Genomic DNA, 72,089 nt, shown 5'->3' with positions numbered 1-72,089 from the left:
GGCTGCAGTGAGCTGAGATTGCACCACTGCACTCCAGCCTGGGTGACAGAGAGAGACTGTCTCAAAAAAAAAAAAAAAAATCACATATTGATAAAAGTTTGGAACACTTGGATGAAAGTAAATATTCTCATGATTTTCAGAGGCTAAAAATACAGATGTCCAAAAACGAAATAAGAATTAGAAAGGCTTTGAACTTCTTAACAGCAGCACTGGAAGGTAGAGCAATGGAGAAATACCTTCAACATTTTAATAGAAAATGACTTTCTTCCTCAAATTCAAGAATTGGCCAAAATATTATTTGAAGGGGAAAGTAGAAAAAAAGACATTTCAGCCACTCAAGTCCTCAGAACAATTTCCAGAAACCTACTAAAGATGTGTTCTTGCAAAATAGAGCAAGCCAGGATAAAAGAAAATGTAAGCCAGCTGCAGTGGGTGCACACCTATAACCCCAGCTACTTAGGAGGCTGAGGTAGAAGGATTGCACAAGCCCAGGAGTTCCAGACCAGCCTGGTCAACACAACGAGACTCTGTCTCATACAAAAAAAGAAAGAAAAGGCTGGGCACGGTGGCTAATGTCAGCACTTTGGGAGGCTAAAGCAGGCAGATCACGAGGTCAGGAGTTCGAGACAAGCCTGGCCAACGTGATGAAACCCCCTCTCTACTAAAAACACAAAAATTAGCTGGGCATGGTGGCGCATGCCTGTAATCCCAGCTACTCAGGAGGCTGAGGCAGGACAATCGCTTTAACCTGGGAGGCAGAGGTTTCAGTGATCTGAGATCAGGCCACTGCACTCCAGCCTGGATGAGAGAGTGAGACTCCATCTCAAAAAAAAAAAAAGAAAGAGAGAAAGAAGAAAGAGAGAGAGAGAGAGAGAGAAAAAAAAAAAGAAAGAAAGAAAGAAGAAAGAGAGAGAGAGAAAGAAAGAAAGAAAGAAAGAAAGAAAGAAAGAAAGAAAGAAAGAAAGAAAGAAAGAAAGAAAGAAAGGAAGGAAGGAAGGAAGGAAGGAAGGAAGGAAGGATATATATATGTGTGTGTGTGTGTGTATATATATATATAGTATACAAGAAAGTGACTGTATCTCAAGGATATCCACTATGTAGGCCTAGAGGACCTAGAAATGCACCTGGGGTGTTGCTCAAAATGACTCACCGTTAAAAGTAATAGGTAAGTGAAGCGATGGATATATTAATTAGCTTGATTTACTCATTCTGCATTGTATACATATATCAGAACATTGCATCGTATCTCATACATATATACAATTATAATTTATCAAGTAAAACCAATATTTATTTTTAAAAGTAGACCCCAAAAGTCCAGTAAACAGAGGAGTCCATTGTACTTCCAAATGCGGCATGTAAGACTCATCCAAAATCTAGGCTTGTCCTGGAAAAGGTAGAGCCTCATCAGAAAATCTACATTCTCAGTATTCTCAAAAGTGCCAAACGTGGAAACAAAATTGAGATATATGGTTGTTTGTGTAAGCATATTTGACAACCAAAGGCTCCTAGACTGCATCAATAGTATTAAAAGAAAATTGCTTGTTAAAACAAGGGAATTGTGAAAGGAACATAATTATAAAATTAATTGACATACAACTGTATTTGGACCTTTTAACAAACAGAAAAAGGTCTAGAGAACTCTACCAAGAGCTTTTTTTCTGATAAGCCAAACTATAAAGGTCATACTCAGACTGCAGTCTTTTCCTCTGTATTCTCCCGTTGTGGCGGTGGGATTGTGGTTCCAGAAGTGACTACCAATGGTTAACAGCAGTTTCAGTGAAGCAGTGGTTAAAAGAGAACAATTCCATCTCTTCCTCACACTAAGCAAAATGCACCTGAGTAATGAACTATAAAAATCATTCCTGAAAATAGACTCTTTACCACATTTCTACAGCCTCTGCTGGAATATAAAAACCACTCATATTTCACCAACAGAAATATTTTTCTCAGGTTACGTTCCATAATACATATAGCATAATGAGTCTGTCAAATGTCAGTGTTCAAAAAACTACTTTTATTCATAAAATTTCTAGAAACTCTTCAAATGATAGTGTATACAATCAACATACTGTTTCTTGATAGCCAATTATGCTGAAATTCCTTTTCAGCAAGTAAGGCAGGTTGCTTAAGCATGTGGATATCTTCTGACCTCAAGGGACACTGGAAAACTGACTCCACCCACAGCTGACTTTATCATGAACAATAAAGCAAGATGTTTTTAAAAAATTGTATCACTTTCAGTAAGTTGTATTTCTCAAGGAATTTGCCCATGTCATCTAAATTGTCAAACCTGTTAGCATAAAGTGGTACATGATACTGTCATTCTTCATTTAATCTTTGTAGCATTCTGGTTGTTGAGCCAGAATATTAAAGAAAAATGAGTGAACCCATCTGTTAAGGTTAATATTTCTCTTACTTGATAAATATAATTAGCTGTCTTGGAGAATCAAGTTTCCCATAACATAAATATTCATCTATTTAAATAAAAATGGTGAACCAAAATTGAATACAAATTCAATAAATGAAAGGCTAGGAAAATATTAACCAGGAAAATGGTTAGAGAAGAAGCAACTGGAATAATAACATGAAGTAGGATTAATTATATATATTTTATTAACAGGTATTGAGAAAAGATATCATCTTACAAAAAGATGTAGCAGTCTTGGAGAGTTATGAATCTAACAGTGTAGCTTCAAGCTATATAAAGAAAAGTGCATTTGAATTATAAGAAAAAAATAAATAAGTCCAGATGTCAAAATCTACTATATTATATAAACAAAAAATCAGTGAGTGTATACAGAATTTAAATAACACTGTTGACCAGCCTGAACTAATAAATCCATAAAACAATGAGCTCCCCAAAACAGAAAGTGATATTGTTTTCAAATACTCGTGTGTCTTTCCCCCAAAATGCCACGTAGTGTGTAACAAAAAATTTGAATAAATTCCAAATGGCAGAGTATATGCTATACCATTACAGATTGGTAGTGAAAAATTAGTTAAAGTGAATCCACTAAGAAATTTTAAAATGTATTTTCACTAACTCTTCAGTTTAAAAAATTCAAATAAAATTCAAATGTAAAGTTAAAATATAGTTAGTTAGAAACCACATATCAAAATTTGCAGGCCAGGTGTGGTGGCTCATGCCTATAATTCCAACACTTTGAGAGGCTAAGGCAGGAGCCTAGGAGTTCAAGACCAGCCTGAGCAACATGGTGAGATTCTGTTTCTACAAAAAGTTTAAAAATTAGCCAGGCTTGGTGGCGTGCACCTGCAGTTCTATCTACTCAGAACTGGCAGGAGGATCGCTTGAGCCCAGGAGTTTGAGGCTACAAAGAGAGATTGCACCACTGCACTCAAGCCTGGGTGACAGAGTGAGACCTGTCTAAAAAAACAAAACAAAACAAAAATTCTGCAGACAGAAGACAAAGGAGTAAGAAGAGAATGATAATCACCATTTAATGTATTTGTAAATAAAAAGAAGAAAAATATGTAAATTAAGAGTCTCACAAAAGACCCTATAAAAAGGAAAAATATAAAGAGACAACAGTAGAATACCTCTCCCACCCCAGCAGCACTCCAAAAAAAAACAAAAACTGTGAATATAATTAAACAAAAAAACTCTTTGAATAAAACAATAAATAACCTGGAGACTAATATGTGGCAAGTTGGAACAAGACAGAAAAGGAAACACATGCACATTCAGTAGGAACTATCCGGAGAACAAACTATAATAGAAAAATGGCAGTCTCTGCAATAAAGAGTGTTGGGAAAATGGATATCCACATGCAAAAGAATGAAATTGAACCCTCATCTCACACCATCCACAAAAATCAACCCAAAATAGATTTACCACTTAAACATGAGACCAGATACTCTAAAATGACTGAAAGAAAAGATAGGGAGAAAACTACATGACATTGGTCTGGCCAATGATTTCTTGAAACTGACCCCAAAAGCTCAGGCAACAAAAGCAAAAATAGACAGATTGTATTACATCAAACACAAAAGCTTCTGCGTAGCAAAGGAAACAACAGAGTGAAGAGACAACCTACGGACTGGGAGAAAATATCAGCGAGCCAAGCATCTGGTAAGGAATTAGTATCTAAAATATAAAAGGAATTCAAACAACTCAATAGCAAGAAAACAAATAACCTGATTTCAAAAATGAGCAAAGGACCTGAATAGACATTTTTCAAAAGAAGACATGGCCAACAAATGGCCAACAGATACATGAAAAAATGCCCAACATCACTAATCATCAGATTAAAACCACATGCAAATTAAAACCACAATGAGACATCACCTACACTTGTCAGAACGGCTATTATCAAAAAGACAAAGATAACCAGGGCTGTGAGGATATGGAGAAAAGGGAGCCCTTGTATGCTATTGGTAGGAATGTAGTAGATCCATTATGGAAAACAGTATGGAAGTTCCCCAAAATATTAAAAATAAAAATATCATATGATCCAGCAATTCCACTTCTGGATATATATCTGAAGGATTTCAAATCGGTATGTCAGATACCTGTGCTCTCATGATCAGTGCAGCACTATTCACAATAGCCAAGATTTGGAAGCAAGTTAAGTGTTTATCAATGGAGGAATGGATAAAGAAAATGTGATATACATTAGCAATGGGATACTATTCAGCCTTTAAAAAGAAAATTCTATCATTTGCAAAAAAAAAAAAAAAAGATGAATCTGGACATTATATTAAATGAAATAAGTTAGGCACACAGACAAATACTGCATGTTCCCACTTACATGTGGAATCTAAAACAATCAAACTCATAGCAGCAGAGAGTAGAAAAATAGTTAACAGAGGTAAGGGGAGGGGTAAATGGGAAGATGCTGGTGAAAGGATACAAAGTTTCAGTTAGGATAAATAAATTTTGTTAGATCTATTGTACAGCATAGTGACTATAGTTAACAATAATGTATTATATATTAATATATATCCTATCACTTTGTATGCTATAATTATGTACAATGATAATTCATTGCTTTAAAATAGTTTTTTCATTAAATTAAATTTAAAAATCACTTTTTTAAGTTGCACTGGCCATATTTCAAGTGCTTTCAATAGCCCTGTGTGGTTAACGACTACTGTGTTGGATAGCACACATGTAGAATATTCCCATCATCATAGAAAGTTCTTCTGAACGCTGAGAAAAATCAAGCTCCATTTTAATAATCTGCAAGTTTAGCTGTGTTAACAATGAGTTGATGCTACTTCAGATGCTTTATCAATGCCTCACTTACACTAAACAGTTATTTGGAAAATCGTAATATGGTCAGGAGCTTCAATTATCTTTGCCTATTGTGAAATATTTTGTAAGATCAGACACAAAACCTGGAAATATTAGACACGACGTCCTGACTAGACCACCAGAGAATGCACTAATTTGGACTTGTGCTCCTTTGAACAGTCTCACAAAACCTATTCTTATAAAAACTACATTAGAAAACCTGGATTGTACTTCAGCCTTTGCACTAAAATATATATGGCCATGGGAATTCACTTAGTATCTCTCAAATTTAGTTTTCCTGTCTGTAAAATGAAAATGATAAAATGTACCCAATTTTCCTCAGAGATATTTTTAGTATCAAATAATTCAAGATCTGTTAATATATCAGGCTTGACATTTGGTTAGCCTCTGTCCAGATTTAAGCAGACTCTCTGTTACAGGTGAGACTAAAGGAGGAAAGTTTACTCCAGCGAATCACACCTGAATCTTTCCATGGATATGATGGAGACTTCTAGAAACACAAATATATATTTTTTTATTTTTAACTGACATACTGTTTTTTCTTCAACATACCTATGCGCAATTCTGTACATACATGTGCGAATTTTCTATTCCATCCAATTCAGTGATCATTTATTCTCAATATTTTGTGTAAAGCAGAGAATACCAGCAACCAAAAGAATTGATGAATAAGTTATTTAAGATCTCTACCCTCCTAAATCTTGGATATAAAGGTAAAGAAATAATCACTTTGATAAATTAATAAAATAAAAATTAAGGATAATTTAAAAGACAAGAAATGTCTCTAACAGAAAAAATACATAGTGTTGCTGAAAGGAAGAAACCCCTTCTTGGAGATGTGAGGATGGTGAGACCGTGGGGGTAGGAGTATGTGTCCTTCATCTAAGGATCTCTATACCGGGCACCTAGGAGGCGCTCAATTTGCTAACTCTATGGAAGTGAGCTTTCAGAAAGAGGGTAGCATATGCTTTGAGGCCCAGAGCCATCTGTACAGACCCCGACTTTGCCGCCCATTAACTGTGAACTCCTGGGCAAAGTCTCTAATTGTTCTGAATTGAATCTGTATGTCGTAGGTAATGACTCCTCCGTTGCAATTTTACAAACTGTAAAATGAGAATAACATGTACTCTGTAGGGTTGGTTTAAGCATAAAATCAGCTGATGTATAAAAAGTTTTTAGCCTGGTGCCTAGAAGATGCCAGGTAGCAGTATCTTGAATATACATATAATGGTGGCTGTATCTTGAAATTTGGAAAGGATTTTTAACTGTCAGAAATGAGGGTGGGACAGAGATGATACATTTCAGAAAGAAGGAACAGACAAAATATTCTGAGAATATATCTGAGTCACATCAAAATGTCCAGTTTGAAATAGAAATTGTGATAAGAGATAATACTGGAAAAGTAAACAGATGGCAGATTGTGGCCTCAACTTTAAATGTCAGATTAAAGAGTTTCTATTTTAGGAAAGGTTTATGATCAGGGAAATGAAGAAATTACACACAGACTTTACAGTCCCCCAGCAGTGGCATTTGAACATTCAATTTGAGTAATAATTTAAAATTTGGAAATCGTCCTTTACCTAGTAGAATTACAGATGCTTAAATCTTTTGTTTAATTATTCTATTTAAAGAGGAAACCCTTAGTCTAATTTTAAATCTTCTTCTTCATCCTAAAAGTGGAGAGACCATATTAGGGAAAAAAGAGGGTATTAGACTCTATTATAATAAAGTCAAGGCGCAGAGAAGTGAAACAGCACACTAAGCTCACAAGGTCAGTTAGTGGCATGGCCAGGACTAAACTCCACACTGAATTTTTCAGTGGATAATTTCAGGCTTGAACACCTCCAACTGAATGAGAAAAAGTTTAAAAATACATGAAATAGCTGTGGTTCACTCACCTGCAGCTTCCTATTTAAGATATCCTTATAGTAATCATAGATATATAAATTCAAATCAAAATGCATTCTAAGACTGCAAAGATTTCATCAGGCCCATAAGACAGCCTTGGAGAATTGAAGTTGGCAAGTTCTGGTGAGAAAGGATTTATTGATAGAGTAGGAGGAAAATGCCAGGGCCCGGGCAGCTGAACCTCTGGTGCTTTCCAAAGTCAAGAGTCGCCGGGGACCACACCCAGCATCAAGGCCTTGAAAGGGCAGTCACCAAAGTAAGACATCTCGGTAGGATAAATTAAATGCTCCCTCATCACCACGTCGTAGTTTCATAATTCAAACATTACATTTGAAATCATTTGTCTCTAAAATTCTTTTTTCTTGTCTTTCTCTTGTACAATATTTTATAAAAACATATTTTATATTTTATAATCCTAAGATACAGATAAAACTTTAAATGTAAAAAGATTCTCTGAAAAAGTAAAAGTCCAGCCAACCACTTCAAACCTATGCCTAGATTTGACTTTAGTCTACTAATTTGGCTAGCAATTTTACTCTACTAATTGCTAATTACTAATTGCTTTTTGCACAACTATTGTTGTTAAATATTTAAAAAGTCATTTAAATAGTGAATAATATTTAACACATATTAATAAGGTAAACTATATGCTGCACAAAATACTCAAATTTGCTGATGTCTTAGAAAGATCCCTCAGAGACATGTAAATTCTACTAAATAGTTTGTATAGACTGATTTTGAGAAAATACATAGAGTCGAGGTATATGTGAGATATCCAATCCCATCAGTCTTTGCACCAATAAATATTATCAATTTCTACTTCATTTTCAATTGAGTTTTCTAAAAAATCTTTTTTTCATATGCATTTTAATCATTAAGGATAAGCAATTCTTTGCCTTTTAAAAATTCTTCCGTGACTTTCATGTTGATGTTAATGTCTTTTCCATTCTTTGCCCAGATTTCCCATACAACATTTACTTTCGTAGCATTTGTCTAAATTATGAGTTATTTATTAAGGATATAGCTCTATTTGCACATACAAAAACACAACACATATAACATGTATATAAGTATGTGTATGTATATATAAATAGATAAATGTGCATTTGAATATAATATGTGTTGATATGTATATTTATAATTTATATACATTATGTTCTTAACTGTTAGCAGTCAAAAATCACTTCTTTGTCTTTTAAATATTATTCTATTGTTTGTTTTTTCTGTTTAAAAAGACTTCGCCCATCCCAATGTTCATCCTATATCACCTGGAATGAATTGCTTTATTCAAAATTTTTCCTTTGTTTTTAAATTTTCTATTTAAATCTATAGAGTCCAGGATTTTCTTAAGTGAAGAGCTAAAGTTTTCTTCCAAAAAAAATTAAAAAAGCTATATTTTGGGAGGTCAAGGTGGGAGAAGTGCTTGAGGCCAGGAGTTCAAGACAAGTCTGGGCAACTTACTGAGACTCCATTTCTTTTTAAAAAAAAATTAAATTTTCAAACTCTGTTTTTAGTGTAAATTAGCACTTTGCCTTTGGTTTGTAATTTTAAAAAATAATATACTAAGTTTTTCTATATATATATAAAAAACTTCGTTTTAAGAGTTTTGATTCAATTCCATTGAAGATTCTGTCAGTTCTCCTACCAGTATGACTAAGCTCTACTTGTTTTTAAAATAGTACACTTACATAGGTTTCACCAGTTCAAAATTAGCTGTAAATCCAGAAAATACTAGATAACAATGGTGATAGCAAACATTATTGTCTTGAGTCTCTCGTTTTAATATTAAATATGGCTTTTTTCTTTGTTGAGGTAAGATCATTTTATTATTAGATGATTAAAGCTATTGAAAGGTTTTTTGGTGGTTATTGCTTTGTTCCAAATCAGAACTTGGAAGAACACAAGGCAGTTATTAAGATTATCAACATTTTCTAACTCAGGAATGGAAAATAAAACATTGTATGTTCTCATTCACAAGTGAGAGCTAAGCTATGAGGATGTAAAGGCATAAGAATGATACAATAGACTTTGGACACTGAGTGGGAAAGGGTGGAAGGGCCTGAGGAATAAAAGATGACAAATTGGGTTCCGTGTATACTGCTTGGGTGATGGGTGCACCAAAATCTCACTAAAGAGCTTACTCATGCAACCAAATGCCACCTATTCCCCCAAAAATTTATGGAAATAAGAAAGATATTAAGATTATCAATATTTTCTAATAGAATCAATTTATATGAAATAAATTTGATAGATTGCTTAATTACACAAATTCTAGACTTTCTGGATGACGTTTTAATGTACCATTGCTTTGGTTTGTTAGTGACGGTTTTAGGACGTTTACATCTATATTGGTGAAATCAGTCTTCAGACTTCACTTTTCAAGAAATCTGGATAGGTTTTGGAATTAGAATTATACCTACTAAACAGGAGGTCCTCTCAAGATTTTCTATATCCAGAAAATTTACTTCTTGATGCTTTTTACAGAATTCACCAGTGACATAGGCTTGGATCCTCTTTTGGAAACAATTTCTTTCAAAGTTTTTATTTGTGCTTTAAATACCTTTTTGACTCAATACAAATTTTCTCTTAAAGTTGCTCCATTTTAGTAAGACTTTCAAGTCATTGTAGAGAAGTAATACATAGATTTTTAATAATTTTAAAGCTTTTATCATACGCCATTTCCTGCTTTGCAAACATATTTTTTACATAAATGATCAATTTTGTCAAATGAAAAGATCAATTGGTTGTGAGCTCTGAGAAGCTTTTACCTTACAGCTTCCCAGCTGTTATTTGCTAGGCCTTGTGGGGTTCTACCCTGAACATTGGTGTTCAGTCAAACACTTAAGGTAACTTCCTATGAGAATTTATAGAGTTCTTCCTCTATATAATGGCCCTCCTCTCTGAAGATGTGTATCAAATAGTCTAAGTGACTTCACCTCCCCAAACTCTCCTCAACACAGTAAGACTACTGTGCTCTGTTAAGGATTCCCTTCTCTGAGTTATAGTCTAGAAAGTGCCAATAGGGAGAAAAATCAACGTGATTATAAGACTCACCTCAGCTATTTCTCTTCTATCAGGGATCATACTCTGCCTACCTATTGCCAATGTGTCCAAGCAGTGTTTTTTAAATATATATTTTTTTTGTTTCTGGTTGTTTATGGCAGGAACTTAACCTGATCTCAGTTATTCTTCATGCCCAATGTGGAAGTTTCTCGTTTATTTGAGTTTTTGTTAATTCTAAGAATTCTTTTTTGACTCTGGCTATTTAGAAGACTTTTTAAAAATTTATGTATAAATATATTGGTGTGTTTAAACTGCACATATTAATTTCAAATTTTATTATGCTGTGGTTAAAGGCATTTCTGTTGTTTTGAATTTGTTGACTTTTTCCCCAGAGATTTATATACTGACTTCTTACAAAGCATGGATAGAAACAAAGAGGTTTTCTCTGGAGAGCATAAGTTTTAATAAATATATATTAATTATATTTTAAAATTATATTAGTTGTACTTTTGGGGAAAAAATGGCTGCCATCCTGACACTCTTATTTCCCCAGCAGTTGTTTCTAAATGCCCCCTAATTTTTTTAAATGTTTTAATATTTCTTGTGGTAAATAGTAGGCATATATACTTAAGACATACATGAGATATTTTGGTACAGGCACACAATACATAATAATTACATTATGGAAAATTTGGCATCCATCCCCTCAAGCATTTATCCTTTTTCTTACAAATGATTCAATTATACTCCTTAATTATTTAAAAATGTAAAAGTAAATTATTATTTTCTATAGTCCTTCTGTTGTGCTATCAAATACTAGGAATTATTCATTCTTTCTAATTTATTTTTTTACCCATTAGTCATCCCTAACTCCCTCTCATCTACCCAGTGAGCTTCTCAGACTCTGGTAGTTACTCTTCTGTGCTCTATCTCCATGAGTTCGATTGTTTTAACTTTCTTTTTTTTTTTTTTTTTTTTTTTTTTTTTTTTTTGAGACGGAGTCTGGCTCTGTCGCCCAGGCTGGAGTGCAGTGGCCAGATCTCAGCTCACTGCAAGCTCCGCTTCCCGGGTTCCCGCCATTCTCCTGCCTCAGCCTCCCGAGTAGCTGGGACCACAGGCGCCGCCACCTCGCCCGGCTAATTTTTTGTGTTTTTAGTAGAGACGGGGTTTCGCCGTGTTAGCCAGGATGGTCTCGATCTCCTGACCTTGTGATCCGCCCGTCTCGGCCTCCCAAAGTGCTGGGATTACAGGCTTGAGCCACCGCGCCCGGCCTGTTTTAACTTTCAGTTCCCACAAATAAGTGAGAACATGCAATGTTTTGTCTTTCTGTGCCTGACTTATTTTATGCAACATAATGATCTCCAGTTCCATCCATGTCATTGCAAATGACAGAATCTCATTCTTTGTTATGGTTTAATAGTTCTTTATTGTTTATAGGTACCACATTTTCTTTTTCCACTCATCTGTTGATGGACACTTAGGTGGCTATTATGAACAGTCCTGCAATAAACACGGGAGTACAAATTGCTCTTTGATATACTGATTTTCTTTCTTTTGTGTATATGCCCAGCAGTGGGATTGCTGAATCTTATGGTAGCTCTATTTTTAGTTTTGTGAGAAACTTTTAAGCTGTTTGCCATAGTGGTCGTAGCAGTTTACATTCCCATCAAAAGTGTAAGGGGGTTCTCTTTGCTCCATGCCCTCATCAGCATTTGTTATTGCTGGAATTTTGGAGAAAAGTCATTTTAACTGGGATGAGATGACATCTCACTGTAGTTCTGCTTGCATTTCTCTGATGATCAATGATGTTGAGCACTTTTTCATATGCCTGTTTGCCGTTTGCATGTCTTCTTTTGAGAAATGTCTATTAAAATATTTTGCCTAGTTTTAATCAGATTATTAGGTTTTATTCCTATAGAGTTGTTTTGAGCTATTTTGGTTATTAATCCCTTGTCAGATGGGTAGTTCGCAAATATTTTCTCCCATTCTGTGGGTTGTCTTGCCACTTTGTTGATTGCATTCTTTGTTGTACGGACGCTGTTTAACTTGATGTGATCCCATTTGCCCGTTTTTGCTTTGGGTGCAGTGCTTATGGGGTATTTCTCAATAAATTATTGCTTAGACCAATGTCCTGGAGTGTTTCCCCAATGTTTTCTTGTAGTAGTTTCATCGTTTGACGTTTTAGATTTAAGTATTTAATCCATTTGTATTTGATTTTTGTATAAGGCTAGAGACAGGGGTCAAGTTTATTCTCCTGCATATGGATATCCAGTTTTTCCAGCACCATTTATTTTAAAGACTGGTTTTTTCCCCCAGTGTATATTCTTGGTACCTTTGTAGAAAGTGACTATAGATGTGTGGATTTATTTCTGGGTTCTCTATTCTGTTGCATTGGTCTATATGTCTGTTTTTATGCCAGTATCATGCTGTCTTGGTTACTGTAGCTCTATAGTATAATTTAAAGTCAGGTAATGTTATTTCTCCAGTTTTATTCTTTTTGCTCAGAATAGCTTTGGCTATTCTGGGTGTTTTGTGGTGTAAGAATTGTTTTTGCTATTTCTGTGAATAATGTCATTGGTATTTTGATAGGGATTATACTGAATCTGTAGATTGCTTTGGGGAGTACAGACATTTTAACAATATTTAACAATATTGATTTTTCCAATCTATGAACATAAAATATCTTTCCATTTTTTGTGTCCTCTTCAATTTCTTTCATCAGCATTCTCTAGTTTTGATTGCAGAGATCGTTCGCTTCTTTGGTTAATTACTCAGTATTTAATTTTATTTGTTGCTGTTGTAAATGGGATTACTTTTTAAATTTTTTTTCAGATTGTTCATTGTTGACATATAGAAATGCTACTGATTTTTTATGTTGATTTTGTATCCTACAACTTTACTGAATTTATCAGTTCTAATAGTTTTTTGGTGGAGTCTTCAGGTTTTTCCAAATATTAGATTATTATCATCTGCAAACAAGGTTAATTTGACTTCTTCCTTTCCAATTTGAATGTCCTTTATTTCTTTTTCTTTTCTGATTCCTCTAGCTGAGACTCCCAGTACTATGTTGAAAAACAGTGGTGAAAGTGGGCATCTTTATCATGTTCCAGATCTTAAAGGAAGGGCTTTCAGCTTTTGTCCATTTACTGTGGATTTGTCATATATGGTTTTTATTATGTTGCTGTATGTTCCCTCTATATTCAGTTTTTGAGGGTTTTTATCCTGAAAGGATGGTTGGATTTTATCAAATACTTTTTGGGCATCAATTGATATGATCATATGGTTTTTATCCTCCATTCTGATGATATGATGTATACATATTGATTTATTCATGTATGTTGAACCATCCTTGCATCCCTGGGATAAATCCCACTTGGTCATGATGGATAATCTTTTTAATGTATTCTTGAATTTGGTTTGCAAGTATTTTGTTAAGGTTTTTTGCATCAATATTCATCAGAGACATTGGCCTGTAGTTTCTTTTTTTCTTTTCTTTTTTTTTCTTTTTTATTTTTTGATGTGTCTTTGTCTGGTTTTGGTACCTTGGTAATACTGGCCTCATAGAATGAGTTTGGAAGTATTCCCTCCTCCTGTATTTTTCAGAACAGTTTGAGTAGGGTTAGTATTAGTTCTTCTTTAAATATTTAGTAGAATTCAGCCATGAAGCTATTGGATCCCAAGCTTTTCTTTACTGGGAGACTATTTATTATGGCTTTGATCTCACAACTTGTTATTGGTCTGGTCAGGTTTTGCATTTTTTCTTAGTTTAATCTTGGTAGGTTGTATTTGTTTAGGAATGTATATATTTATTCTGGATTTTCTGATTTATTGGCATATAGTTGCTCATATTAGTCACTAATGATCCTTTGAATTTCTGCAGTATCAGTCATAACATCTCCTTCTTCATCTCTGATTTTATTTATTTGGGTCTTCTTTTTTTCTTAGTTAGTCTGGCTAAAAGTTTGTCAGTTTTGTTTAGCTTTTCAAAAACCAACTTTTTATTTTTATTTTTGTATTTTTTGTTCATTTTAAATTCATTTATTTCTTATCTGACCTTTATTATTCATTTTCTTCTACTAATTTTTTCATTTGGTTTGGTCTTAGTTTTATAATTCTTTAAGATGCATCATTACATTATTTACTTGAAGTTTCTCCTCTTTTCTGATGTCACTACTTATAGCTATAAATTTTTCTCTGAGTACTGCTTTTGCTGTAGCCCATAGGTTTTTCTATGTTGTGTTTCCATTATTTGTTTCAAGAAATTTTTTCAATTTCCTTCCTAATTTCTTCATTGACCCACTGGTCATTTAGGAGCATATTGTTTAATTTCTTTGTGTTTGTGTTGTTTCCAAAATTCTTCTCATTACTGATTTGTAGTTTTATTCCATTGTGGTTAGAGAAGATACTTGATATTATTTTAAATTTTTTGAATCATTTAAGACTTGTTTTATGGTCTAACATATGGTCCATTTTTTAGAAGGATCCATGTGCTGAGGAGAAAAATGTGTATTCTATAGCCACTGGATGAAATGTCCTGTAAATATCTATTAGGTCAATTTGTTCTATAGTGCAGATAAAGTCTGAAGTTTCCTTGTCGATTTTCTGTGTAGGCGATCTGCCCAATGTTGACAGTGGGGTGTAGAAGTCACAAGTTGTTATTGTATTGAGATCTAGCTCTCTCTGTTGCTTTAATAATATTTGCTTTATATATCTGTGTGCTCCAGTGTTGGGTGTGTATGTATTTATAATTTTTATATCCTATTGTTGAATTGACCCCTGTATCATTATATAATGACCTTCCTTGTCTCTTCCTACAGTTTTTTTTTCTTGAAATCTATTCTGTCTGATATAAGTATAGCTAGTCCTGCTCTTTTTTTGTTTCCATTAGCATGGAATATCTTTTTTCATCCCTTTGTTTTCAATCTATGTGTATCTTTATAGATGAAGTGTGTTTCTTTTAGGCAATAGATTGTTGGGTCCTGTTTATTCATCCACTCAGCCACTCTATGTCTTTTGATTGGAGAGTTTAGACCATTTACATTCAGTGTCATTATTGATAAATGGGGACATACTATTGCCATTTTGTTATTGGATTTTCTGGTTGTTTTGTGGTATTCTCTTCCTTCTTCTTTCCTGTCTTCCTTTTAGTGAAGGTGATTTTCTCTACTGATATGCTTTAATTTCTTGCTTCTTATTTTTTCGTGTATCTGTTGTGTGTTGTTGGAGATTACCATGAAGCTTGCAAGTGTTATCTTATAATCCATTATTTTAAACTGATGATAACTTAACACTGATTGCATAAACAAACATGCAAAAGGAAAACTAATAATAAAAACACTACACTTTATCTCTCTGCTTTTCAATGTTTTATTGTTTCTCTTTATGTCTTATTGTACTGTCCGTGTCTTCAAAAGTTGTTGTAGTTATTTTTGATTAGCCCATCATTTAGTCTTTATACTTAAGAGAAGTCTATGTGCCACAATTACTGCATTATATTAATCTGTGCTTGTCTGTGTGCTTACTGTATAATATTACCAGTGAGTTGTATACCTCCACATGGCTTCTTCTTGCTCGTTCACATATTTTTCTTTCAGATTGAAGAATTCCCTTTAGCATTTCTCGTAGGACAAGTCTGATGTTGACGAAATCCTCAACTTTTGTTCGTCTAGGAAGGTCTTTATTTCTCCTATGTGTACAAAGGACACTTTCAGTGGATATACTATTCTAGGGTACAAGTTTTTTTTCTTTCAGCAATTGGATTGTCATGACACACTTTCCCGGGCTGTAAGGTTTCCACTGAAAAGTTAGCTGCCAGATGTATTGGAGCTCTATTATATGGTATTTGTTTATTTTCTCTTGCTGCTTTTAGGATCCTTTCTTTATCATTGACCTTTGGGAGTTTGATTATTAAATGCCATGAGGTAGTCTTCTTTGGGTTAGATTTGCTTAGTGTTCTATAACCTTCCTGTATTTAAATATTAATGTATTTCTTTAGGTTTGGGAAGTTCTCTGTTATTGTCCCTTTGAATAAACTTTTTACCTTTATCTCATTCTCTATCTCCTCTTTAATGCCAAGAACTCTTAGATTCTTGCTTTTGAAGCTATTTTCTAGATCTTGTAGGCTATTTCACCATTTTGTATTCTTTTTCCTTCTCTCTCCTCTGTATTTTCAAATAGGCTGTCTTCAAGTTCACTAATTCTTTCTTCTACTTGATCAGTTCTGCTGTTAAAGGTCTCTGATGCATTCTTAAACATGTTAATTGCATTTTTCAGCTCTATAATTTCTGCTTGATTCTTTTTAATTATTTTAATCTCTTTGTTAAATTTATCTGATAAAATTCTGAATTTCTTCTCTGTGTTATCTTGAAATTATTTGAGTTACCTCAAAATAGCTATTTTGAATTCTCCATCTGAAAGGTCACATATCTGTTTCTCCAGGATTGGACCCTGTTGCCTCACATAGTTCATTTGGTGAGGTCACGTTTTGTAGATGGTGTTGATGCTTGTAGATGTTCTTCAGTGTCCGGACATTAAAGAGTTAGGCACTTGTAATCTTCACAGTCTAGGCTTGTTTGTGCCTGTCCTTCTTGGGAAGGTTTTCCAGGTATTCAAAGGGACATGTGTCCCATGCCCAATAATGCTGTGCGTTTTGCAGACTTGCAGAGGTACTGCCTTGGTCTTTGATAGGATCCAAAAGAATTCTCTGGATTACCCAGAAGAGATTCTTATTCTTTTCCCTTACTTTCTCCCAGATACACAGGGTCTCACTCTCTCTGTGCTGATCCACCTGGAACTGGTGTGCATGGTGGGAGTAAGGCAAGCACCCCTGTGGCCACCACCGCTGGACTGAATTGGGTCAGACTTGATGCTAGCAGAGCACTGGGTTTTGCCCAAGACTTTTTCCTTCAGCATAGCGAGTTCCCCAGGCCCTGGGTATGTCTGCAAATGCTGTCTGGGAGCCAGGAATTGGAGTCAAAAACCTTACTTGATGTTTTGTTTTACTGCAGCTAAGCTGGCACTCAAATCACAATACAAAATCCTTCCCATTCTTCCCTCCCCTTACCAAAGGCAGAGGAGCCTCTTTTTGTGGCCACCACCACCACCATGGGGAGTTCTGCCAGGCCACTGCTGATGTTTGCTTAAAGCCCAAGGACTCTTCTATCAATTTGTGGTGAATACTGCCAGGCTTGGGACTCACCCTTTAGGGCAATGGCCTCCGCTATAGCCCAGGGCAGGCCCAGATGTGCTGTCCAAGAGCTTAGGCATGGACTTAGGCCTGCTCATTTCTATATCTCACTGTAGCCAAGCTGGTAGCTAGGGTGCAATAAAAAGTTTCTTTACTCTTCCCTCTGTTTTTCTCAAACAGGAAACTTTCATTGTAGTCACCACAGCTGGGAATATGCTGAGTCTCTCCTAAAGCTAGCATGTCTCAGAGCCCAAAGCCCATGGCATATTCCCTGAGTATCATTGCTGATTATTCAAAGACCAAGGTCTCTTTAGTTAGCAGGTGATGAACCCTGCCAGGACTGGGTCTTTTCCTTCAAGGCAATGGCTCCCTTTCTCCCGGGTGAGTCTAGAAATGTCATCCAGGAACTAGGGCCAGGAATGGGGGTCTCACAACTCCGCCTGGTACCCTGTCCTACTGAGACTTAGCTGATATCCAAGATGCAAGGCAAAGTCTGCTTTACTCTTCACTCTCCACTTCTTAAGCAGAAGGAAGGAGTCACTTTCATTGCTACAAGCTGCTCTGCCTGGGGTTGGGGGAGGCATAGTGCAAGTTCTCCCTTAGCCATGCCAGCTGGTGTTTCCCTAGGTCACATGTCATCCTAGTTCACTGGTTCGAAGCCCACACTAGCACTAGGAGTTGCTTAGGGATTACAGTCCTTGTGCCCTAGACTGCTTTTCAAGGTTACCTAGGACTACAGAGCACTTCAGCCTGCGGTGGCAAGGCTTGGCAAGAAACTCATGTTCTGAGTGCTGGGATGGGTGATTCTTCTCTGGCTAGGGCTGGTCCAAATGGTCCCTCTGTGTGCAGGCACTGGCTGAGCCTAGCATGGGTTTATTCTCTGCTTTGACAGGGCAGCACTGAGTTCAATGCCAAGTCCCCCAGTCACTGTACTCTCCCTTGCCAAAGTGCACAGATTCTACATGCTTCATAGCCACTGCCAGGGAATGGAGGAAAGATGGCAAAGGTGATTCTAGACTGTCTCTCCTGGCTTCCTCGATGCCTCTTTCCATGATATTAAGTTAAAACTAGGTACTGTGATTGCTCATCGGCTTTTTGGTTCTCGTGAAGGTGCTTTTCTGTGTGGCAATAGTTGTTAAAAATTTGATGTTACAGCACAGGGGGACAAAGAGTGTAGGCTTCTATTCTGCCCTCTTGCTCCACCTTCCACCTCCAAAATTTAAAATGGAATATATTCAAAGAGACCATACAAAAAACAAATACTCTTTAGCCCTAGCTAGGATGTTGTTCCTAAATTATTACGTAGTCTCTCAGCCTTGGAAAATGCACTAAAATATGAATAAGCTGCATATAAAATTAGTAAAAGCCCCAGAGAAATCAGATTTCTTTATATTTGTCATTACTAGTCAAATGACAGTGGTAGTCTTGTGCACTGAGTTAAAAAAAAAAAAAAAAAGAGAGAGACCACATCTGACTTTTTTGGAGTACCATAATGCAGAAGTTATATCTGCCGTGGATATGCAAAAAAGAGTAAATGCAGGAACCCCACCTATGTATCATCCTTCAATCAATCTATTTCTTACCTACTCTCTGCGAATTTTCTTAATTGACTTTCTAAACAGGAGTGAGGAAAATCTTCTAAGTAGAAAAAGACCTCAGGTCCTTGTGTTAACTAGTCGGTAACATGAGAGGCTTTCCATAATGGAGCTATAACACACAGAAAAACTAAGCATTTTATGTAAAAACACAGCTTTTCTCTTTCTTTCAAAAGATCTGTGTAGTAGTATCTTTCAGTAACTCCTATATAAAGTTCCACGTAAATCGTTTTTGTCTCTTTGGGGAAGAGAAAATGAGTTAGAAGTGATTGTTACTTTATAAGAAAACTTTGCTTACTATGAATAACTGAAATGCTTGCTTCTTTATAATAAGCATTGTTTAACATACATTGAAAATTGTGTAACTAACTCTACTATTATATTTATGTTAATTTTGGCTACTTGGAATCTCAGACAGATATGAAGATCAAACATTGCAACTATTTCAGATTTTATGGTGCATCTGTGTTTTTATTTTGACTGGTCTTGACTCGCTTTTATTGTTTACATTTTCCTTATCTTGAAATTTTTATTTTAACTTTATTAAAATATATCATCCTCAAGCATCACACTTTCAATTCAACGCAAATCTTATTTATTCACTGTCACAAAAGTGTCTTGAATCTATTTTTTTATTTCTACTGCTATTCCTAGAACTAAAATCACATTGTTTCTTACCAAAATAAGTTTAACAGCATCAAAAGTGTCCTCTCTGCTTCCACTCTGGCCAGTAGCACTGTCTTTCCCTATCTCACCCTTCCCACAAACATACACACACATATACATCTATCTATTTTCTAATCAATAACCAGAAATATTTTTCAAATGTAAAACAGATTACATCGCTCTGCTTTTGAAACATTCCAATTGCTTCTCATTGTACTTAGGATAGAATTAAAACTCCCTAAGTGATCTAGAATTTGCCTACTTATCCAGCCTCCCTTGATTCCTTTTTTCCCTCTCTCACTGACCGTCTGCGATACTGCCTTCTCTGTTTCTTGAATATCGCCAAGTTTGTTCCAGCCTTGGACTTTGTACTTGCCACTGCCTTTCTGGTTTCTGCGTAACTGTACCCTTTTCTTCATTTAGGTTTCATCTCAAATGTCCTTTCTTCAAAGAACTCTATTGAGAGTAGAATTTGACCCACCGAAAATTACACAACTCATTTTTTCCGAAGGACTCATCTATGTCTATAATTATCATGTTTGCTCATTGAATTACTTCTGTATTGTCTATCATCTTTTTCACCCCCTAAAAGTAAAGACATACCTTGTCTATCATATTCACCATGATATTCCAACACTCAGGACAGTGCCTGGCACATGATGTCCATGATAAGCATATGCTGAACAAATGAATTAACTAATACATCACATTCCCCATACAGCGTACTATCTTGGTTGATTGTATGAGTTCATTCTTAAAAATCATAAACTTTTTTATTGTGTTTATCTCAAAACGTGGAGGAAATTAAAGACACCTAGTTACAGCTTACAAAGAAAATACCAACTCAAAAGAAACAAACAAAGTTATAAAATACTGCACATATACTGGTCATGCTGAAAAAAACAAGATATTTTAATAAGATTATAAACATTATCTCTTCATCTAAACATTGTAAGTCTTATTTTTGGATCAACATTTGCCGAATACTGAGACCATATTAGCTTAGTCCTTTGTTGAATCTTCTTCATTGAATTACACTTTAAGACAATATTGGCTTTCAATAAGCCCTTCACAAGAAACAATCAAGAAAAATTCTCCCACAGTTATTATAAAATTGTTGTCATAATTTCCATCACATTGCTCAATTTGTTTTGAAATTAGGTGTGGTTTATCTTCTGATACGACTATGCAGTACAGCATGATGATGATTTCCTTTTGGGCTTGGATTCAGGAAACTAAAGGTAAAAATTGTTGTTCAATTTCAGCAATGGTATTAACTTTAAATTGAAAATATTTTTTACTTTTCACTTTCATATATGTTGTTTTACATTTTATTAATGTAATTATCTGTGCATATATTTACTAATCTAAATATAAGTAATTTCATCTGATTTCAAATTACTTTTTTTTTCTTTTTGAGACAGAGTTTCGCTTTTGTCACCCAGGCTAGAGTGCAATGGTGCAATCTCGGCTCACTGCGACCTCCACCTCCTGAGTTTAAGCGATTCTCCTGCCTCAGTCTCCCAAGTAGGTGGGATTACAGGTGCCTGCCACCATGCCCAGCTAATTTTTTTGTATTTTTAGTAGTGATGGGGTTTCACCATCTTGGCCAGGCTGGTCTTGAACACCAGACCTCATGATCCACCCACCTCAGCCTCCCAAAGTGCCGGAATTACAGACGTAAGTCACTGCGCCTGGCCCTCAAATTACTTTTAAAGAGTCAAGGTATAAACGTATACATCTAATCATGATTATGAATACATAAATAGATCTTAATAAAGAGCATATTTGTCATGGAGATAAAGGTATTTTTCTCCTTAAAAGTTTCATCAGGGCATTTTTCACTTCCTTGTTCCTCAGACTATATATCAGAGGATTCAACATGGGAATCACAGTGGTATAAAATACTGAGGATACTTTCTCCTGGGTGAGTGAGCTGCTAAAAGCAGGTTTGAGATACATGGACATCAGAGACCCATAAAATATAAGAACAGCTGTCAGGTGGGAGCTACAGGTACTAAAGGCTTTGCACCTGCCCTTTTTAGAGTGGATGCGCAGGATGCTGGTGAGGATAAAAGCATATGAAATGATGATTGCTAGGCTTGTGGCCACCATGTTAAATCCACCAATGACAAAAATCAAAAGCTCATCAATATAAGTGCTAGAGCAGGAGAGTTTAATAAGAGGGACAATGTCACAGAAATAATGTTTAATGATGTTTGATCCACAGAAGGACAACCTGAGTATACAACCTCCATGGATCACAGCATCAGTGAAACCTACTGAGAAGACAGCAGCCACCAGCAGAGAACAGACACTAGGGGACATGATGACCTTGTAGAGCAGTGGACTGCAGATGGCCACGTAGCGATCATAGGCCATGGCTGCCAGCATGTAGCATTCAGAAATAACACAAACACAGAAAAAAAACAGCTGAGTCATGCATCCAGAGTAAGAGATGGATCTGTCTCTGCATAAAAACCCTGATAGCATTTTAGGGGTAATGACAGAAGAATAGCAGACATCTAAAAAGGACAAACTACTCAGGAAATAGTACATGGGGATATGAAGTTGATGATTCAGCCTAATTATTGAGATCATGCCGAGGTTTCCCACCACAGTAATTGTATAAATTCCTAAGAAGAGGCCGAAGAGGGGCAGCTGAAGCTCTGGCTGTTCAGTTAATCCTGAAAGCAGAAACTCAGTCACTATGGAATGGTTTTTTATATCCATTCTTCTCTGAGAAATCTGTGGAGATGAGAGAGAAAAAGTCTAATTAGACAGGTAGAACCCAGCTTGCCTCTAATATACCTCACAGCACAGATATTTCTATCTATGAAAACACTGACTTTGTGTTATGAAGACCAAAAAGTGAGCACTCAGATGAAATAGAGTCAGTAAACATCTACCTACCCATAGATTTTAGGAACCACAAGCACACTTTTCCATACCCTCCAGTGGAACAAATTCTCTTAGCAAAGGACAGAACCTTTAACTCCAGAGTTAGAGACAAGACTAATGCTTAAAACCAGGGCATTTCTGTTGTGGAGAAACGTCAGCCGCTGGCGCAGGGGTAAAATAATTTATCAAGACAGTTGTAGGTAAAGGAAGACAGACTTATTAGAGAAAGTAGGAAAATACGTTGCCAGGGAGACGATGAGCTAGTCAGCAGAAGCTGACTGCAAGGAAACAAAGGCTTGCTGAAAATTTTATAGGGTGGTGTTTATGCTGTTTGTTGAGGAGGGCTTTGTGCAGTACTGATAACACCAAGGTTGCAGGGAGCTGATTTGCAGGTGTCTGGTGATAGTTGGGTGCAAGAAGACTGAGTTATTTGTGCAGGAGAGCTGTGTGTCCTGGGCCATGAAGAAAAGCAGACTTGTAGCTCCTCTGCTTTCTCTCTTTTGCTTTTGCCTGCTCCCACCAGCCTGACTCCCTTTCCCTAATTAGGACTCCACAGCTTCTTAAAGCAAATTAGTTAAGTAGATGCATAAACAAGAGGCTGAGGACTATGAGAACACTTTTGCTAATGACACATTTGCCAACGGCTGACTCTTCCTCCAGGATTTCCTATAAAGAGGGTATCTACTATTAAGGTGAATTATAATTTTCTACATCAAGGTTTCCAAGGGTGTTCAGCAAAAGAATCATTCAGGGAGATGTTAAAAGGTGTTACTTTAAATAAGTATCCAAGGATCATATGATTTCAAACATCCTGAATTAAACAGTTAAACTGGTTTTGTAACTGGAGGATGTCTCAGTCCTCCTGAAGGACTATATCAATACAATATTTATCAAACTTACTTGATGATAGGCCAACTGCACGCTTTTTAAAAAGATTTTATAGCACGAGCATGGCTCAGAATGTATTTTAGAAAACTATATTTTCATTTGTGTGTTTGTTCTATTTTTAATCTAATCATACATTGATTTCCAGGTGGGAAGTTTGTTCTTATAGTTGAGTAAAAAGCTGGATGATGGTAGAATGGCAGACTTCCCAAACCTATTTCTACCTTCTGGATCTCTGGCCTTCCTCTGGGCTAAGGCTACGTCTCTCGCCGAGGCCATGGAGTCCAATATAACACACTAGTGCTGCCACTACTGGCAATGCAAACAACCCAGATGTTTGTGTTGCCATTTGGAGGCTCCCACATAGCACACATCGTGGAATCATCTATTCTGGGGTCAATCATGGCCTTTTCTCTGAAAAAGCTGACCCTTTATTTAGTGCTGGGCTTCTCAGAGAACCCTCTCCAGACTCTCATATTTGCCCCAAGATTACATCGAATCTGGCTCAGATGTCTAGGGTTGCATTTTGTCATTCTGCCCAGCTACCTGGCTATGTAATAGGCTGTTCATGTCTTCTTGTTTCCAATATATTACTGCTATAATAGGACAAGCCCACTTCCTTAGGCAGCTTGAGTTCCCAGGATGTAAGTGACTCCTTATTTCCCAAATCCTTCTCACAGTTTAAAACAAATGAGCTGCCTGGTCACAGAACAGCTATTCTCTGAGCAAGCTTCCCCATTCTACCGAACCTGTGCCTTTTGTATCTGCTCTTTCTCATCCTAAATGATGGAGATGTAGGGTCATGTGCAAAAGTGAGTGTCCAATTGCCCTTTGCCTGTTACAGAAATACCCTGGAGTCTTCCTTTCCCATTACTCCTTCCCAATTAGCATCCATGAGTGTAGTCTAGTCACAGAGGCTTATCAAAGTAATGTTCAAAAAACCTATATGCTCAGTTTTTTGTCTTTAATATCATGGGTTTTTTTAAGCATGTTTTAAAATCTGTCCTGAGTGTTACAAACACACTGACCACTCTTAACTCACATGTAATTCTCCTGCATGCCCCGTAATTCCTGCTGGGCTCCCTCTCCAAGTAAAATGTCTTATTCTGTTCATGTTCCTTGTTTTATTCTAGTGTTCTGCACTCTTCTTCCATCTTCTCAAGCCTGTTAGGTTTCTTTTTCCTATGTTCTCACTTTCTAAAACATTTCTGTGCTTTAGGTTCTTGCTACGCAGTGTGGTCTATGAACCAGTAGTGGCAGCATCACTCAGAGATTTTTTTAGAAATGCACAGTCTCAGGCCCTACCTCACACCTGCTGAGTAAGGATCTACATTTTAGTGGGATTCTCACATGATTTGTGAGCGCATTAACATTTGAGAGGCACTATTTTCGGTTATTTTCTCCTAGAGCTGAAGTCATCATTCTTCTTTCTTGTTTCATTCTCTAAACTTTTCTCTCTGATTCATTTTGTGCCAGAAAGCATTAGCTGATTATGTAAAGCCCATCTTTGAAGACATCTTCTCAAGGAAAGTCTTCTGAGATGAAGAATAGAAACTGTACAATTTTACATTTCAGTATTTTGCCACCTACTTGAAAACTCAGAGATTCCATGGCAGTGTAATGTGCATGTCAAATAGCTTATTGCAACAAATTGCATTCTGTTTTTGTGTTTGTAGAAAGAAACATTATACACATTCCATCTTAGTCCACACAAAATAAGCAATGATAACTAGCATCTGCTTTATTTAACCAACCGATAAACAGTAAACTCTACTAGCCTAGGGATACAAATTTATGAGGTTGTATTTCTGACCAAAATAATCTACTACATTGATTCAGACCTCATTCAGGACCCAGGTAGTTTTTAGCAATTTAAAAGCATAAGAAAAGTGTTTTTAAACATTTCAATGCATCTCACAGTATTATTAAAACTATGACTATTGAAAGTATTTTGCAAAGGTAAATGCTAGACCAGCATTGCCCAATAGACATACATGCAGACACATGGGCAATTTAAAATATCCTAGAAGTTCATTTTGTAAAAAGTCAAAATAAAAAGAAAAAATACATTTTACTAGTATGTTTTATTTAACTCAGCTCAATCATACCTTGATATCCAAGGGAGATTGGTTCCAGGACCCCCTCAGATACCAAAATCCCTGCATGCTCAAGTCCCTGATTTGAAATGGTGTAATATTTTTATATAACCTAAGAACATCCTTTTGTATATTTTAAATCATCTCTAGATTACTTAGAATACCTAATACAATGTAAATGCCATGTTAATATTTCTTTTAGTATATTTTTTGGGGGAAAATTGCAAGAAAAATGTCTGCACAAATTCAGTACAGATATAACCACCCATTAAAAAAAAATCTTCCATCTGCAGTTGGTTGAATCCACAGATGTGGAACCCACAGGCACACAGGCCAGCTGTACATGCAAAATGTTATCATTTCAACGTGTAATTCATATTTTAAAAATAATGAGATATTTTATGTTCTTTTATTGTACAAATCTTTGAAATTCATAGTGTATTTTATACCTGGCCAGATTTCAAATGCTCAGTAGCCACCTATGGCTAGTGGCTATATTACTGGACAACAAAAGTCTAGAATGTGATTTTTTCCCTAAATCTTTCAAATCTGAATTGTCCCCTTTTAAAGAAAGAAACCATTAGTACAGAGGTAACAGAAAGACCACTGAATCCCGAGTTATAAGATGTAGTATCATTTTCATTTCTAAGACAGTGCAACTTTTGACTCATAAAATCTCTCTGAACTTCATATTTTAGTCTGTAAAAAATAATAAATATTTCAAAGGATTGTTATGCAAATTAAATGAGACAATAACTGTGAATGTACTTTATATATTATAAGGTCCATATAAATATAATTGTAAATATATTTTTAAAGCAGATGATTTCACAGATTAATTCCTATATTAGACACAAGATGCTTAGATAAGGTGAGTGGACAATGCATAAATGAGTCTGAGATGGATGCCCATGGCCTCTTCCTTGTACTTCTGTGACTCAGTGGCCTCAAACATGCAGAAGTTCTAGAACCCATGGAGACAATTGGGAATTGATTTTAGAACACATTTTAATATCTTTATAATATGAACACATAATTCTGAAGCTCACCTTTTTCCTTCTGTAAACTGTAGGTTAGTATCTCTTCTTTCTCCTAACCTCATCACTTCAGAGATGGATTGATTATACCTTCTTCTTTAAGTGTCTGAGCAACAACAGCTAACAAGAAGCTATGACTTTTATTCTCAGTTCAGGTATTTTGTGTCAAGAAATATAAAGACCAGTAGTCCCAAGGGTTTCTTGTCTCCTGAGGTACGGCAGCCTATGTATTTGTAAGAACTATCCATGAGCTGGCCTATCATTTTGGGAATCTAACATGGATGAGTCACGCTAATGCCCCTTGCTCTTCAGTGGGGAAAGATACATGGTCTAACACATGGCTTGCGTTTTAAAATGTTGAACAAATGAGGCATCATAGACAGTGCTTGGTATAATAAGCAGTAGGTAGACTTCGAGGTCAGAGATGGAACGGATCACTACTATTTACAGCAATAAGGACAATCTTCATGGAAAAGTAGATTGTAAAATATGCCTTCAAAGGTGGGGAGGATCCATTTAAGCTGAGAGGATATGAAAGAATATCCAAGATATAAATAAAGGCATAAGCAAAGGAACTGAGAAGTAGAAAACGTAAGGAATATGCGAAGAACATTGGGGAAAGCTGAAGTGTTTCTTGGATGAAAGCAGTGGATTCAGTGTTTCTAGTGTCTGCTAATGATGGAAGCAGAGTCAGGGGAATGACTCTGAGTCCAGCCCTCCAGTCAGTTCTAATGGTTTTCCAGGACATCTGGAAGAATGTGCCTGGTGATCCCTGGATGCGCTTTTTGTGGCTCTGTTAAAATAAGACATGCACTTAAACCCTCCAAATTTTCAGGAGCAAATAGCTATATTCAGATCTGGCTTTGGGAAAAACTGTAACACCACTTCAGATTATCTCATAATCAACAGTGTCTACCATGTCAAAGACACTAAATTTCTGGAGATAGAGCCAGGATAAATAAAACATGGTCCTTCCCCTATTCATATTGGATGGCTATTAAAACATGTTTTAATGTCAATTTATTTTCTTGGGAAAAGTGCCTTTGATACCATTCCTATTCCCTTAACTATTCTCCCAGTGTACTGACCTCTGCTTTAACACTGCTCCACCATACATGTATTTGTGCCTGTCTTCCCTGCTCTTTGGAAATTGTCCCCCTCGTTGAGACAAGGGACAATTTCTCATTCATTAGGGCCTATCACAATGACCGGCGTAGAGTAGAATTTATTTTTTTCAGCATCATTCTCATTCCTATCCAGCATCTAGTTCAATCTCCTGTCTAGAAGAACATGATCTGAAAAGCTGATTAAAATAGGCTAACTTACAGGAGAGGATTATCACTTACTAGATAAGTAACAAAATAAGATCAATTCTTAACTAGGGGAAATGAATGAGGAAGCTTATGGGATTAGAAGAGCAGATACTTAACATACAATATTCTTGCTTACTCCTAAAATCAAATATTATAGATAATAATCAACTCTACTTACACTTGTCCTAGCAAGCTTATTACATACAGGCCTACTGGAGTCAAATACTTAAAACACAAAACTTCAGCTGTAGTCAAGATGCCCATTACCAGCCTGTGAATTACACATATTACGAATAATGTTTAGTGAAGTAAATCCCTGTTAAGATCATGTGTGTGTGAGAGAGTGTGTGTGTATTACTGCCACACTATGCAAATAGTTTATTTTGGAACAAAAAAGTTAGTGATTTGACACACAAATATTACATGGAGTGTATCTGATTACAAAAAAAATTCTAAAAAGCAAATGAAGAAATATAATCCAAAGGCAAAGAGAAATGTTCAGATTATCTGCTAGTCTTCTTTGTTAATGTGGGTACATCAAAATTAACTCAGCTATAGCAATCTCTTTAGAGTTATGTTAGAGATTCCTCCCAATGTGTACAGGAAGTTTTTGATCAGAAACGAGAGAAGTATAAAGTCAGGTGGGCTAGTATAAAGCTAGGAATCTAGAGAGGTTGTTTTGTTGTTCTTGTTGTTATTGCTGTCTGGGCTTTTGTTTATTTTTGGTTTTTAACCCTTTAGCTAGGGCCTTCTGAGTACTCAGTAAGGGTGTCTAGGTTTGGGAAGAACCACAGGACCATTAGCCTCCTCCTACCACTCTCACTATCACCATGGTAAGTCCTAGAAATCAACCTCCTGCCCACTGGGAAGAAACTCTGCTCCACCTTACCCAGCAGTGCACAGCTGCCTCCACCAGGCAACCTTGGCCTTTGCCGCTCTCCTCCAGTCACTGCTGCCTTAGTCCAAATGGAGCCAAGGGTAGGTGGAGCAAAGACGCCTTGCTTTTGGTCTCCTGCACTGTACATTGCTGGAGGTTTTATCCAAGAAATGCTAATGGCGTAGCAATATTTTCCAGAGATGTATACGAAAATTAAATTTGTTTCGACTTCCCTCAAGTACCATGAAAACGCAAAGAAACATGGCCCAGTCAGATCTCAGTGAAAGCCTCCATACTGTTCTCACCTTCCTAAGGGTGAATATGGCTTCTTTTACTAGGTCAAACTCAGCAAATCAAGTTCCTGCTTTCTCTCCTTTTGAATTTTTCAAGAAATCCTGGTTTTGATGAAAATGGGATCTTAAAGATGGCCTTCACTCTATCACCTGACATGTCTATGTATGTCTGACCTGCTCACCTGTCTACAGGCCCACTTATGCAAACACACACACACACAGAGAGGAAGAAATGGCAAAAGAAACTGATATTTGTTGAGTACTGATCCAGGCATTTTATAAACATGATCCCATGAGTGGCAGTAACCATTCAATTAGGTAATCATTTAGTTCCACTTCACTGGTGAGACTACCAGAGTCCAGAGTGACCATTATATTTGCTCAAGGCAGCACAGCTAATAAACGGCAGACCCAAGAAGCAAATCTAGGAGTCCTTCACCCAAGAGTCCATGCCTTGCTGCCCCAAGAGAAAAGCAAACCGGAAGTTGGCTACTTATATTTGGAGATGCATAAAGAGGAGTTTTATTGTCCTTCTAGGTGACTTTGCACACACTATGAAATTTGAGAAGGAAACACAGATTTGGGGCAAAGGCTCCATCTGAGAACAAAGCTAGCACACCTTGCTAGCGAAATATCTCCAAATCTTTCTGTCATTCTTATCTCCAAAAATAATGCATAAAACTCAAAAGTTTGCATACATATATGAATGATTCTTGAAGAGAAGCCCCAGAAGCCAAAAGATCCCTAGATTCAGAATTCCTGAGCTTGTGGATTCCTTCCTCAAAGAACCTGACCACTGTATAAAGGGTCTAAAAATATAAGGAACATCTCCAAAAACGAAGTACCGCAACATGTCCCAACATCGTTAGGTGGCAGGCTATCTGTGCTATCTCTGGAAAAGATTCTTAAATGTTAGTGTGCTAAAAACAGTCATGCAGAGCACCTGGTAAAAAAAAAAAACAAAAAGAGCTCCTCCTCCCAGCCCCCAAAGCTCTGATTCTGCAAGTATGTGGTTGGGAATAGGAATCTTCAATTTGAATAAGCATTCCAGAGATTTATGTAGTCAAGAAATCCTGTAGTGCAGCAAAATGCCATCGTCCACTTCTGCACACCAAGGAATCCTGTCCTAATGACATATGCCTACACCTTGGGAAGGTATCCTGATGAAGAAAAGAATAGGGACTCCAAGTGCCATGAAAAACTATCTGAGTGGTAGTATGGTCATATACCATAATCATACTGCACAGATATTGTTCACTCATTAACACAAGCATTAGCTTCACTAAGGCCCAACAAGTGGATGAGAAACTTCACATTCTTATATATGTTCCCCCAGGTATCACAGTGTCCCTTTTGTGCCTTTCCCTTCAGAAAGATGTCAGGAACAGCTGTTTCAGCTACACAGAGCAGGAGATAGTACTGCCTTGGAAACACATTTCTTGGCCATGAATCAGACTAACAAGGCCTCAGATAGTGAGGGCTGCCAGCATACGGCCTCTCAACTCCAAGCCAAAGAGTATTTCTGGTGGAGTAGAGGCAGGTAGACACATGCTTTCACTTTAAAATACAGCCATGCATTGCTTAATAATGGTGATACATTCTGAGAAACGAGTATTTAGGCAATTTTGTGGCTGTGTGGACATCATAGAATGTATTTACCCAAACCTAGATGGTAAAACCTACTACACACCCAGGCTATATGGTATACCCTATTGCTCCCGAACTGCAAACCTGTACAGCATGTTACTGTACTGAGTGCTTCAGGCAATTATAACACAATAGCAAGTATTTATGTGCCTAAACATATCTGAACATAGAAAAGATATGGTAAAAATACAGTATTATAATCTTATGGAACCACTGTCATAGATGTATTCCATCATTGACCAAAATGTTATTAGGCCATGCATGACTGTAAAAGAAAACAAGTACCCAGGTGACAGTCCTAGGAAACAATCAAATAAACGATTTGCTCATGAAATCCCAATCCTGATAGACAAAAGTTTATTATGAGACTTTCCTGATCTTGTAATTATTGTTTGGATCGTAGCTACCTAATCCGGCTGCTAAGTGACATTGGCTTATTTAGATTAGTAATCATTCCACTTTCCTTCTTGGTCTCCAGAGCTTATGTTGTTTATAAAAAGTTTTAATTGCCCCAGTTGGGACTATGTTCAATTATTTTCAAGTGAATCCTGTAATCATTAATGCTACAATATTATAGTTTCTACTTTTGAAGATCCCTACAGGTGGAACAACATTTGCACATGTATATACAGTCCCAAGTGGATTCCAGTTTTTAAAAATCATCCCTGGACTTTTCCCAATTATCTGTCATAAGGCCGACATGATTTATGATTCATGTTGTACTTTTCTCTTGTGGACCCTACTCATCTAATAACTAAATATCTGGATGGAGCAGATACACAGAGAGAGTCAGAGGGAGAGAGAAAATGAATGCACACACAGGCTTCTCATTTTCCAAACTTATTAAGATCCATTTCTGCTATTAACTAGTAGCATGTGGTCTTTTCACAAGTTATCTCACCTCTCTAAGCCAAGGTTTTCTTACTTTTTTTTCCTTTTTATTTTTAGTTGACATGAAATAATTTATGGGGTACAGAGTGATATTTCTATATGTCTATACAATGTATAATGCTCAAATCAGAGTAATTAGTATATCTGTTTCCTCAAACATTTATCATTCTTTGTGTTGTGAACATTCACAGTTCTCTCTTCTAGCTTTCTGCAAATATACACTAAATTACATGCAACCGTATCCACCCTACCATACTACAGAACACTAGAATCATGCCTTCTATCCAGCTGTAATTTTGTATCCATGGACGGACCTCCCTCCATCCTCCCCTTCCCCTTACTCTTCCCAGCCTCTAATACCCATAATTCTACTCTACTTCCACGGGCTCAAAATAAGTCTTTTTAGTTCCAACACGCGAGTGAAAACATGTGCTATTTATCTTTCTGTGCCTGACTTACTTTGCCTAACATAACATTCTCCAGACACATCCAAGTTATTGTGGATGACAGGATTTTATTCTTTTTATGGCTGAATAGTATTCCGTGTGGGTGTGTGCGTGCATGTGTACTGTGTGTGTACACACACACACATATATATACACATAGATATCACATTTTCTTATTTATCCACCTATTGATGGACACGTAGATTGATTCTGTATCTTGATTATGAATAGTGCTACAATAAACATTGAAGTTTAGATCCCTCTTTGACATACTTCTCTCTTTTCCTTTGGATATATACCCGGTAGTGGGATTGTTGGATCACATGGTAGTTCTGTTTGTAGTTTACCAAGGAACCTCCATACTGTTATCCACAATGGCTGTACTAATTCACATTTCTACCAACCGTGTATAAGAGTTCCCTTTTCTCTGCATCCTCACTAGCATTTGTTATTTCTTGTCTTTGTTTTAATAGCCATTCTAACTGGGATGAAGCAATATTTCATTGTGGTTTTAATTTGTATTATCCGGATGATTCTCATAAATCTTGAGCATTTTTTATGTTTGTTGGCCATTAATATGTCTTCTTTTGAGAAATGTCTATTCAGTTCCATTGTCCACTTTTTAATGAGGTTGTTTAACTTTTTGTTGTTGAGTCTCTTGTCAGATGAATAGTTTGCAAATATTTTTCCCACTTTACAGGTTATCGCTTCACTCTGCTGACTGCTTCTAGTGCTGTGCAGAAGCTTTTCAGTTTAATATAGCCCCATTTATCTATTTTTATTTTTGTTTCCTGTGCTTTTGAAGTCTTACCCATAAAACCTTTGCCCAGACCAATGTCCTAAAGCACTTTTCCTATGTTTTCTTCTAGTAGTTTTGCAGTTTGAGGTCTAACGTGGAAGTCTTTAATCCCTCTTGAGTTTATTTGTATATATAGTAAGAATATATCTCATTTCATTCTTCTGCATATGAATATTCAGCTTTCTCAGCATTGTTAATTGAAGAAAGTGTCCTTTTTCCAATGTATGTTTTTGGTGCCTTTGTTAAAAATCAGTTAGCTGTACATACGTGGATTAATTTCCGAGTTCTCTACTCTGTTCCACTGATTTTGTGCCTGTTTTCACAAAGGTTTCAATATTGATAAGCTAGATATATAATACTACCAACAGATCCTCTATTTGAATGTTGCACGTTCTTTTAAAGATCAAGTAAGAAATAGATACAGAAGTATTTTCCAAAACATAAAGGGTTTCATATATGTTTGCTGCTATTAATAGTGCTTGCTGGGTAGCTTCTGAAGGAGGGAGTGGTGAGGGGATCAGATATGTGAACCACCTACTTCCTCTAACTCCATCCCATTTTTCAAGGTAGGTGTCAGTACAATCTATGAAAAACACCTACACACTACTGGAAAATGTTTAGACACAATTTTTCTTTTTTAGAAACAAGGTCTCACTAGGTTGCCCATACTGAAGTGTAGTGGCTATTCACAGGTGTGATTATAGCATACTAAAGCTTCAACCTCCTGGGCTCAAGTCATCTTCTTGTCTCACCCTCCCACCTCCTTCTCCCAAGTTACTAGGACTACGGGTGCACACATCTACACCCAACTTTGTTATCACATACTTTTGTATATTGATACAATAGACAGTGTATGCATTTATTAAAATTATAATTTTAAAGTCTGTTTCTAACTGTTCACACTACCAGTTACATATAATAAGAATGTTTTGATTGAAACCATGTAGAACATGTGTGCATATAAACAGAACCTGGAAAATAATACGCCAAAGGAAATTAGTTGCTGTGGTAGAATGGTATAATTTATGGATTTTTTCCTAAATATTTTTGCATATTGCTGTTGTCTATTCTTCCTTTTTTCTTTTGTTTTCAATAATAATTCTAAGTCCTTTCAATTTCTCACAATTTTGGCCTCGCCTCACCTTTTTCAATAAAGATATTTTCTTATCTTTGTCTGTTGCTAACTCATCATAAATTTAAAAAAATTGCCTTCTTAGGAACTCTGTCTTCAGCTCCTTCACTTAGAGAGGTAGAAGGGAATCAAACTTCATTGTAATGCAAGGCTGTGGTTACAGATGATTTTACCACCTTTGAGTTCTCATCTACATTTCATCTGGAAGGATAACCTGGGAAAGAAAACCCAGAGTATCTCAACCCTCAAGAAAACAAAATAAAAGTAGGAAATCACACTAAATATGTGGAGATATGAGAAAGAAGACAAAATAGCTAAAAGAAAGCATTTATATTAATAACTGAGGAGTGGAGACATCAAATTAGAACATAAATTGCTCTAGTGACTATTTAAATACTAGATCCTATTTCTCAGAGTAAGGATGAAGAATGTAAACAGTGAAGCCTTCCTTCCCATTTTTCTAACACCATAGGTCAGACATTTGAGACACTGCTTCAATTAACTCATAAGTATACCCATCTATTGCATTTAGGGGGCTGAGAAAGATGGATAGTAGGATATCTAGTGAGTGTTACAGCAGTGAAAATTTATCTGCTCAGTGAATCTTGTCTAATGCATGATAGGTGCTGTTTCAGGCACTAGGGATACAACTATGGGGGAAAAAATGCCTTTGAAGAGTTCATGATATAGGAAAAATACACCTACAAGCAAAACATGTTAAAATCATGTGAAAAATAATTTCAGAAAATATGCGCAGTGTGAAACAGAAGAAAAGAAAGAAGACATTCAGTGGTAAGTAGTATATTTACTGAAGTCCTGTCTCTATTCAAAAATGTGACCTCATTAAGCATGGTAGAATAAAGGATTAGATTTCTTTCTCCAATATTAAAAAACATAGATGGTATCCTGTATTAGCAGAAAAGAGAGTACTAGCCTAGTCTCTGGCCTGATTTCAGCCATGCAAACCCTAAACCCTGAATTAAGACACAGACTGTATTATTCTCCTTTCAGTAGAGACGTAATGTCCCATATGACTTCAAATAATGATAGCATACAAAGCTACAGCTAGAGAGAGCCAGAAAGATCAGATAAAACCATGTCATTTTAAGTTAAAGCTCAAAGAATACAGTTACTTTTCCATTAACAAAAATTGCTAGTTAGTGGCAGAATGGAAACTAGAATGCAAGCCCTTTTAAAACTACTTTTTAACACTCTTTACATTGATCCACACATACTTTTAAAAAGGTTTCTCTTTAATGTTTCTCTGATCATTTACCTATCACGAAGAATTAATTCTACACTGATACAATGAGATACTAAGCATATTTCTTAAAAAGAATTTTATCTGAGTTCAATTTTATCTGAAAAGAACAGACATAAGATAGGTATGGAAATATTTTACATTCACTAAAACTGTTTATAGATGTATCTTATGGAAAACTATATTTCCAAAGCTCTTAAAATTGCTATGAAACATAAATCAAGTCTTTCTTTTTTTTTTTTTTTCTTTTCTTTTTTTATTGAGACAGAGTCTCACTCTGTCACCAGGCTGGAGTTCAGTGGTGTGATCTCGGCTCACTGCAACTTCCAATCCTCCTGGATTCAAGCGATTCTCCTGCCTCAGCCTCCAGAGTAGCTGGGACTACAGGCACATGCCACCACACCCAGCTAATTTTTGTATTTTTAGTAGAGACGGGGTTTCACCATGTTGGCCAGGATGGTCTTGATCTCTTGACCTCGTGATCTGCCCACCTCGGCCTCCCAAAGTGCTGGGATTACAGGCATGAGTCTTTTTTCATAATTCTTCATCTTGAGTCCATTTCCCACTAACCTGCTCAGCATTTCTGCACTATCTTCCATTTGTTTATGATATATAAGGATGAGCATTTGTATATTGAACATTTGGATACTCTTTTTGTGACATGTCTTGTTCATGTGTTTTATCCATTTTCTCTTGAGCAGCCTTTCTCATATTTATTTATAGCAATTCGCCATATATCCTGGATACTAGTTCTTTGTCAAATATGTGTATATCACACATCCACTCCTTACGCAGCCATCTGGTGTCTCTAAGGCAGAAACACAACAAACAGCTCTCTAGAGGGACGAAAGTGTGAATAATTCTTTTGGAGGTCACGAAGAATTCTCCTTATTAATCAGCCTACTGCTGTGAGAGCTGAACGCTGCTGAGATCTTGTCAGAAAGAAACAAAAAAAGGACATCAAATAAGTCTAAAACAAAGCTACATTTATTGCTGCCCTGGCAAGAGAAAACTGTATCATTCAGTTTTGAGTTCTTAGATCACTCTGAGCAGAAATTGAAAGGACTCAATATGGGCAATAGGAAGAAGTACATCAAATAAGGCAGAATGCTGAATCCAAGACTGTGATTGCTGAAGTGGATTATAAACTCTTTTTGTAAAAATGTTTGCCTTCAGTTTTCTCTTCACCAATCCTGGGAAGCCTAGTGTTAGGTCTAGAGTGTATTCTATAGACTCCAGTGGATGTAGGGTCACTGACTGGTTACATTTATATATTACTGAATAAAGTTTGGCAATACGTATTTTGCTAAGTACGTATTTTGCTAAAAGTACATATTTTGCCAAGTCAAAGTAGATTATCAAAATGTCTATATTTTGCATGATTTCAATTTATATCACATTCTACAATGTTTCTGTTACTTTTTTTTTTTTTTTTTTTTTGAGACAGAGTCTCGCTCTGTCGCCCAGGCTGGAGTGCAGTGGCCAGATCTCAGCTCACTGCAAGCTCCGCCTCCCAGGTTCACGCCATTCTCCTGCCTCAGCCTCCCGAGTAGCTGGGACTACAGGCGCCCGCCACCTCGCCCGGCTAGTTTTTTGTATTTTTTTAGTAGAGACAGGGTTTCACCGTGTTAGCCAGGATGGTCTCGATCTCCTGACCTCGTGATCCACCCGTCTCGGCCTCCCAAAGTGCTGGGATTACAGGCTTGAGCCACCGCGCCCGGCCTGTTTCTGTTACTTTTTGTAGCTTACTGTAACTTAGTACACCAATGGTATAGCACTTTGCCTCTTGTTGCTAGCGTTGCCCCCTCAATAACCAATCATCTTTGTAAAACACAGATGACAGCAGCTAGGGTTCCCCATCAGCAAGTAAGGAGCCATTTCTGAGTATGCAATACTAACAGGATGTCTGAGATATGACAGGTCTGAGTACTGGCTACTGGAAAAACAAGAGGAAGTTACTGGTAAAGTTCAAAGGACCAGAGTTCCAAAAAGGTGCTTTGCTAGAGAAAAGGTAGGGACCTAGGAAGTTTAATGAGTCACATGGAGTCTGGAATGTGATAGAAAAAAACAAAGTGTCTGAATCATGTTTCAATAGGACCCTTGTCCTGTTGAACTGAGAATTTGAAGAACCACACAAATTCCTCTTCCACCTCCTTCATTGGGTTGCCTCTATTGTTGCAAATAAATAAATAAATAAATTTAACATCCATAAAAAGACAAAATATAGCATCCATAAAAAGATACTATAATTTTCAAAACAGAAAATGAAAATAAAAAATTCTGAGCAAATGATAGAATGTACACATACATGCATACACATACACGCATACATGTTAGCAATAGCCAATAAAGCAGAGAAAAACTATAACACACAACCAACATAAATTTTTTTAATTAAACAAATAATTTCAGATATAAAAACACTTTGAACAAAGAAAAGGTCCAGGTTACGACAATAAAATAACAAATATTTCAAAAATTAAGCAAAACATTTTAACACACACTTTACCAGAAAATGTATGTAAGATGATGAATTTGCACGTAAAAACATTTTTTATGACATCAGCCATAAGGAGAATACAAATCAAAACCAAAATGTGAGATACCACAAATCAACTCTCAAATCTATGAGAATAGCTGAAATTGAAATGGCTAACAATATTGAGTGCTGATGAGGATACGAAGCAAGGGGAAAACTCAAACATTGCTGTAGAGAATACCAAATGGTACAGCCACTTTGGAAAACAGTTTAACACTTTCTTGTAAAGCTACAAATACACATACTATACAATCTTATTTTTAGGTATTTACCCAGGTAAAATGAAAACAAATGCCCATACAAAGACCTACATGCTAATATTTATAACACCTTGATTCAAGATAGTCAAAAATTGGAAAAGCCAAAATTTCCACTTGAAGGAGAATAATAAACAAATTGTGGTAATAATCATCCAATGAAATTCCATTCAGTAATAAAAAGGAATGTACTACCCATATACCCAACAAAGTGAATGCATCTGGAAAGTACGTATTTTGCTAAGTCAAAGTGGATGATCAAAATGTCTATATTTTGCATGATTTCAATTTATATCACATTCTAGAAAAGGCAAACCTATAAAAACAGAAATCAGGTCAATGTTTCCCGGAAGGTAGGGGTGGGAGAAGAGGCTGACCACCAAAGAGCATGAAGAAATGTCTTGGGATGACAGACATGTTCTATGTGTTAAACATTATAGTGGTTACATAAATGCACACACTTATCAAAATCTCATCTATCTGTACACTTTTAAAGGGTGGACTTTATTATTAGTAAATTATACCTAAATGAACATGATTTTAGAAAACATATTGCCAAAGTCTATTAAACAGTTTATTTTTTAAAAACTCAGAAGAAAAATAGGTAAGCTAAATTATGTAGGTATAAAACAGAAACTAACAGAACTAAGATAAAAAATTGAAATTTTTAAATAAAAAATGACCCCTATAGATAGAGAGTTTAAACACATAATTTTCCATAAAAGAAATGGGGAAAAGTTGCCAATGAGCTACAATGCATAAAAGCATAGGCACAGAGGATTTTGCAAAGGAGTTCTACCACAACTCTAAGAGCTAGTAAGTCCAATGCTGCAAACTGTTACTGAGCATTGGAAATGAAAGAACATTTCCATATTTCCTTGTTGGAATGAACATAACATTGATTTAAAATCTGATATTGATTGTCCATCCCTAAAAATTTACCTCACTCTACCCACCAGGGCAAAAGTACCAAAACCGAAGTTCATTGAACATTTAAAAATAATATGTATAACCAAGTGAGGTTTATTACAAGAATGGAAGAATTACAGAATATTAGGAAATCCATTAATATAATTCATCATCTTAATAGATCTAAGTTGAAATTACACATTCTTCTCCATAGACACCAAAAAATCATTTAACAAAATTCAACACCTAATTTGTTTTTTTAAATTGATGAGATAGGGATCAATGTCTACTTTCTTAAAAAATATAACATATATTGTATAATGGAGAAACATCGTTTCAATTAAGGTAGGACAAGGACGAAGAAACCTACTATTTTCACTACTGTTTGACCTTGTAATACAAGTCTCTGACAAATCAAAGAACCAAGCAGAAACAATTAAAGGCATAAAAATTATAAAGAAGGAGGTAAAAATAAATCTCTGTTAAGAACATATAAAATCATAACTTGAAAACCTAAGAGAATATAAAAAAATGGTTTTCAATAAGAGAATAACAAGAATTTGGTAGGAATTCAGTGGGAATAAAATTAACATACCAAAACCATGAGACTTTATATATACAAATTATAAGCAATACAAAAATGCAACAGAATAGAAGATCTAATCAAACTATATAGCCATAAAGACAGATGTCAACACAGCTATTTCAAAATAAGACATATCCTAGCAGATTAAAGCATAGAACAATTAAACTAATCAACAAACGAGCTGATTTATATAACCTTCCATCATACATAAATTTCATTATTGGTGTAAGAATTTTACCTTTTTGTTTGCTGATGGAATATGAAAATTAATCATGTGCTCAACCACAAAGGAAACCTTGACAAATTCAAAAAGTAAATTTTTCAGTGTATGTATTTATTTATTTATTTGAGATAGAGTCTTGCTCTGTTGCCTAGGCTGGAGTGCAATGGCACAATCTCGGCTCACTACAACCTTCAGCTCACTACAACCTCCGGCTCACTACAACCTCCGCCTCGTGGGTTCAAGTGATTCTCCTGCCTCAGCCTCCTGAGTAGCTGGTATTATAGGCGTGTGCCACCACATCCAGCTAATTTTTGTATTTTTATTAGAGACGGGGCTTTACCATGTTGGCCAGGCTGGTCTCAAATTCCCAACCTCAGGTGATCTGCCCGCCTTGGCCTCCCAAAGTGCTGGGATTACAGGTGTAACCACCATGCCCGGCAAGGTGTATATTTATTATAATTTATTTTTAACAAAGAAAAAACAATTTAAACAGTGACCTAAAATTGATAGCTGCTTGGTAATTAAGAGATTTTCCTAGACAATCCCTGAATTCTTGGTGAAATCAAACCTAAAATTAAAAACTGTCTAATAAGAAGCAAAATAGTAAAAAAGTTATAGGAAATGTATGAGATATAGCAAACTCAGTGCCTAGAGAAAAATATATGGTCTTAAGTCTACACATACTAAAGAATTTAAAACTATTTTAAGAAGTTTAAGGGATACAAGCAAAAACAAAAGGAAAATAATTAAAATAATAGCTCAAAATAATGAAATATGATCTTGAAAATAATATTTTCAAATGGATAAATACCTAAATAAATGAACCTTGAAAAGACCAACAAAACTGATAATCCTCTAATAAACCATATTAAGAAGAAACAGAGAGAGAGTACGTAAATCTACAGCAAAAAAATAAAAATCAATCCTCATCTTCTAGTGACATAAACAAATATTTAAACATAAAATTATGTCAGGATTTGGTTCAGAATAATTCAGAGGATGAACTTTGAAACTGGATGAAGGATACATGGAAATTCATTATACTACTGTTTAATTTATTTTCAAAATTGCACATTTCCCTTTAAGCTACAATTCTATTTTTCTTTTTCCCTTTTTCATTATTTATTTGCTCTTGTCACCTGTTAAAAGAAAAAAAAAAAAACTGTCCTACCACTTCTCTCATTATTCTACTGAAAATGTTATGGCCAAAATCACCAATGACGTTCTAATTGCCAAATCCAGTGGCCTTTCCTTTTCTATCCCTTGTCACATTCTGTGTGACACTTCTGCACGGTGACATGCACATCTAGGTTTCAATTGTTATCCCAAGTCTGATAACCCCTTGTCTATTACCCCCTGAATACACCCAATCTCATCCAAGGTTGATAACCCTCTAATCTTTTGTCAGTTCCAGAATTAAATTTTTTCTGCCTATTGCCTGTTGTAAACTCCTTCAGCTTAACCAGACCAGTGCTTACCAAGTTCTTCCTCACCCTGTTTGCACTTCCTCCCATATTTTAGATCTTACTATATGGCATCTTTGATTAGCTGGAATAGCAGATGGAATGGCAGCTGGAATGGTATATTTCACTAGTTCTCCCTAGCTAAAAACTTGATTTCTTTTTTGACCTGTATCTTACTCGTCCTTCACATCCTATCTCTTTCTCTAATTTGGCTACATCTTTGAATCTTTACTGCCACTACCAGTTAAAACCAAAATGAGACAAAAGCCTTTCAGCACAGGCATTCTACTCTTAAGAATCGACAGCATAGAAATAAAATGATCAACATGAAAGAGCATAATTGGAGTTGCCTATATACCCTCTTGGTACCCCAACTCCCCTAGGCCCCACGGTCAAGGGTCAAACCAATAGTTAATCTCATGGCAGCTGGGGCAACCCTAACAACAAACTGACCCTGATATGGGATTGGTGAAGGGTGGGAGTTCATCCCCACAGCTACCAGAAGTGTTAGCTGCTGTGGCTTGCAGTTTCTAGGAGATTTAGGAATATCTCTTGAGAAAGAAGGGAAATAATACCCTAGGGGCAGCCAGATGCTCAGTGTAAAGGCTAGGCATTCTTGCCTCTTTAAAAGATGACTCTGAAGGACCACCCCAGAGCCAGAGCACCTGGTGGAGTCAGCCAGGGCTTCTTCTCTTGCAACCACCTTTCAGTTCAACTTCTGCTCAAAACTGCTTCACTTAAACAATTACAGGTGTGGTTCCCGAAAGTGCTTCACAAAAACTCCCTGGATACAAATTCCTGCCTCAGAAACTTTTCCCAGAAAACCCAAATTAATACTATGGTAATTGTTGACAGATCATATACTATGTGCCAAGAACTCTTTCAAGTGCTTTATGTCTCTAAATGTATTTAATCTTTACAAAATCCCTAGGCAGTAGGAAGCATTATTATCTCTAAGACCACACAACTAATGAGTGGTACAGCCACAATTTACAACCAGGATCCTTAGACCATTTTCTTAACCCTAAAGCCTCCCTCATAAGATTAAGTATATTGTTGAGTATTGTGCTTAAAAATGAAAAAGTTGAATAATAATAATAAAGTATACAACGATGTGTAGAGAGATCTAGAAGAAAGACAGCTTGACATGTTTGAGGTAATAAAAAAAAAGTCTATTTTGACCCAAGGAAAGTCGCCTGCATTGAGGTCAGAAAATAAGCAGAGTGAGCCTTTGGAAATGAAGTTCATCTTAGTTGTGTAAAACACTTTTTTTTTTTGATTGCAGCAGAAGTCCTCTAGCTCTTGACTCTGATGCCTACTCAAGGAATCCAAAAATGTTTTATATTCCAAGTTACAGAGGCAATCGTGACAAGAAATGATTGCCCACGCCTTATAAATGATATTGGGCTATAACAGCTCAGTGTATCAAGCCAGTAGTTTGGTTTCAGGATGATGGTTTATTTCCTGGATGACTGCCTAACTAAATGTTGCTGGGACCTCACAATAGGAAAACACATTTCTTCAAACATCTTAAATTTTGAATGGTCATTCCCTGTTGTGATACTAGCTAGCTAACTGTTTATTTCAATGATCTTGAAATCCTTTTCCTCTTCACTGACCCCTGCCAAATGGTAACTAATCTTGGAGCATGTAATTCTAACTCCTAAAGTGGACCTCTTTAGTCATTCACGTCTAACTTCATTCAAGGCCTCTAATGATTCCTGTATCTGACAGCTCTCTCTACATGTGATGTCAGATCTCTATATCTGATAGCTCTCTCAGGACTTCTGGGCCCCTTGGTTCTTTCACTCAACTAGGCCCCAGGGTCAAGGGTCAAACCAATAGATGATTCCATGGCAGTTGGCAGTCCTGACAGCAGGCTGTCCCTGATAGATACAGAAGTGGGGAAGGGTGGGAGTTATCTATCTTCTCTGTTTTATAGACTACTTCAACTTCTACTGCTGCCAATGCCTCAGCAACCACTGAAAGTTCAGATATCACCCTTCCTGTAACTAATCAAGTCAAGGAAGAGATCTACGAAATAGTGGTGGTGGTTCCAGCTAGAAATTTTCACTCACAATGGTGCATGTTTCAAAAAGAAGTATCCAGGGTATGAACATACTTTTGTCCTCCTGGGTCGTAGTCTTAACGGTGATAGGAGTCACCTTAGATGAATGGGTTGAATTGATTTCAGAAGATGAAGGAATCAAGATAAACCACAGTCCATGGATGACATGTTGCCCTGCTGTTTGGCCAGAAGGTCAGAACTGTACTCTAGAAAGAGATGGGTGGAAAGGAAGGGTGTGTCCTTAACTTTGCTTTCCTTAACTTGCATTAATCTCACTAATGTACCCATTATTTTCTGGTGCAGCTTCTCAAGTTGCAGTGTTCTTCCTTCCATAGTCAATGCAGTCAAGGCAGATTCCAAAATCTCACCATTTAGGTGTTCTGGAGAAAAGTTTATATGTTCACAGCCTTAACTGCTGGGCATTTGAGAAGTCTCAGCAGTAGCAGCAGGGTGATCCACACAACTAGACATGTGGGTAAGAAAGAAAGGTAACTGGCATTAAATTGTCTGTATTGCCACTAGATGATAGGGTGAATTAGGGTATTTAACAAGAAATGAGTTTGAAGAAAATGATAGAAGAGAAAGACACATAGAGAGACACCAGGATAGAGAACAATTGTTTCTGGTTCTCTTATTCAGCTTAAGGTTCCCTTGCTTCTTTGTTATTTTGCAACTTCTTTCTTATTGTTTAATCAAATCTTTCACCCTACTCCAATTTTCACCTAGAGATTTCTGGACCCCATGTAGAAATGAGTCTAGAAGAAATATCTGTACTCTCAAAACAGCTTTTGCTTTCCAACAGATGACCTGAAAGTGGTCAGGATTATGATGATGTCGATCCTTGGCCTTTCCTTCCTCCTTAACTTAATCCTGGGTATGAAATTCACCTATCTGATTCCTCAAAATAAATCTCTACAACTCTTCACTGCCATCCTCAGTTTCTTCTCAGGTAACTTCCTGGCTCCCCTAACACAGGCTTGTAGGTGTACTTTGATGGGTGGGTTCAGGCTGCAGTCTCTGAAAACATATATATATATATATGTTTATATATAAAAAAACATATATATGTTTATATATTTATATATGTTTATGTTTTCATATATGTTTATATATTTATATATGTTTATATATGTGTTTATATATATATATATCTGTAGCTTCTGAGTTAGATCTACCATAAAAGCAGGAACAGGATCAGTCTTTGGGCAAGGTGCAGTTGGACCGGGTGGAGGTTGGGAAGTCAAGTGTATATGGAATGAAGACTTGCATCAAGGAGCCAAAGTTCCTCAGAAGGGACTTTTTTTTTCCTTTTGTCTGGACATCAGGTATCCTTCTGCTCTGGGCACTCATGCTATATCACAATAAACTGAAGCATGGCCAATTCGTGCACTTCTCTAGTTATAGGATCACCTGGATCATGAATACTGCTTACTTAAACGTTTTCTTCTTGTCTGTCTGTGGTGAGTGTCTCCAGGGCCCTTGAAGGGTGTTAAGAACCAATCCATCCCTGACAAGAGGGGAGGCTAAAAAGATGGGATGGGGAATAGAGGGAAAAGTGCCAAACCTTGCATTTTAAAAGGCTGCAGCTCACCTGGATTCATTCTCTGATGACAGTTCTTCCAAGAAGAGTGGGAGATCAGGCTTATGCGAGATGTCTGCTGTGCCTGGCCTCAGAGGGTAGCTCCTCATCTCCACTTTTTATTTTGCCTTTCACACCCTCCCCCACTTTAGGGTAGAGATAACCATCAAAGTCATGACCAAGGTGGGTGTCTGAGACAGAATGCTCAGCCACCATGGAGAGGAACAGTGACCCTGGGAGTATAGTGTAGTGTCAAGGCAGTTTGAGGGCAGAGAGAATATCTGATGCTAGATGGCCATCTACCAAAACCTAAGTCTCTCCTTTCCTAAGAAGTCTTTTAAAATTCATTTGTAATTACACTTCCTAACCCAAAAAGAAGCATGTTCTCTTTCAAAAAGAATCCTCAATTTTCTTAAGCTGAGCAGAATTTAAGCTATTGTACATACACTTCCAGTTTCTTCCACCAAAGCATTCACCTCCCAGATGGCTTTGGGTAGTTAAAAGGGATCCATCCACTGGGCTTTGGGTCAGGGTCTTCAGCCAAATTGGAGGAAACTGCTTCTGACTCTCCATTGTCCCTTCATCCCACTCCCTGGAATCTCTTTTCCCTAGGAATCCTCTCTCTCCTAGAGTGCAAGTTGTCTACCGGTAGCTGTACCTGCCTGAACATCCATACATCCGACACAGAATGTAAGGAATCTGAGAATTCTATCGAAGGTATTTCATTACCAGAACACGCTGCAAAGCCTCGTAGCATTGTCCGTGCACACACTGTGAACTCAAAGGAAGACATCCTAAACAAACAAGTTCAAACACGTCGCGTAACCTGGGCTCTGTGATTCGGCAATCTATTTCTTGCAGTATACTCCCATCTTTACGGAAAAAGCTTTGTGGGTGTGTGCTGTGTCTCCAACCATGTTGTCTCTATTTGGAATTATAGTCGGGGTTTGTAAAAAGATCTGGAAGATGGTTTTTTAAAAACTCCTGGCCTGCTGAACAAATAGTTTCTTCTGCAACATTTGTTGTTAATATAATAAATATTATAACATAAATAATACTTTCTGTATTGTTAAGTCTATATATCACAAACACTTATAATAATATATAATAGTTTTATTGTATTGTGAAATATTTCAAACATACATAAGAAATACAAAACGATGATCAAACACCTATGTACACATCACCCAACTTTTTACAATTTAAACAGTATTTCCTGGAGAAGTTTTTCAATTAAATTTATAGATATAACTGATGTTCCTCTAAAAACTTCTCTAATTTCATTTCCCTCTCTTGTTTCCTATCATAAAACACTTTTAAGAATGCATTGCTGATGATTCACATTCATGTTGACATTTTCATTACAAATTTATGCATCTATAAAAATTATATAGACCAGCTTTTCAAATGTGTGAAAGTTGGTAACTATTACACTGTAGAGATCATGTTGTATTTATTTTAATAAATTGCTGAAATAAATCTTCTAATTATTTTAGAATTCCTGAATCTATCTATATAAGCAGAACTTGGTTCCTTCATGCCTTTTTGTGGTTCATACTTTGTGGTGCTAAATAATATTCCATTGTAAGAATGTACCACAATTTGCTTATCTATTTCACCTACTGAAGGACATCTTGGTTGTTTCCAAGTTTGGGTAGTTATGAATAAAGTTGTTATAAACACCTGTGTGCAGGTTTTTATATGAACATAAGCTTTCAACTTTTTGGGGTAAATACCAAGGAGGATGATTGCTGGGTTATATGAGAAGAATGTGTTTAGTTTTGTAAAAAACTTCCAAACTGTCTTCCAAAGTGGCTATACCATTTTGCATTCTACCAGCAATATATGAGAGCTCCTGCCACACCACATGCTTGCCAGCATTTGATGTTGTCAGTATTTTGAATTTTGACCATTTTAATAGATGTGAATATGTCTCGTTGTTTTAATTTGCAATTCTCTAGTGATATATAATATGAAAACATCTTTTCATATGGTTACTTGGCATCCATGAGGTATCTGTTCCATTCTTTTGCCCTGTTTGTAATCAGCTTTTTCATTTTTTTGTTGAGACTTTAAATGTTATTTGTGTATTTTGGATAACAGTCCTTTACCAGATATGTCTTGCAAATACTCTCTCCCGGCCTGTGGTTTGTATTTTCATTCTTGACAATGTCTTTTGTAGCACCATGGGACTCATATGAAGTGCCACTAGTGATGCTGGAAGTGCTCCCAAGAAGCAAAGTCATGAAGTTAAAACAAAAAGTTGAATTGCTTTGTATGTACCATAGATTGAGATTTGCAACTGCAGCTGTTCACCATTTCAAGACAAAAGAATTAAGTGTAAGGATCATAGTATAAATGAAAAGCAAATTTGTGACGCTATCACTGAAGCCATGCCAGCAAATAAAAAAAAGTGTGCTTTTTGCTAAATACCTTTTAATCTCACATTGAAAATGTAGCTTTTGGAGCGGTGGCTCACACCTAGAATCCCAGCACTTTTGGGAGGCTGAGGTGGGCAGATTGCCTGAGGTCAGAAGTTCAAGACCAGCCTGGCCTACATGGGAAAACCCCATCTCTACTAAAAATACAAAAATTAGCTGGGTGTGGTGGCAGGTGCCTGTAATTCCAGCTATTCGGGAGGCTGAGGCAGGAGAATCGCTGGAACCCAGGAGGCAGAGGTTGCAATGAGCGGAGTCCATGCCATTGCACTCCAGCCTAGGTGACAAGAAGGAAACTCCATCTCAAAGAAAAAAAGAAAGGAAACAAAATGTAGCTTTCATGTCATTGCAGGATTGTTATAAGAAAGACATACCTGACCGGGTGCAAAAGCTCATGCCTGTAATCCCATGACATGTGTAAGTGGAGATACACAATCCCTCTTATTAAAAAGAAGGGTGCATAACGATAGAACAATAATTCAATCAACCAATGTTGCTTAATGTTCGCCTTGTATATCCCTTTTCTATTATTTTTCAATTATTACTTCTGCTTCTGTATTAGGTGTGCCTCAAGTAAACTATATTTAAATTGCTTAACTTAATGCAGCAATCTCTGACTTTTAGTAGACAGAAGTGTCAAAGCCTCAAGGCTTTGATAGTAAGAAATTGATGGGTCTCAAAGACTGAATTTGTGTCATTGAATAGAGGTGCTAAGAGCCACAATGCAAAGAACACATACAGGAGTACACTGTCAGAGAGAAATGTTAATTGACCACCTCTCCATTCCATGTCTGGCTGCTTTGGAAGGTGTCGATCCCATATCTTTTTGAGATTATTTCTTAAATCTAGAAAATGTCTGTGTTCGCTTAGTTACATCTAGTCATCACTCTAATTCATCAACCTTAGGGCTTTAGGCTAGTACAAGGATTAGGTATAGACTAATATAAATATGGAGAAAGTTATCTTAAAAACTGAACTGTTGGCCATGACAGGAAGGAAGATTGGATGCGCCTCATTATACCTCCACCCTTTTGGAGTTTAGGTACAATAACTGATCAGCATTAATGTTAAAATAGAGATCTTAAGGCTGACAAAACAAACTCTGTGGCAATAACATGTCAACTCTTATACAAGATCTACAGCCACACAAGGCAAGGATTAAGTCACATCTGCAGGCCATCAATCTTGCTACACAGCATCTTTATCTTAAGACCTTCCTTTCTGCTGAGTTCAAGTTTAGAAACAGCCTTACTCCTATAACCAATTGCAAAAATTAAAGAATCTCTGAATCCACCTCTAACCCGTAAGCCTCTCCCAACCCCCACCCCCACACCTTCACCCCTGCTTCCAGATATTCCACCTTTTCAGGTAGAAACCTTCCATATATTGATTTATGTCTTTGCCTGTAACTCCTGTCTCCCTAAAAATGTATAAAACCAAGCTGTAACCCTATAACCATTTTTAGGACCTCTTGAGACCAGGCCCAGGCCCTGGTCACTCATATTTACTCAGAATAAACCTCTTTAAAACATTTAGAGTTTGTTTTTTCTATTAACAACAGATTTAGGGAATTTTAAAAAATATTATGGGATATGCGCTTCCCTCTAAGATGTAGAAAGCTGCAAAGGTAATAGCTCCCAACCTGATAATGACAAAAAGCTAAACTACAAAATCACAACTTTCTTGAACCCAGCAGTGTGATCTGAAGTCAGAGGGAAAACAAACAGTCAGAAATCCAATGACAGACAGGTCATCCAAAGAGAAACAGAAACTGTGGGCCAGCTCAGCTCTGGCAGAGCATGAGAGGAATACAGAGTCACCATGAAACCAGTTAGAAAATACAATTATGTTTCTTTTTAAAAAAAAAAAAAGAAAAAAGCAACCAATGCAAAGGAAAGCAGAAAAACATGGAAAAGAAATAATTAATAAACATATAAAACAAACAGAAAACAGCTAATTAGAGAGCACATTCAAATAAAGCCAAGTCAATAACTACTTTAAAAAGTAATGATCTTAACACCACAATTAAAAGACAGAAATTATAAGAATGGATTAAAATATTTTAATAAAGGAAAATCTGGCTGAATGCTGCCTACAAGAAATCCCCTTTACATGTAAAAGCTTAGCTAGATCATTAACAGCATATTTTATGTTATGTGTATTTTACTACAATAAAAAAGTTAAATGGAAAATACGTACGATAGAAAGATTAGTCAATAGAAAGATGGAGTGGTTCTATTAATACCACGAAGTAGATTTCAAAACAAGGGATATTATAAAAGATAAAAATGAATATTATATAATGACAAAGAAGTCAACACACTAAGAATATAAAACAATGTGTACATGCCTAACAAAAGAGCATTCAAATGAATAAACCAGGGAGAAATAGTTAAATGCATAATTACTATTAGTAAATTTACCACTCCTTTCTCATATAACAAGTTGACAGAACAAAGAAGAAAAAAACAAAAGATCAGTAAGAATATAGAGAACTGAAGAACCCTATAGCCAATTCAATTACAAGAATTAAATATATTTGTACAACACTCCACCGACAAAACAGAAGTCATACTGTGTTCAGTGGTACAGAGAAGATTCACCAAGACAGACCATATACTATGCCATAAACAAGCCTCCACAAATTTAAAAGTGTTGAAATTATGCAAAGTATATTTGCTGACCAAAATAGAATTCAGAATTAATCAATGAAAAGGTATATATGACATTCCAAAATATTAGGAAATTAGAAATAAACAAACTCTTTAAATAATCTATTGGTCCAAGAAGAAGTCAATCGGGAAATTAGAAAATATTTTAAATTGAGCAAAAATAAAAACACAACATAGTAAATATAACAAAATCAGTTAGACACAGCTAAGGTTAAGTTTAAAAGGAAAAGTGTACCACGGAAAGCTTATATTAGAAAAGTCTCATATCAATGTTCTAAACTTTCATTTTTAGACTTTAATAAAAGAAGAACACATGAATCCTAAAAGAAGGAAATAGGAAAGATGAGAAATCAATAGAAAAAAGTCACAAAGAAAATTAACAAAACTATTTCTAGCTTTGGTGGCCTAACAGAGGAAAAACTAATGCCCTTTCTGGATACATATTATCTACTTTGATCTTTTACATATAATGTTAAACATATTGGCCAGGAACAGTGGCTCACACCTATAATCCCAGCACTTTGGGAGCCAAGGCAGGTAGATTGCTTGAGCACAGGAGTCTAAGACCTACCTGGGTAACATAGAGAAACCTTATCTCTACAGAAATAAAATAATTAGCCAGGCATGGTGGTGCACATCTGTAGTCCCAGCTACTCAGGAGGCTAAGGTGAGAGGATTACTTGAGCCCTGGAGGTTGAGGCTACAGAGAGCCAAGATCATGCCACTGTACTCCAGCCTGGGCAACAAAGCAAGATCCTGTCTCAAAAAAAAAAGGTTAAACATAAAGTTAAAAAGTATGAGACATTCAAATAAAGAGAAAATAACCCCAAATTAAGAGAAAATCAGTCAATAGGTGCATACTCACAGATAACCCAGATGTTGGAATTTGTAGACAAGAGCTTCAAACTAACTATGATGTTGAATGATCTAATTAATAAGATGGAAAACATTTATAAAGAGGGGTAAAATTTTCTCAAAGATACACAATATTAAAATAAATTTAACAAAATACTGGAAACAAAATACACAGTATTGAAAATTCAGTAGCCTTATCAAGAGAAAAAAGAATGAATAAACTTAAAGACAAAGTAGAAATTAGTCAGACTGAAACATAAAGAAAAATAATTTCTTAATGTGTCTAAGATCTGTGAGACAATATCAAATTGTCTAATACACAGGTAACTGTATTGAAGATAATGAGAAACAATAGGGCAGAGGGCTATTGGAAGAGGTAATAGGCAATAGTTTTTATCAAATTTAATAAAGTATATCAACCCAAAAGTCCAGGAAACTCAATTAAGATAAACACCAAGAAGTGTTTACTTTCTGAAGTAAAATGAGAATGGAAAAAATCTGAAAAAATCGTGACCAAAAACTTTCCAAATTTGATAAAAATTATAATCTTAAAGGTTCAAGAAGCTCAACAAACCCCCAAGCAAAAGAGACATGGATAAAACTACACCAAACCACATGATAATCAAATTTCTTAAAACCATTGATAAAGAAAAGATCTTAAAGTAGAAAAAAAACAAAAATGGATATCTTACATACTAAGAAACAAAGATAGATTAACAGCAGATTTCCTCTGATAAGCAGTACAAACCAGAAGATAGTGAAGTAACATCTTTAAAATACTGAAAGAAAAAAAGTTTCATATGTGTATATATGTGTAAAGTGTTCTAAAATATCTATCTATCTATATGTATATGTGTGTGTATATATATATATATATGCAGAAAGGTTGCTAGAAAATGGGGGAATTTATCAGCTGGAGATCTGGGTGAAGCCATGAAGTAAGTGCATAGAAACAGTTGTTTAATTAGAGGAATATAGTTCAAAATTGATACCCTAGAGTTTGACTTTTCAGAGATTAGTTAAATGTAATGGCAAGATCTAATTTATAATACTGGAGTTGATGACTTAAGAGGAAATAATCATTGGAAGTAAGATTAAGATATTCAAATAAAAGATTTAAAGTAAGAACTTAAACTCTAAATTCCGCAAAGAAAACCTATGAAATGCCCTTCTTGACAACAGCCTTGACAAAGAATTTGTGATTAAGTCCTCAAAAGAAATAGCAACAAAACAAAAACTGACAAGTGGAACCTAATTAAACTAAAGAGATTCTGCATGGCAAAAGAAACTATCAACAGAGTCAACAGGCATCCTACGGAACGGGAGAAAATACTTGCAAACTATGCATCCAACAAAGATCTAATATGTACAATCAATAAGGAACCTAAACAAATGTACAAGCAAAAAACAAACAACCCATTAAAAAAATAACTAAAAGACACAAACAGGCACTTTTCGAAAGAAAACATACGAGTGACCAACAAACATATGAAAAAATGCTCAATATTACTAATCATTAGAGAAATGCAAATCAAAACCCTAACAAGATATCAGCTCATATCAGTCAGAATGACTATTACTAAAAAGGCAAGAAATAACAGACAACTGGAGAGGCTGTTGAGAAAAGGGAATGATTATACACCTCTGATGGGAGTATATATTAGTTCAACCATTGTGGAAAGCAGTTTGGAGATTTCTCAAAGAACTTAAAACAGAATTGCCATTTAACCCAGTAATCCCATTACAGGGTATATACCCAGAGGAATATAAATCATTCTACCGTAAAGACACATGCACAAGTATGTTCACTGCAGCACTATTCACAATAGCAAAGACATGGAATCAACCTAAATGGCCATCAACTATAGACAGGATCAAAACATGTGGTACATATACATAATAGAATACTATGTAACTTTAAAAAAGGATGAGACCATGTCATTTTCAGCAACATGAATGCAGCTGGAGGCCATTATCCTAAGTGAATTAATACAGGAACAGAAAACCAAATATTGCATGTTATCACTTATAAGTGGGAGCTAAACTTTGAATACATATGGCCACAAAAGCAATAGACACAGAGGCCTACTTGAGATTGGAGGGTGGGAGGGTGGTGATGATGGAAACACTACTTATAGTGTAGTATTTATCATACCTGAGTGACAAAATTATCTGTATACCAAATCCCCATGACATACAATTTACCTATACAACAAGCCTACACATGTACCCATGAACCTAAAATAAAAGGTAAAAGAATAAAAAATAACAGATGCCAGCAAGGCTTCAGAGAAGAGGAAATGCTTATACACTGTTGATAGGAATGTAAATTAGTTCAGCCATTGTGGAAAGCAGTTTGGAGATTTCTAAAAGAACTTAAAACTACCGCATGACTCTCAAAGAACTCAAAACTACCATATGAGCCAGCAATCTCATTACTGAATATATACCTAAAGGAATATAAAATTGTCCTACCATAAAGACACATGCACACATATGTTCACTGCAGCACTATTAACAATAGCGGAAGATATAAAATCAACCTAGATGCCCATCAATGGTGGAAAAAAGAAAATGCAGTATATATACACCATGGAATACAACACAGCCATGAGAAAGAGTGAAATCACATCCTTTGCAGCAACGTGGATGTAACTGGAGGCCATTATCCTAAGTGAATTAGCACAGGCACAGAAAACCAAATACCACATGTGTTAACTTATAAGTGGGAGCTAAACATTGGGTACATGTGGACATAAAGATAGGAATAATAAACAATGGGAACTACTGGGGGGAAAGGAGGGAGGGGTGTGTGGGCTAGAAAACTACCTATTGGGTACTACGCCCATTACCCAAGGGATGAAATCATCCATACCCCAGATCTCAGCATCGCACAACATACCCATGTAACAAACTTGGATATGTACCCCCAAATCTAAAATAAAGTTGAAATTATTTTTTAAAAAGATATTCAAGTTTTAGGTCGAATATCAACCTAAACTTGAGTTGTCAAGTTTAGTAAGACAATTGTGAAAGTGTTTGTTTAATGGACTCAGTGGTTCATGTGAACAGCTAACAAAAGCAAATCAAAACAGCTGACAAAAGCTGTTCACGTGAACCACCAAAAGAGTCAATTAAAAAATGACTTCCATAATTGTCTTACTTGAAGGCTCTATAGCAGTTATTTGCTTATTTCTTGAAACTTAGGCAATAAATGGTGGAACCAGAGAAAATTTATAAGATTGCATACTACAAAAATAAAAGAAATTGTATGCTATGAGCATCAGAGGAGTTTTGTCAGAAACCAGAGGAATAATTTCTTATTGAAAGCAGAAATTGGGAGCAAAATAACAAAAACAACACAATTATTATATCATTATAAAATTAATAATATAGTATAAATATATTATAATATATATAAGTACAAACACATTGTATACTCATGTAATATATGTCATATAGCATATTACATAATATATAATTGATATAATCTAAATATAAAACAATATAATATTGTTATATTGTTATAATGTCCCTGCAGCTATGTAACTCTATCACTCTTGTACATGGAAAGAAGGATGTGTGTTCAACTCAGTGGAACCAGTGTCCTCAAGTGAAAGTCAGGTTACTGTTAAGGTAAAAAAAATAATAAAATGAAAAGGAGGGTTTTTTAGTTAAGTGAAAAATGTTTGAAAGAATTTTCATTTAAAAAAATCAGACAATACAGTGGAAATTTATGGAAAGCTTGTAGCTATGAGATAAGTCAAGAGCATGGAAGAACAAAGTTGTACTAGGCTGAGTTCTGTACAAGAGCCCATCTTCTTAAAATTTTTCTATTTTTAATTTTTGTGGTACATAGTAGGTGTATATATTTATGGGGTATATGAGGTGTTTGATAATGGCATGATGTGATTGTTACACAACAGCTCATCTTTTTCAACAGGGACAGGACAGGGAGGAAAAATTACGGAATTTACTATGACCCTATTTTCATCTGGAACTTTTTAAAACATTATGCTAACATAGACAGAGAGAGATAGTACATGGTATCTGAAACTCTAGAACATTTACTGTTGTAGAATATTTCCTATTATACAAATAAATTTAAGAAGGATGAAAAGTGTTCCATGCTTTTAGCTTCCTTGTAGATACCTGGGCTCAAAGGTATTCTTTTCTCTTTAAATGCAAGAAGCGAAATGGCTGGAAAATCCCCAAGGAATCCCTAACTGCTCTATGTATAGACAGTCTAAAACTTTGTGATTAGGAAGTTCAGAACCAACATTCTTTTATAACAATATTAATTAACTTCTTTTGACCCATATCCCCAAGAGCTGTTCTCATCTAAATCTCTAAGGCAAATAGGTCCATGAAAAAACATAATTCATTCACCTACTTAACAAAAAACTGACAGAAGAAAGGAAAGGAAGCTTTACTCTATTGAGAAAAGGAAAGAAGTAGTTAAAAAAAATTCAAGTCACCTTTGATCTGGTGAAACATTTATAACATTCACGATCATTTAGTAAAAGCTTCAATGGAAGGATAGTCTAATAGTCATGAAGGTACAATGAAATACCAAAAACTTTACTGAGTTCCCTTCACTGAGCCATCACTTGGTAAGTATGCTTAAGAAGGAGTCCACTTAGCCACATCTAGATGAGTTGCTTGTATGAAATTCTATATTCAAAAAACTCAGTTACTGGATAATTGAAATAATTGAAAATTAAGCAAAGAGACAAAATATAGTCATTCTGCATGGGGAAAAATACCTGAGAATTAAAACTTAATAGTTTTTCATTGATTGATCAATTGATTTTAGAGACAAGGTCTCACTCTGTTGCCCAAGCTGGAGTGCAATGCCATGGTCATAGCTCACTGCAACCTGGAACTGCTGGGCTCAAGCAATCCTGCCACCTCCATCTCCAGAGTAACTAGGACCACAGATGCTCACCACCACACCTGGCTAGTTTTTTCAAAATATTTGTAGAGATGGGGTCTTGCTATGCCGCCCAGGCTGATATCAAACTCCTGGCCTCAAGCAATCCTCCTGCTTCAGTCTCCCATAAATGGAAGTTGAGGAAGATCTACTCTGTAAGTTTTTAAGGCCACTTACCACAGGTATTACCTTCTTTATCTGCAAAAACAGACTTTAGAATTTGTGTTGTGCTGAATTTACTGGAATGCAGGGCAAGGAGGATATCTAGAACATAAAGGTGCTTGAAGGGCTGTCATGGTGAAAAGATTAGTATTTGATCTATAAAATCAGTACGTGAACATGTATTTGGAAGTTACATAACAGAGTTTTCCACTCAAGATAAGAGTTTTTCATCCAGCCAGTAGTAAAGCAAGATAGTAATTTACTAATCACTGAAGTCATCCAAGCAATGGCTGGATGCATATGTGGTGAGAGTGCTAATCAGAAGGATTCATTATGGGGTTGGATGGTCAGTGGCCTAGTAAGGGCTGTTTCATCTTTGAGAGATATATCTATGAGTTAGAAATAGAATTAGCAAAAAAAAAAAAAAAATTCAAAGTACAAAATACAATGCTATGAATTAATTCACACACTTATATATGATAAAGTTTGAGCCTCTTCCTATGTCTGCACATACAAAACAGGAAAATTGTACATTATGTAATTGATGCAATGTAAGTATACTTTTTTGTATATTTGTATTTACTAATACAGTATCACTTTTGTTAAATTTACTTGTCTGTGTATAGTTGCTCTAAGCTTTCAATATTCTTAGTGAATGGAGTCAGAAGCCAATCTGGAATGATTCAGGTTAAGTAGCATTAGAAATATTTCTCAGTTAAAAATTAATGTTTTCACAACTTATCGTTATTAATTCAGATAAGAAACAATTAATGTTAATTGTTCAGCTCCTTTCTTAAAAGAATCAATTTTTTAGCAAGAATTTATTAGGTATTGTCACATATATGATTTAATTTAAACCTCATGGCAGGTCATTTTGAACATGAGAATTATCTTTATTTCTCTGATAAAGAAGCTATGACTCAGAGGTGAAGAATTTAATTCAATAAAAAAGAGCTGTAAGTGGTAAAAACTAGGATTGGAACCCAGTTCTTTAAACTATCTCACATTAATCTAATTAATACTTGAGTCTTAAAATGTAAAATATACTTAAAGTAAAATTTAAAAATAGGAATAAAGATAATGCTTATCTCATAGGTTATAATGAAAATTAAAAGAGTAAACTGCTTTAGATTGTGTCTGGCAACTACCAAAAACTCAACAAATATTATCTATTATTATTGAAAACCAAAAACGACGTGTAAAATATAATTTGCCTGTTGAACAACCTCACGGAAATAATAATATAAGACACACAAAAAACGTAACAAAATGCCTTGTATAGAAAGTTCACATATAATTTCCATGCTATTACATTAGTATATGTATTCATGATTAGCCACTTTTATGCAGTAACTTAGCAAATCATTTAGGAGTTTATTTAATGGAGAATAAAAGAAGTTACACTCTTTGAGGTGGGTCAGGGAGTCAAAAAGTACTGACAGCAGGACTCTAAGACTTTAATGGACCTTTTAAATGTGCAGACCAGCATTCTAAGATGAGAAAACTGAAGTTCAGAGTGTAAAATAAGATTTATTTTCTAAAAAAAAAAAAAGAGTACAGTGTTTCTACACTATTGAGGTATTAGCTACCTGAGCCCAGCTATGATATAGAACTATTCCCTCAGACTGAGAACCCATGAAAGAGATTTGTAAGTGACTTTACATTATCAACTGCTCTAGTAAAGTAAAATCTAATATTATAAGAACAAATCTTTCTTGGGTTTTTGTACTGAGTAACAAATAGTGAGGGCGAACATCCTATTGGAAAAGATTCTCAGGAATGAATAAGACAAGTGCACAAAAAATTTAGGTGGAAGAATATTTATTTGATCATTATTTATACAAGCAAGAAATGTAAACCATCTAAATATTCAGCACTAAGCAACTGGCTAAATATATCACAGTCCCACTGATAGAATCAAATGCTACACAATTCTCAAAAATGATTGTGAAGATTTCTAGGAATTGACCTGGAAAGATGCTGAATTGTTAAAAAAAAAAAAAAAAAAAAGGAAGAAAGAAAGAAAAGAGAAAGAAAGGAAAAGGAAAAAAGCTAAAAAGCTAATTACAAAACAATCTGCTAGTATGATTTGTTTTAGATACACAGATATGTAATTTGAACTTTAAAATCGCCTAAAACTATATATACCAAAATGTCACTGTATCTCTAATAAGTTTAATTACAGATTATAATTTTCTTTTTTGCACTTGCATTTCTGAATTCTTTGCACTAAAAATGTCTTTCTTGTAATAATAAAAAGAAAAATAAAATAAGAGGACGAACTTTTTTATCCTGAGGAAAGTGCAGGGGGAGGTTGGAAATAGAAAAAGAGGTGGTCACGATCGGTAGCAAAGAGTGGAGGAGATGCTGACTAATCTATTAAGGATTTACTAAAGAGGTGCTATCTAGATAAATAAAGCACCAAGATCAGAGTTAAAGCATGGGTTGGTTTTTACCTAAAATATCATTTCTTAGATAGTGGGATAAAGAACAAACTAGATCTTGAAGTACAGTTTCACGACGTCAGCTGACAAAGTAAATAAAGTGAGATGAATTACCTCTGTTTTTGCCTTCCTGTATATAATTTGTGCCTCTCTGATGCTATCACACTATATATGGTGCTCTCAAATGATCATCCAGATATATAATGTATATTAGATACTTCACAGAACTTGAAGGTAGGTTTTAGACACAAGGTATAATCTAAGGGCGAGATACCCATTATTTCTTTTTGAGATGTCATCTAAAATGATTAATAGGAACCATGAGCTATTGTTCCTTTTAATCATCTCTGGACTGTTTTCACAGATGTGTACATGCTAAAGAAAGACTTTAAGAATTGGGAGACTCTGGATATCTACAAATACAGAAAAAACTAAATCAACCTTTATCTCTTACTCATGATAACCACCAAAGTGAAATAAAGTTTGTTATATAAGACTATAAAGTTTTTAAAGGATTTGCCACTCAGGAACTGTAAACCAGAATAATAGAAGGGCATTCTGATTAAGTATACATCAGTACATCAGCACATTTTTAGCTGATAAAATGAAGCCAAAAGAGTAGAAAAGATCAGAAATTTCATCTAATGACAGGAATAGAATTTTATAACTAGAAGGAAGCTTGGAGTTTTTTATCCAGCCTTATTGTATCATTTTACAGGAAAAAACAAACAAACAAACAAACAAACATATACCTAAATCTTGACTTTCCCAATGTGGCACAATAATTACTTGCTGATAGAGGACTACACGCCAGGACTACGTCTCCCAATACAAGCCACTCTCCACAATACATTCTCAACACATATTTACAAAATTACCTAAGCTGATTTTGTTTTCTTGTTTCTTCAGGGAAACCCTGCCCACCATGTAGTAGTCGACATGGGAAACTGGAGCACTGTGACCGAATTCACCCTAATTGCCTTCCCAGCTCTCCTGGAGATTCGAATATCTCTCTTTGTGGTTCTTGTGTTAACTTACACATTAACAGCAACAGGAAACACCATCATCATCTCCCTGATATGGATTGATCATCGCCTGCAAACTCCAACGTACTTCTTCCTCAGTAATTTGTCCTCTCTGGATATCTTATATACCACTGTCATTACCCCAAAGTTGTTGGCCTGCCTCCTAGGAGAAAAGAAAACCATATCTTTTGCTGGTTGCATGACCCAAGCATATTTCTACTTCTTTCTGGGGACAGTGGGGTTTATCCTCTTGGCAGTAATGTCCTTTGACCGCTACGTGGCTATCTGCGACCCACTGCGCTACATGGTCATCATGAACAGCAGGGCCTGCCTCCTGCTGGTTCTGGGATGCTGGGTGGGGGCCTTCCTGTCTGTGTTGGTTCCAACCATTGCAGTGACATGGCTACCTTACTGTAGGAAAGAAATTAATCATTTTTTTCTGTGACATTGCCCCTCTTTTACAGGTGGCCTGTATAAATACTCACCTCATTGAGAAGATAAACTTTCTCCTCTCTGCCCTTGTCATCCTGAGTTCCCTGGCATTCACTACTGGGTCCTACGTGTGCATAATTTCTACCATCCTACATATCCCTTCCACCCAGGGACGTCAGAAAGCTTTTTCTACCTGTGCTTCTCATATCACTGTTGTCTCCATTGCCTATGGGAGCAACATCTTTGTGTATGTGCGACCCAATCAGAACTCCTCACTGGATTATGACAAGGTGGCTGCTATCCTCATCACAGTGGTGACCCCTCTTCTGAATCCTTTTATCTACAGCTTGAGGAATGAGAAGGTAAAGGAAGTGTTGAGAGAGACAGTGAAAAGAATCATGACCTTGATACTAAGGAAAACTTGACACTGGTATGTACTACATCAAATACATTTCCTTTTTTTATTTTTTTTTTTAAGCTCCAGGGTAAGTGTGCAGGATGTGCAGGTTTCTTACATAGTTAAACGTGTGCCATGGTGGTTTGCTGCACCTATCAATCCATCGCCTACGTATTAAGCCCAGCATGCATTCGTTCTTTTTCCTAATGCTCTCCCCAACCCCCAGCCCTCCCCTGACGGCACATATTTCTTATCTTCGAAACATTCTTTCTGCATGACTGTGTGGTGTTTGGTGTGCCAGAAACTGAGACGGTGCCCCGGGATGAGCAATGATCATGCCAAACTGAAAGCAAACTTTGATCATGCCTGGAGGGAAAATCCAATCCATGAAGTATCTTGCATATACCACAAAGGGAGCCTGGGTGCAGTGGCTCACACCTGTAATCCCAACACTTTGGAAGGCCAAGATGGGAGGATTGATTGAGCCCTGGAAGTTGAGGCTGCAGTGAGCTGTGATTGTGCCACTACACTCCAGCCTGGGTGGCAGAGTGAGACCTCATTAAAAAATATATATATACCATGAAAGAAACCTAACAGGGATTCAGAGGTCTCCAATTCTAGTCCTGGCTAAGTTCACTTATTTTCCACAGATTCTGACCATGCTACAACTTATCCAATCCTCAATGTCTCTCTCCATTTTTAAATAAAATAATAGATAATAAAATATCGCTACTTCTAGTAAGGCATGTAAAGTTAAAAAATATTTTCTTATTAGGCACTTTTGAATATTTCTGGAGACTTGGTTTTAACCTGTATTGGCCAGATTAAGTAAAGATGATGTGAGAAATGAGAGAAAAAGAGGTATGACTTAGGACGGTATCAAAGCCTCTGGCTATACAGAGTGAAAGATACTTGATGAGAAAAGGAACACAGGGCTGGGCGCGGCGGCTCACGCCTGTAATACCAGCACTTTGGGAGGCTGACGCAGGCAGATCACTTGAGGTCAGGAGTTCAAGACCAGTCTGGCCAACATGGTAAAACCCTGTCTCTACTAAAAATACAAAAATTAGCTGCACGTGGTGGTGCATGCCTATAATCTCAGCTGCTTGAGAGGCTGAGGCATGAGAATTGCTTGAACCTGGGAGGCAGAGGTTGCTGTGAGCCAAGATCACGCCACTGCACTCCAGCCTGGGTGACAGAGTGAGACTCCATCTAAAAAACAAAAAGAAAAAGAAGAAAGAGACACAGGAGGGGTTTCTTAGGGGTGGACCTATTGAACTGAAGGTTTTTGAGGGTCATCCAGTTATAAGTTGTCAGTTGGATAATTATTTGAAGCTTAGGAGAAAAACTTGAGCTAGAGATATAATTTATGGAGTCATCAAATATATTAACGATAATGAAAGCCATAAAAGTGACTGAGATCAACAGGGAAGAGTACAAAAGGAGATGATAATCCATAAATTAGTTTAAGGATGGATGACCAAGCAGAAGAGAAACCAGGAGGTACACCATGAAAGATAGTATGAAAGACAAAGGGGTGAACGTTTCAAGTGGCATGATGAAGAATGAAAAATATCTGTTGCATTTAGTGGCAACAAATCCTGAATTACTTTAGTAAAAAATTTAATAGAATTTTGGGGGTACAATTCAAAATACTGTAGGTAGAACAAGGTGTAGCTATAAATAAATGGATAATATAAATATAGAAAACACTTTCAAGAAGGCTGACTGAGAATATAAGCAGTATTACAACACAGGTTGAGTATCCCTAATCCAATAATTTGCAATCAGAAATCTTCCAAAATCTGAAACTTCTTGAGTATTTACATGATATTAAAGGAAACGCACTCACTGGAGAATTTCAGATTCTTTAGTTTTGGATTAAGTATGCTTAACTGGTAACTATAATGCAAATATTCTAAAATCTTAATAAATCCAAGTCCAAAACACTTCTGGTCCCAAGCATTTCAGATAAGAGATACTCAACCTATATGAATGAAGGAAACATGGGTTCAAGGAAGATTATTTTCCAGTGGAAGATGTGTTTGCTTTTTAAAAATATTGGTTGAAGTGTAGCAGTAGGGATAGGCTGAGGCAACAGAAGAACAAGGAATTATCAGCATGGGGGGTTTCCTGGGATGGTCAAAGGGGATGACATTGAGGCCATTAGTAGAAGGAGAGTTGCTGGTAGAAGTTAATGTTACTGACTGGTAAATAGGAATGGATGCATCCAGAAGTGGCACCATGCCAGGTAACAATAAGGTACAAATTTTCACAGTCCTTTTTGATAGGTGGCCCAAAGTGAATCTTAAGAAGACCTAGAAGCTTGGTACCTGGCTTCAGGTAGAAAATGACCAAAGGAAAATATAGCTTTGCAGAGTAGAGCAAAATAATTAAGTTCATCATTGAGCAGTATAATGCATTAATGTTCACAGGTCAAAAGTAATTCATTCATCCATTTACCAAATGTTGTTTGAATGTCTACTGTGTGCCAACAAACAGAACAGACAAAATCCCTGCTTTTTAATGAGTTTGAATTATAGACGGAGACATGCCATAAGTAAAAATATAATAGAGAAAAAATATATTAAAAGTTGCCAGGTTACAAAAATTATGAAAAAAAAATTAAAGCAGGGAAGGGAACAGAGAGTTTGGGGGACAACTTTCAAGTGTTAATAAGGTAGTTAAGAAAGCCTTCTCTGAGAAGGTGATCTGTGAATAAAGATTTCAAGGAGATGAGTATATGAGCCGTAAAACTACCTGGGAGAAAAACCGGACAAAGTAGGACAAAGACCCTATGCTGTGGAAAGAGTAAGGGAAGCAGGTCCTTGTGCTATAACAAACAGCCATTGAGGGCACAAATTATCTGAGAGCCTCTGCTGCCAGATCCCGAGGACCACACGAGCACCAAGATGGGAATCCAAGTTCATTGGTGTGCTGCACTGGAACTAAAGGCCAGAACAAACTAGAAGGTTTTACTAAGCCCATACTGATTAGGAATTGATCATCAAGCACAGCCATATATAATCAATAAATACTGACTGACTATATGTAAGAAAATTTCTTAAGTAAACCATAAGTGATTTTTACTTATAATGTCATTTTTTTTCAATGAATTGGTTTCGTAACAAGTTTGAAGCTAAAGCCTTTCATTTATGTTTTTATAAGCAGGAAACATCTGAAATAGGAGAATGATATGGTTTGGCTCTGTATCCTCTCCCAAATCCCACCTCCAATTGTAGTCCCCATGTGTTGAGGGAGGGACTGATAATCCCCATGTGTCAAGAGGGGGAGGTGACTGGATTATGGAGGCGGTTCCCCCATGCTGTTCTTGTGTTAGTGAGCGAGTTCTCACAAGATCTGATGGTTTTATAAATATTTGATAGTTCCTCCTTCACACACTCGCTCTCTTTCCTGCTGCCTTGTGTAAAAGGTACTTGCTTCTTCTTCGTCTTCCACCATGATTGTAAGTTTCCTGAGGCCTCCACAGCCATGCAGAACTGTGAGTCAATTAAACCTCTTTCCCTTATAAATTACCCAGTCTCGGATATGTCTTTACAGCAGTGTGAAAATGGACTAATACTGAGACAAATCAAAATACTTCATCAGTTAGTACAGTGATTCTCAAAATCTAGTTCATAGGTCAGCAGCTTTAACATTACCTAGGAACGTGTTAGACATAGAATTTCTCAAGCACCACCCCAGACCCACTACACCTGTGACACTGGAGATGAAGCTCAGCAATATGTGTTTTAATAAGCCTTGCAGATGATCCTGAAGAATACAAAAGTTTGAGAACCAGGACTTAGGGAGAACCAGTCAAGCTACTGGTTACCATGAAATCTATATCATTGCTAGGCCTCAGGAAGAGCCTTAATTAAATGTTACCAAGAAAAAAAAAGTCATAAAATGTAGTTGATATTTGTTAAAGATCATATAACATACAACAGTGGTCCCCAATCTTTTTGGCACCAGGGACCAGTTTCATGGAAGACAGTTTTTCCACAGCCAGGTGGAGGCAGAGGGTTGACTTTGGAATGATTCAAGCATATTACTTTTATTGTGCACTTTATTTCTATTATAATATGTAATAAAATAATTATACAATTCACCATAATGTAGAATCAGTGGGAGCCCTGAGCTTGTTTGCCCGCAACTAGATGGTCTCATCTGGGAGTGATGGGAGATAGTGACAGATCATCAGGCATTAGATTCTCATAAGGAGCATGAAAACTAGATCCTTCACAGGTACAGTTCACAATAGGGTGTCTGCTCCTAAGAATCTAATGCCATTACTGATCTAACAGGAGACAGAACTCAGGCCGTTATGCTAATGATGGGGAGTGGCTGTAAATACAGATGAAGTTTCGGTTGCTCACCCACCGCTCACCTCCTGCTGTGTGGCCGAGTTCCTAACAGGCCACGAACCTGTACGGGCAGCAGTCCATGACCTGGGGGTTAGGTACCTCTGGCATATAGTATTATTAATATGAGTATGATAATTAGGATTATCATTATTCTTATCATAGGTGCTTAATTATATCTGTTCATTTACTGTTACCAAATGGTTGAATTAGCTCCAAAAGCTGAGCTTCTTCCTATGTATAGAGAAGTATCTTGCTGAAGCACTAGAAATAGCTGCCAAAGTACCTTGTGTGTGTGTGTTTTATGGGCATTTGCCAATAAAATAAAGACTTGCTAGACAATGAGTTGTATTAAAGGCCGACAGTTGTATTAAAGGCCAGATTTGTTGGTCCTTTTCTCAGTCACCTAAATTTTTGTGATTTAAATGTCTCTGGCTCTTTCCGGCAAGAAAAAAAAAACCCTTTAGTTTAACTTTATAGTTTAATTACCATTGTATACATTATGGTCATTTTCCCTCAGAACTCATTAGTCAGTCAAGCATTTATTCATAGAAGATGTGCTGAGCACACCTGAATTATGATCTTGGGCAAGTTATTGAATCTTTCGGTATCTCAGTTTCTTACTTATCTACAAAATGATAATTTCTATGGTGTGGGGCTAAAGTAAAATAAACCTGAAAGCATTTATATCAGTTGTATGATATAGAAATGCTGGATGAATATTACTTATCTTTCTTAGGGCCCTGTGTAAAATTCAATGGGAGATGCTGATGATACAAACATAAACAGGACTTGATCTCCACTCCTAAGTTATTCACATTTTAGTTTGAGATAAAAGAATATACAAGAAAATTTTATGAATGATAAATTCAAAAAATAAACGAATTAATACTTCTGATATTGGCCATGGTGGAGTAACAGATATCTGATTTTCTGTTTTGACTTAGGCAACTAGAACATGACAAAAATACATAAAGCAAACCATTTCACACATTGGCTAACAAGCAATACAAGATTACGATTATTAAGAGAAGAAAAACAAAACAAAGTGAGCCTTAAGACTGCCCCAGTTTGCAACCTGGATACAGTCTCCTAGTCTGCAGTCTAGCAGCAGTATTCAAACAGAGGCTGGAAGTTTCTATGAGTAAGAAAATAGAGATCAGTTTGGGGAGGCCAGGGAGACTTGAAGTTACAGGGAAGATGACTAGAAATGAAAGAGTTGCATAGTAAGAGAACTCTGGAGATAGGCAGAAGGATCCCCTGAAGACTGGCTCAATATAGAGCTAAGCAGTCATGAAAAGAAATTACCTGAAGATGTGAAAGGATCCACAAGAAATCAACAGGCCAAATAATTCCTAGTGTTCACATTGGGATGGAAATAGCTTGTGTTTCCTTCAGCCAGAGTAAAAAGACCTTTTAATATTAGGGTATTAGGTAGAGTAAGGGGGACAAATTATCTCTAGTACAAAGACAGACCTAGCTTTTTCTTAAAAGATTTTCAAAACAAACCTGAAAAGATCAAACTAGTCCACAAGTAAATGCCTAGGAGAAGAAAGTCTAACACAACTTAAAAGAATACAACCAAATCTATAACTTAATAATTTAATATCACAATATCCAGTATCCAAACAGAAAATTCTAAGCATATAAAGAAGCAGGATATTGTGATACATAACCAGAAAGAAAATCATCAAAAGAAGCAAATCTGGAAATGATGGGAATTCACAGGAAAAGAATATTTAAATAGCTATGTGCCCAAGAATTTAGACTGTATAGTGATTTAACAATTAAATTATAAAAAGTATTAATATTTATAATAATTTAAAGCATTTCTTATATAAATACTCTCAAATGGTATATATCATCATAATTATTATCATCATCATAACCATTTCATTTGTCCTGCACACTTTTAAAACTTTAGATGTCTTTCTTGTATTATTTTATTTTTTGCTAGCATCCATTATTCTTACAGTGTTGGCCATGATGATCCCATATCCTTAAGTAATTAGACGAAGAGCTTTGCAGGAAATGTTATTTGGCTCAGTACAATGCACATGATCTATTTTTTAAATGGCTATAAAAGACAGTTTTCATTCATTCTTCTTTCCCTTGCACACAGGATAACAGGTAGGAGATGTGACCGAATTTCTTCTTGGCCACACCTATCTATGCAAAGACCAAAATAAAATTTCAAATGTCACTGGCCCTTGTTCACCTTACCTAGGTGCATACCATAAGCTCTTGCTCTCCTATGCAATTACTACCAAGTAATTTATAGTAAGCAGTCATGAAAAGATATTACGAGAATCCCCATTATCCCTACTTATTTACTGAGGCACAGATATAAGGTGGCTTAGGCACTATTTTTCAGTGAGCCCTTCATTTTCTTCACATACTTCTTTTATTTATAATTTTAGAAATAAATCCCTGTCTTGGTTAGATAATCAATACCTGAAACAGATACCAGATGATCCTCCCCACCTTGGTGCTTCTCACAGGTGCTCACCTTTTCCAGCCAAAATTCTCGCATAAAATAAGTTTGGCATTTATGCAGCCAACAGACACATGAAAAAATGTTCATCATCACTTGCCATCAGAGAAATGCAAATCAAAACCACAAGGAGATGCCATCTCACACCAGTTAGAATGGCAATCATTAAAAAGTCAGGAAACAACAGGTGCTGGAGAGGATGTGGAGAAATAGGAACACTTTTACACTTTGGGTGGGACTGTAAACTAGTTCGACCATTGTGGAAGACAGTGTGGCAATTCCTCAAGGATCTAGAACTAGAAATACCATTTGACCCAGCCATCCCATTACTGGGGATATATCCAAATAAATCATTCTACTATAAAGACACATGCACACGTATATTTATTGCGGCACTATTCACAATAGCAAAGACTTGGAACCAACCCAAATGTCCATCAATGACAGACTGGATTAAGAAAATGTGGCACATATACACCATGGAATACTATGCAGCCATAAAAAAGAATGAGTTCATGTCCTTTGTAAGGACATGGATGCAGGTGGAAACCATCATTCTCAGCAAACTATCGCAAGAACAGAAAACCAAACACCGCATGTTCTCACTCATAGATGGGAGTTGAACCATGAGAACACTTGGGCACAGGAAGGGGAACATCACACACTGGGGCCTGTCATGGGGTGGGGGGACAGGGGAGGGAGAGCATTAGGAGAAATACCTAATGTAAATGACGAGTTAATGGGTGCAGCACACCAACATGGCACATTTATACATGTAACAAACCTGCACGTTGTGCATATGTACCCTAGAACTTAAAGTATAATAATAAATAAATAAATAAATAGATGTGCATTTAAAGCTGTATACTGCTCTATAATCACTGCTGTAGCAATATTTGACAAGGTTTTACATGGCTTATCTTTATTATCATTCAGATAAATAATTTTTTAATTTCAAAAAATAATAAGTTTGGATTCCTTTGTCCACCAGTGTGTCATACATTTTTAGCCTCTATCTGGGGCCCCTAATACACATAAGTAAGACAGAAGTCAGGTAGCATTAGATAATTCAGTAGAGTACATTTGAGTATCTGTGATAAATTTGCCGCTCTTAAGAACTCTCAATCCCTTCCAGCTCATGCAACTGTTCTTTGAGTAAAATTTAAAAAAAAAACAAAAACTGAGACAATGTTGTACATACTTCATACTGCCCAACATAATACAGAGACAAGGAAGAGTAAGATTACATTAAAATTCATGGAAATTGAGTATTCAAGAATGCCTTACAAGTTTGAAAGTGGTAAACATATATTAGAAAATTTCTCTAGGTATTTAACTCCTGGTTTTTCAATATCAAACACAAGGGAAAAAAAAAAAAAAACAGAGAAAAAGCATTTAATAATACAATGATGCATCCAATTCAAGGGCAAACTGAAAATCCATTCTCTTCATTCTGGAACTTACCAGGATTTCTACTTTGCAACTAGAAATTCCTATCTTAGTGCTAGAAATTCCATGCTGTGCCTTTTAAACATCTAGTTACTTATTTGTTTTCATAGTTAAATATCATAAAGAAATTCTAGTTCCTCTCAGGGTTAAATTTTAAATTAAGTTTCATTAGTAACATTCTCCAACTACAAGAGGGAGTGCAAAACACACACACACACACACATCACACCACACCACCCATGCAATTCACTTCCTTTTCCAATCAGAGGAGAAGCAATTAGGAAGTTCACTGTGTTGCACAACTATGGAGAAAGATGCAGTGAGGGTCACCACTCACATTATAGTCTATGACACATTTCAAATTCAAAATACATTAGGGTTCAGGTGTTTCGGTGCTTTGGATATAAGTGAACCAGTTAAAACTGTTTAAGAATTTTTGGATTCTCTTTTTTGCACATATATGGCTTATGCAGTAAGACAGGTCTGGGCTGTCCTACTACTAAAGACAGATGCCCTTCCTCTGTTACAATTTCCACATTAAGACATTAATGATACAGCGAGGAGAGGCATGAAGTCCTTGTAGGCCTGTGGCTCTGGGTTTTAGGAACAAATACTCCTTCTGTCCCTGAGGTGCTCTCCTTGGATTCCTTCTGTGCTTCTTTATGCCACTGAGGAAGTCAATACAGGGTGATCCTGAGCTACTTTCAGTCATGGATCTACCTTCTCTAACAAAGTGTTGGTATGTTTGGCATCATTCAACTCAGCCCTTCAAGGGTACACATTGAGGTTGTCCTCCAAAGCCAGTAACAAAGAGCATGCCTTTTCTTGCTCTTGTCCTCAAGGGATTTGTGGGAGAGGCTACAGCTGCTGTAGACAGCTGGTCACAATATTGAGAATGTAGTATCATGGGTCTCAGCCATCTCTCTTTCTGTTGATTTCCACCTTAGAGACAAACTTTTGAGAGAAGTGTGTTCAGCCAACTTGAGCAACTATACTTTCTATTGTTTATAAACTGTCCCTGGATAATAAGAATTTAGTGTCGAATACTTTAGAGATAGGGTGTAATATGGTTGACATTTGCAAAATTCAATAACTCACATAGCAATTTATTTCCAACTTTAAACCTAGAAGGCTCCTGATTGTAGACAACAGTTAGTTTCACAGAATCAAAAGACTAAAATTTCATTTAATGAAGAATGATTTTTAATAAATTGAAAAACAAAAATCCTCCTATATCAGATGTGATAGGACGTTATACATGACACAATTCTCTAAACTTATGAAAGTATTCTCATGTCCATGAATATTATTGAGGCACAGGCAACACAAATTTGCCACTAGTGCCTGGGTCATGTGATGTATTGACAGAGAGTATAATTGTTCATACTATTCTTCATGCATGAGAACATACTGCAACTGCACAGTGCCAGAGAGGACTCTGGCAGGAGGAGCGTACAGCTGTTCCTGCATATGGAGCATCACAGAGACTGACAGAAATAAGAGCAGCTGACAGAAACAGCTGAGGCTGATGCCAAACTGACGCAGACTAGAGAAGCAAAAATCTGACCAGAGCTTAATCCTGGGAAACCTAGAAATGACAAGCTGCACTGTGGTTTAGAACAAGCCTTTGAATGGGAATCAGGTGTTCTGGGTTCCAATCATGGTCTACCCACAAATTAAAACAAGAGCTTCATGGAAGTCAAAAAATTTCTATTCTTCTCAGTTGCCTCAATTATGCAATGAGGTGACTGCTGTTGTCTGTGACATCAGGGCTTCATCTAATCCTAGGACAATGCTTCTTGAACTCTAATAGGCAAATAAGTTACCTAGAGAGTTGATTTAAAATGCAGATTCTCTAGCCTGGGCAACTAAGTAGGATCGTGTCTCTACAAAAAAATTTTATTAAAAAATTAGTCTGGTGTGGTGGCTTATGCCTGTAGTTGCAGCTACTTGGGAGGCTGAGGTGAGAGGGTTGCTTGAGCCCAGGAGGTTGAGACTGCAGTGACCTGTGATTGTGCCACTGCTCTCCAGCCTGGGCAACAAAGTGAGACCTGGTCTCAAAAATGAAAGAAAGAAAGAAAGAAAGAAAGAAGGAAAGAAAGAGAAAGAAAGAAAAAAGAGAAAGAGAGGGAGGGAGGAAGGAAGGAAGGAAGGAAGGAAGGAAGGAAGGAAGGAAGGAAGGAAGTAAGTAAGTTACTGTGGATTTTAATTCACTAGCTCTTGAGTGGGACCTAATATTTTGCGTTTCCAATTGGCTTCCACAAGATTTGATGCTATTTGTTTACATATTTTTTATAGTGACACATTGGATTTTGCTGGTTCAAATCCATATTCCTAGACAGGATTGATCAGTAAAAGAACAGCTAGGTGTCTGATTGCCCTTTGAAATGAGGGAGTAAGTAAGGCAAGTGAATAGAACAGAAATTAGGCAAGGAAATTTGGTGGGGGCCTAGCCAAAACCCTAAACTATAAAGAACTGAAACCAAGATTTATTGAGAAAGTAAATGTTTAATAGTTATGAGAAATATCAAAAGGTATGAACATTTGTAAGAACGTTTGAGTCAGTAAAGAGCAGCAGCTCCAGGAGAGAGACCAGAGACCCCTCTTAGAGGGCTGCAGTCCACCCCAAACATGGAAATAAAAGGAAATCTTCAGTTCCTTCAAGGGAAATTCCAGGCACCTAGCTAGCCTTGAGAAGTAAATAAGAAACTCGATAAGCAAAAAGGTAATAATAACTTAAAACAATAGCCAAAGAAATTATAGGCAGGAGATGTTTTGTTCCCTAAAGAAACTAAAAATAACATTTTAACATATGTCCCTGACTTGTTTTTCAGAAATCCAGATTCCCACCAAATGATCTGCTGGCACACAGACCTCAGATAAGGAGAACTGAGGACAAACTGCTATTCTTTATTCTAAATTTCTTCCTGAGGGGCCTGGAGGAAGTCACAGTCATGAGCCAGAGCAAACAATTTTTCCCAAATTTTTAGACAAAGCTTTGCCTCCTTAACCAATCGCTAAGCAGAATATTTTTGAGTCCACCTATATCCCCCTTCTGCTTCAAGATGTCCTGTGTTTTTAGGTGAAACGAATGTGTAGCCTCCAAGCATTATCTTATGACTTTGCCTGTAACCTCTGCCTCCCCACCTTTAAAACTGCTGACCTGTAAGCCATCAGATAGTGCAGGCCTGAAGCATGAGCTGCCTGAATGTCCTTGCTTGGTGCCCTTCAAAACATTCCTCACTTTCTCTCGCTGCTATCCCCATGTCAGTGTTTGGCTTTGCTGTGCTGGGTGGTGGACCCCAGTTCACTTCGATAACACAGGCATATTTCACTTGTAAAGTGGGTTGCTGCTAATTGTGGTGTCCTAATTAGGGAAAGGAAGTTAGGCTGGCAAAACAAGGGAAAGCAAAAAGAGAACGCAGATAAGCTCGAAGTCTGCCTTTCTTCATGGTCCAGGACACATAGCCCTACTGCACAAATAACTCACAATCTTACTGTGCCTATCACCAGACATGTGCTGAGGTGGGAAATTAAAGAAAGAAAGAAAAATAAAATTTAAAAAAAAAAGAGAAATAAGTTTTCC

At 36.4% G+C, this 72,089-nt stretch overlaps 3 protein-coding genes across 4 annotated transcripts; 2 read left to right on the top strand and 1 right to left on the bottom strand.

The window, feature by feature from the left end:
• Positions 1–21,427: 21,427 nt before the first annotated feature.
• Positions 21,428–22,369, bottom strand: LOC112605670 (olfactory receptor 8D4). The gene has a single exon (XM_025355382.1). It carries the CDS (start codon positions 22,367–22,369, stop codon positions 21,428–21,430), a length of 942 nt encoding a protein of 313 aa, XP_025211167.1.
• A 20,676-nt stretch (positions 22,370–43,045) lies between these two features.
• On the top strand, positions 43,046–45,887 carry TMEM225 (transmembrane protein 225). Of its 2 annotated transcripts, none has more exons than XM_025357892.1 (4): positions 43,046–43,451; positions 44,062–44,208; positions 44,585–44,719; positions 45,451–45,887. In XM_025357892.1, the coding sequence occupies exons 1-4, from the start codon at positions 43,271–43,273 to the stop codon at positions 45,675–45,677; spliced, it is 690 nt and encodes a 229-aa protein (XP_025213677.1). In that variant the 5' UTR covers positions 43,046–43,270; the 3' UTR covers positions 45,678–45,887. The 2 variants fall into 2 exon arrangements, with proteins under 2 accessions (XP_025213677.1, XP_025213678.1); XM_025357893.1 differs by having other exon boundaries at positions 43,055–43,301.
• Positions 45,888–59,281: 13,394 nt separating this feature from the next.
• LOC112607338 (olfactory receptor 6M1) lies at positions 59,282–60,224 on the top strand. The gene is given in 2 exon segments (XM_025358461.1): positions 59,282–59,800; positions 59,802–60,224. Coding segments are annotated over 2 exon segments (942 nt in total).
• Positions 60,225–72,089: the final 11,865 nt, after the last annotated feature.

This window comes from Theropithecus gelada, chromosome 14 (assembly GCF_003255815.1).
Source record: "Theropithecus gelada isolate Dixy chromosome 14, Tgel_1.0, whole genome shotgun sequence".
Taxonomy (NCBI): domain Eukaryota; kingdom Metazoa; phylum Chordata; class Mammalia; order Primates; family Cercopithecidae; genus Theropithecus; species Theropithecus gelada.
The sequence above is the reverse complement of the archived record's forward strand: the minus strand, read 5'-3'. Positions and strand labels throughout refer to the sequence as shown.

Excerpts from the sequence above, each read along its gene's own strand:
- TMEM225 (XM_025357892.1), top strand. The coding sequence starts at position 43,271 with ATGGTGCATGTTTCAAAAAGAAGTATCCAGGGTATGAACATACTTTTG. Across the intron at positions 43,452-44,061 it reads CCCTGCTGTTTGGCCAGAAG|ATGACCTGAAAGTGGTCAGG; the intron begins GTCAGAACTGTA and ends GCTTTCCAACAG. Across the intron at positions 44,720-45,450 it reads TTTCTTCTTGTCTGTCTGTG|GAATCCTCTCTCTCCTAGAG; the intron begins GTGAGTGTCTCC and ends TCTTTTCCCTAG.
- LOC112605670 (XM_025355382.1), bottom strand. The coding sequence starts at position 22,369 with ATGGATATAAAAAACCATTCCATAGTGACTGAGTTTCTGCTTTCAGGA.